At 42.2% G+C, this 72,089-nt stretch overlaps 1 protein-coding gene across 1 annotated transcript; it reads left to right on the top strand.

The window, feature by feature from the left end:
- The first annotated feature begins 25,882 nt into the window (after positions 1-25,882).
- Positions 25,883-56,193, top strand: LOC124711807 (uncharacterized transmembrane protein DDB_G0289901-like). Its single transcript, XM_047242030.1, has 3 exons — positions 25,883-27,667; positions 44,305-44,442; positions 56,050-56,193. The coding sequence occupies exons 1-2, from the start codon at positions 26,019-26,021 to the stop codon at positions 44,405-44,407; spliced, it is 1,752 nt and encodes a 583-aa protein (XP_047097986.1). The 5' UTR covers positions 25,883-26,018; the 3' UTR covers positions 44,408-44,442; positions 56,050-56,193.
- The last annotated feature ends 15,896 nt before the right edge of the window (positions 56,194-72,089 follow it).

Below are 72,089 nucleotides of genomic sequence, written 5' to 3'. Positions count from 1 at the left end.
ACCGCCACTTCCCAGCAAATTAGGGACACTGTTGCTCCTGGGGTATCGGCGAGGACCATTCGCAACCGTCTCAATGAAGCTGGGCTACGGTCCCGCACACAGTTAGGCCGTCTTCCGCTCACGCCCCAACATCGTACAGCCCGCCTCCAGTGGTGTCGCGACAGGCGTGAATGGAGGGACGAATGGAGACGTGTCGTCTTCAGCGATGAGAGTCGCTTCTGCCTTGGTGCCAATGATGGTCGTATGCGTGTTTGGCGCCGTGCAGGTGAGCGCCACAATCAGGACTGCATACGACCGAGGCACACAGGGCCAACACCCGGCATCATGGTGTGGGGAGGGATCTCCTACACTGGCCGTACACCACTGGTGATCGTCGAGGGGACACTGAATAGTGCACGGTACATCCAAACCGTCATCGAACCCATCGTTCTACCATTCCTAGACCGGCAAGGGAACTTGCTGTTCCAACAGGACAATGCACGTCCGCATGTATCCCGTGCCACCCAACGTGCTCTAGAAGGTGTAAGTCAACTACCCTGGCCAGCAAGATCTCCGGATCTGTCCCCCATTGAGCATGTTTGGGACTGGATGAAGCGTCGTCTCACGCGGTCTGAAAGTCCAGCACGAACGCTGGTCCAACTGAGGCGCCAGGTGGAAATGGCATGGCAGGCCGTTCCACAGGACTACATCCAGCATCTCTACGATCGTCTCCATGGGAGAATAGCAGCCTGCATTGCTGCGAAAGGTGGATATACACTGTACTAGTGCCGACATTGTGCATGCTCTGTTGCCTGTGTCTATGTGCCTGTGGTTCTGTCAGTGTGATCATGTGATGTATCTGACCCCAGGAATGTGTCAATAAAGTTTCCCCTTCCTGGGACAATGAATTCACGGTGTTCTTATTTCAATTTCCAGGAGTGTATATATATATATATATGATCTAGTAGAAAGCGTCGGATGCTCTTTAAGGCTATTAACAGATGATAAAGTTGTTTATACCAATGTAGCAACGACAGAAAATAGTAAGAATTTGCAGAATGATCTGCAGAGAATTGATGAATGGTGCAGACATTGGCGGTTGACCCGGAAAGTAGACAAATGCAACATATTGCGCATACATAGCAAAAGAAATCCACTACTGTACAGCTACACTACTGATGACACACAGTTTGGAGACAGCGTCTGTCGCAATATATCTAGGCGTACTTATCCAGAGCGACCGTAAGTGCAATGAATATATAAAACAGATATGGGAAAAGACTCAGATTCATCGGAAGAATCTTAGGGAAATGTAACTCATCCACGAAGGAAGGCTTGTTCGCCCGATTCTTGGGCATTGTTCATCTATCTGGGATCCATATCAGGTAGGACTGATAGAGGAGATAGAGAAGATCCAACGAAGAGCGGCGCGTTTCGTTACGGGATCGTTTAGCTGACGAGAGAGCGTTATGGAGAAAAAAAAATGGATCAAATGGTTCTGAGCACTATGGGACTCAACTGCTGTGGTCATAAGTCCCCTAGAACGTAGAACTACTTAAACCTAACTAACCTAAGGACATCACACACATCCATGCCCGAGGCAGGATTCGAACCTGTGACCGTAGCGGTCATGCGGTTCCAGACTGTAGCGCCTTTAACCGCTTGGCCACTCCGGCCGGCCGTTATGGAGATGCTGAAAGAAACTCCACTAGCAGGCGTTACAAGAGAGACGTTGTGCATCACGGAGAGATTCACGGAGAGATTTACTGCTGAAATTTCTGGACAGCACTTTTCAGGAGGAGTCAGACAACATATTACTTCCCCCTCCCCCCCCCCCCCCCCGCCACATACATCTCGTGTATTGAACACGAGGAGAAAATTCGAGAAATTAGAGCCAATACAGAGACTTACCGACAATCATTCTTCCCACGCACTGTTCGCGAGTGGAACAGGGTTGGAGGTATCAGAAAGTGGCACCGAAAGTACCCTCTACCACACAGCATTAAGTGGCTTGCGGAGTATGATGTAGATACAAAAAGTAGTCTCACTTGCTGTCACCAGGCGAAAATAAGGCACTGTAAGTAGTCAGAACGTGGTATTGGTGCAGATAAAGGAGAGGAACGATCATATACGTTATAAAAATTGTGTCACCGCGAGGCACCACACTGGCTAGGTTGCAGGCTTCAAATCGGCCGCGGTCCGTCAATACACATCGGACCAGCGAGTCGTCACTGTCGACGCTAGCAGACCGAGCGCCGCCACTCGGCTGGTCTTACAAGACAAGCTAGTGCACTGGCCAGTTCTACAGCCGACTTTAATAGGAATGGTTCACTTGTTATAGCTTCAGAGATATCATTTGCAGAGACGCTAGTTAGCACAGCCTTCAGCTAAGTCAGTAGCTACGACCTAGCCAGGCGCCACCTACCGTTTATTCATTGGCAATTGATCTATATGTCCGAAGCAATCAGAATTTTAAAGCAGTATTCGCAGTTCAGTCTATAACTGCACTTGTAAATATTATTGTACAAAGTCAAGAACCACGTTCACGGCTGATGCTGAATTAATGCCAAGTATTTAATTGCATTCCTGTCTGCTAACTTTCTAATCACCTAAGATGTTCCAGATACATCCCGTCAAGTATAGCTGATTGCTCCTCACGTCAGCCTGCGTGATCAACGCGTGCAATAATGACCACCATTTGTGATCAGACTAAGAGTGAAACTGCGTGACTCAGCCGGGTCACCATTTTTCCATAAGGTCCATAGTTCCGCCTCACACCAAACAAAAATGGTTATGACACGTTTGTTAGGATACGGTCACAAGTTACAACATATGTTATCATAAACTCCCGACTCACCGACATGCTGTATCCGTAACAAGGCATGGTCGACAGTTGTTCGCAGCATTCTGGAGTAATCAGAACAATACGTCGACATGTGCTGTTCAGGAACAGTCCGTATACATCCCAGACAGACACGATGTTGCAGATATCCTCACAACCAGATGTCGCATGGGTGTCGGTGGAGTTTTTTGAAGACTGCAAATCTGAAATTGCCTACAGGCGATCTGGCCGTTACCCATTGTTTCTCGAAGTATGTCTATAATCTGGTAACCGACATATGGCGACCCTTCATCTAGCATGACAATAGTGGTGTGTACACAGTTGCGTTCTTGCAAAAGCTGGAATCACGTGATGGATAACGACGTACTTACAACGAACAGATGTCACTGTATGTCTAGCAGGCCTGCGAGATGTGATCTCATGAAAGAAATATGGATCGGTACTGAAGGACCTTGTCAAACCACAACACACAGTCACATAATTTGAGTGCACTGGATGTTCTTGCACAACATGTGGTGGCAATTCTGTGCAGTCAAGGCACGGTACAGAGAAGAATGTGTCACGTCCATCAGAAGAATGATCCACAGTCATATGTCACCCATTTCCATGAATTCCAAAAAACGTAGGGAAAGTCACAGCGTTGTAATCCATCTTGAGGCGTCATTTGGTGAAAGTTCTGAATCTTACCGGGATACCTGTGTAAAATGTGCCACTAAATCTTTCTGTCTCTTGTCCAAAGGAGAGACAATTTCGGTTACACAGCTTGAGCTCTGACAGCAGACATTGAGACATGAGCTGCACGGTCGTCTACAACTATAGAAACTTCACAAACTTACCATGCGAACGGGCCGCCTCCCTCTGCCTGCTGAACCATCTACACTACTGGCCATTAAAACTGCAACACCAAGAAGAAATGCAGATCACAAACGGGTATTCATTGGACAAATATATTATACTGGAATTCATATGTGATTACATTTTCACGCAATTTGGGTACATTGATCCAGAGAAATCAGTACCGAGAACAACCACCTCTGGCCGTAATAACGGCCTTGATAAGCCTGGGCATTGGGTCAAACAGAGCTTGGATGGCGTGTACACGTACAGCTGCCCCTGCAGCTCCAACACGGTACCACAGTTCATCAAGAGTAGTGACACTAGCGTATTGTGACGAGCCAGTTGCTCGGCCAACATTGACCAGACGTTTTCAATTGGTGAAAGATCTGGAGAATGTGCTGGCCAGGGCAGCAGTCGAACATTTTCTCTATCCAGAAAGGCCCTTAATGGACCTGCAACATGCGGTCATGCTTTATCCTGCTGAAATGTAGGGTTTCACAGCGATCGAATGAAGGGTAGAGCCACGGGTCGTAACACATCTGAAATGTAACGTCCAATGTTCAAAGTGCCGTTAGTGCAAACAAGAGGTGACCGAGACGTGTAACCAATGGCACCCCGTAAGATCACGCCGGGTGATACGCCAGTATGGCGATGACGAATACACGCTACCAATATGCGTTCACCACGATGTCGCCAAACCAGGATGAGACCATCATGATGCTGTAAACGGAACCTGGATTCATCCGAAAAAGACGTTTTACCATTCGTGCACACAGGTTCGTCGTTTAGTACACCATTGCAGGCGCTCCTGTCTGTGATGTAGTGTCAAGGGTAACCGCAGCCATGGTCTCCGAGTTGATACTCCATGCTGCTGCAAATGTCGTCGAATTGTTCGTGCAGATGGTGGTTGTCTTGAAAACGTCCCCATCTGTTGACTCAGGGATCGAGACGTGGCTGCACGATCCGTTGCAGCCATGCAAATAAGATGCCTGTATCACGACTGCTAGTGATACGAGGCCGTTGGGATCCAGCACGGCGTTCCATATTACCCTCCTGAACCCACCGATTCCATATTCTGCTAACAGTCATTGGATCTCGACCAACTCGAGCAGCAATGTCGCGATACGATAAACCGCAATCGCAATAGGCTACAATCCGACCTTTATCAAATCGGAAACGTGATGGTACGCATTTCTCCTCTTTACACGAGGCATCGCAGCAACGTTTCACCAGGCAACGCCGGTCAACTGCTGTTTGTGTATGAGAAATTGTTTGGATACTTTCCTCATGTCAGCAAGTTGTAGGTGTCGCCATCGGTGCCAACCTTGTGTGAATCCTATGAAAAGCTAATCATTTGCATATCACATCATCTTCTTCCTGTCGGTTAAATTTCGCGTCTGTAGCACGTCATCTTCGTGGTGTAGCAATTTTAATGGCCAGTACTGTAGTTCACCTTTTTCTTTAAATTTCACCATCATATTCCTTAAATCATTTATTGACATGGAGCCTCTACACAGCTGTTTTGTCGGCAATATTTGCGCATTACAGCGCTGCCATTGCTGCCGTTGTGATAAAACAACTTTACCAGCAGTTCACGGTCTTTCTTCTCAACAGTCACTGTATTTCGTACGGAAAGCTTCAACCTTCTTAACCCTTTACACCATCAGTCACTTCACAAAAATGATGAACAAGCGTCGCCAAGGCGACAAATAGCATACTTCGTGAAAACAGAAAATATTTCTCATTATGACTGCTTACTGCGCTATATTTTTCACCTGATGGCAGAAAGTAGAACATTTATATTTTTTAGCATACAGGATGAAAGCACCCGTTACAGAATGTATGTACGATGTTTCAGCATCCTGAGATGTATACAGCCCACACGGCCGCACTTTGAATACCGTCATTTTAATTATAACCACTCGCTACTTCTTAACATTTAATTTTATATCCAAAGCTAAACTATTTGCTTGCCATTGTCCGTCTACAGCTTGAATCTTCTCGCCTTTGGCCACCGTCTCATATCTTCCTGCACATTGTGGCGTCACCTGGAAGCCTATCTTATGCATGACGCGGTTCATTCAATTGATTTGACTGTTATGAAAAACATAAAAGAAATGTTAGTAATTTAGTATTATGATTCATTTTGTGTAATCTGATATTATTTAGTGATAAATAGCGTAAATATTTTCCAATAATTGCAAAGATAAAGAATACGACAGTTAAATACGATGCATGAAAACATGGAACTTCAAGTTAATTAATATTTTGGACTATGAAACATATTCAGGGATTTAACACCGTAAGGCTTAGGTGAGGCTTGACCTTTGATTTAAAATATATACGGTTAAATCAAAGGATTAAAAGTTAACTCAATTCTTAGGGAGATAAAGTTAAAGAAATTCTCCGCAATGATTTCAATAACACGCAGGTGTTTGTACCATTCTTTCTTTCCGAGAAACATTAGATTAATTTGGTGGGAGAAGAAATCGTTTCATACTCTGTATTATCGCTGGTTTAGTTGCTGATTACAGTACGTTGTCATTCATTGAAAGAGAGCGTAATATTTCCATTAATAATAAATAACTTTTTGCCTGCATGTTGAGATTAAGTCACGCTACGGATATTTAAGACGCATTTACTCGCGCTCAAAATATTCGTGTCGTTCCCAAGACAATATTGAGAATTTAAACTGTTACGTTCCATTAACCATCGTTGTAGGTTGCGACTGACGCCTGCGCGCGTATTTCAAATCACAAGTGGCAATCGGCACTGACATACGAAATAACAGAAATAATTCTACACCACAACAATTACGCAGAAAGGAGTTAATGGTACAACATATATGGTGATTTCTTCCTTCCGTGTACGAACTCTAGGGTTTGATCGATGAGAGAATGCGGAACAAAAGAGATCTAATGAACTTATGTCCGGAAATGTACATGGTTTCCATGCTAGAGCCCATATATTCAATGATACATTGTTTCAGAGACTGCGGTCTAATAATCGCTGTTACATGCAGCCACTTCACAGCATACGTGGTTTCCTGCTACCTTTAATGTCTCATTTCCTAATTCCCTCAACATCGTTTGATGCTAGTACCGCTGTCTTACCTCTGCTGTGTTAAAGTCTTCTCAAAAAAGCGACCACTTCCCGTTCATCTGTAATTTGTCGTCTCTGACTGATTTATAGTGCCATCAGCAAACTTCGAATTTCTTATCCCCGAAAACTAATTTTTCTGTTATATTCCACAGCTGTAATGTAGAGTGTGAATAACACCTCGGATACACTGGAAACCTCCATTTCTCTCCCTTCCCAACGATGCATTCACTTTTATTTCCTCTGACTCTTGTGACTGCAGTCTGGTTTCTGTAAACGTTGTTGACAACTTTCGACACCCTGAGTTTTATCCCCACTACCTTAAGAATTTCAAACAGTTTATTCCAGTCAACACTGTTAAGAATTTCATAAGAACCTCCAGGGTTTTAGAAGATTACTATTCGAAAAGTACGAGACACAGAAAATAGACACATTTCGATGACCGAGGGATTCCTCAGAATTTTTAACCCAAATTACCGAGCACGTTTCTGACATCAGAAACATCGATACTTGTATGTAATTCACTGTAGTCGCAGAACTATTTCGATGCGGCAGTACGGACAGCATGATTTGTCTACATGTTCTGGCACGTCTGCGACCTAGTACAAATATGCCACAGCATGTGTTGTGGTCGGAATCTTGTAGAAACGCTCTATCCATCGGTTTGTGTTACTTTTTTTCTATATATTGGCAGTTTACACGCAGTTGTGTTCCCAAAACCTGGAGGTGTTTATGACTAGACTAGTACAAATGCTCTACATCTATTGATAAATTATTTCATAGCTGTTCATCATTTGGATTTAGGATTTTGGATTTTATCTCACCTTGGTTGTAATACAATGATTTTCACTATCATTATGATTGTTGTTAACATTAATTTATTATTATTATTATTCACGTTTGGGCCCTACTGGACCACGCGAAGTACAATCACGGGGCATTCAGTTATTTTCTTTTAGACTTTCTCTCTGCCCAAATTGTTTTCATTCTCTCGGAATGAGCTCTTTTCCTTTCATCAGACCATGTGGTTCCAGTTTTCTTTGGTTTTTCAGCTTGACCAACTACCCAGTCATGAATTTTTTGCCTAAATAATTTTCTGTCTTGAATTTCATCTTGTTTCTTTCCGAAGAAACATAATTTATTTTAACAATATATCTTTTTGGTGAGTCATTAGGGGAAAAAAGAGAAAACTACCGGAGATTCGTTGACTGCCGTCTTAAAATTTAACTTTTGAGCTAACACCGCTACTCGATGGATGCAGGTGACTCACGGCATTCAATAGGTTCGTAAACCAGAGTATTCACCACGTTCAGTCGCCAATACTTCTGTTACAATTGAGCCTTTTTGATAATTCCATATGATATCCCACACAAAGTTACATCCAGCTGTTTGTATGAGTTAACTAGTTGCGTTTGTGACTCAACGACATTTTTGTCATAGGATACTACGTCTCTGTCTGCAGTAAAGTTCACGTTTCTGAGCATTTAAAGGAAGTTGTCAATTCCTACATCCCTGTGATATCTCAGCAGGAATCGACCGGATATTTGTGCAGCTTCTTCTTCAGATAGTACCGCATTAGAGTTATCTGCATCATCTAAAAAAGCCCAAGGTAACAGTTAATACTTCTAAAGTAGGCTGTTTAGGTTTTCATGTTTGTAACGTCACGTAGCGCTCTGTGTGAAAATCACTGGGTGTGCTGTGTACAGTCTGTGGCTGGTTGGCATTGTTGGAATATTCGCTATTGTAGTGGTGGGCAGTTGGATGTGAACAGCGCGTGGCATTGCGCAGTTGGAGGTGAGCCGCCAGCAGTGGTGGATGTGGGAAGAGAGATGGCAGAGTTTTGAGAGCGGACGATCTGGACGTGTGTCCGTCAGAAAAACGAAATTTGTAAGATTGTATGTCATGAACTGATATATATATATATATATATATATTATGACTTTTGAACACCATTAATGTAGCCGGACGCGGTGGCCGTGCGGATCTAGGCACTTCAGTCCGGAACCGCGTGACTGCTACAGTCGCAGGTTCGAATCCTTCCTCGGGCACGGATGTGTGTGATGTCCTTAGGTTAGTTAGGTTTAAGTAGTTCTGAGTTCTAGGGGACTGATGACCTCAGATGTTGAGTCCCATAGTGCTGAGAGCCATTTTTGATTAATGTAAATACATTGTTTGTTCTCTATCAAAATCTTTCATGTGCCAACTATGCCTATCAGTAATTAGTGCCTTCAGTACTTAGAAATCCTTTATTTATCTGGCAATATTGGCGCTCGCTGTATTGCAGTAGTTCGAGTAACGAAGATTTTTGTGAGGTAAGTCATTCATGAAAGGTGTAGGTTATTGTAAGTCAGGGCCATTCTTTTGTAGGGATTATTGAAAGCCAGACTGCGTTGCGCTAAAAATATTGTATGTCAATTTAGTGTTGATCAGAATAAGTAAAGAGAGAAATGTCCGAGTACTTTCAGTTCTGCTCAGCTATTTGAAAATCAAATAACGTAAGGGGTTTACCAGCACAGTAATTAATTAACTTTTCTAAGGGGAGGTTGCATATTGTCTGCTAAGTCATTGATATACAACGTTGCCACCAGGTATCCCATCACTGGTGAACGATTTGCTACTGTGGACAGCATATATTCCTTTACAATCAGCGATAATGGACGGGTAACCCTGTCGTGGAAGGGATGGTCATTCATTTTATTCTTTTGACAGCAGTCTTCACGGTGCCCCTTGACATCGTGACAAGTTAGAAGCAGTTCCCGTAAATCCTCAGACACTGCCTGTTTCGTGCTTCGGATGTCCACGATCAAATGCGCTGGTACTTGACCATACCGCTTCCTAGCCCACAGCATGTTCAAGGACTACTGATACACACGGCACGTGGCATGTCCTGCTCCTCTATTCGCCGAAACGACATGAGCGATCTCTTTGAAACTCTATAGCTCAGGTGCACTTCACTGCGACGTCGTTTGAGCAACGCGGACAGAGAGTTGACCGTGTATGTGTGAGAGGTAGTCAAATGGAGGACAGAGGGCAAAAAAATAAGCGAGCAGTTTATTTTTTCGAACGTAATCACCATAACTGTTGTCTTCTTTTGTGACAAGATGGCCGATGCTTTCATGTAAAACTGTTTCCGATTGCCTACAGAACTACGATTGTTCCCTGGAGTCCATCTCGCCGTCCGAAGCAAATCGGCAGAGGCGATGTCTTTTTTCATCGCATACGAAGAAATTGGGACAATATGGAGCATATTTAAGGGCTCCCCAACGAAACACCTTCAGCGTAGTCGAAACGACAGACATGCCAGCTCTGGGAATGTCATTTTTATTTGACTTCAAGGACCGGCTGCTCATTGACTTTTTGCAGCGTGAGCACAATTAATTACCAGCTATATGTTGATATTTTCAAAACTTGAAGCGTGCCTTCATGTACAAACGCCTAGGGATGTTGACCGATGGCATCATTCTGTTTTATATATAGTAGTCATTTTATGACATTCCTATAACACCACGAAGATGACGTGCTACAGACGCGAAATTTAACCGACAGGAAGAAGATGATGTGATATGCAAATGATTAGCTTTTCAGAGTCTTCATACAAGGTTGGCGCCGGTGGCGACACCTACAACGTGCTGACATGAGGAAAGTTTACAACCGATTTCTCATACACAAACAGCAGTTGACCAGCGTTGCCTGGTGAAACGTTGTTGTGATGCCTCGTGTAAGGAGGAGAAATGCGTACCATCACGTTTCCGACTTTGATAAAGGTTGGATTATAGCCTATCGCGATTGCGGTTTATGGTATCGCGACATTGCTACTCGCTTTGGCCGAGATCCAATGACTGTTAGCAGAATATGGAATCGGTGGGTTCATGAGGGTAATACGGAACGCCGTGCTGGATGCCAACGGCCTCGTATCACTAGCAGTCGAGATGACAGGCATCTTATCCGCATGGCTGTAACGGATCGTGCAGCCACGTCTCGATCCCTGAGTCAACAGATGGGGACGTTTGCAAGACAACAACCATCTCCACGAACAGTTCGACGACGTTTGCAGCAGCATGGACTATCAGCTCGGAGACCATGGCTGCGGTTACCCTTCACGCTGCATCACAGACAGGAGCGCCTACGATGGTGTACTCAACGACGAACCTGGGTGCACGAATTGCACAACGTCATTTTATCGGAAGAATCCAGGTTCCGTTTACAGCATCATGATGGTCGCATCCGTGTTTGCCGACACCGCGGTGAACGCATATTGGAAGCGTGTATTCGTCATCGCCATACTGTCGTATCACCCGGCTTGATGGATTGGGGTGCCATTGGTTACAGGTCTCGGTCTCGCATTGACGCACTTTGAACAGTGGAAGGTACATTTCAGATGTGTTACGACCCGTGGCCCTACCCTTCATTCGATCGCTGCGAAACCCTACATTTCAGCAGGATAATGCAAGACCGCATGTTGCAGGCCTTTCTGGATAGAGTAAATGTTCGACTGCTGCCCTGGCCGGTACATTATCCAGATCTCTCACAAACTGAAAACGTCTGGTCAATGGTGGCCGAGCAACTGGCTCGTCACAATACGCCAGTCACTACTCTTGACGAACTGTCGTATAGTGTTGGAACTACATGGGGAGCTCTGCCTATACACGCAATCCAAGCTCTGTTTGACTCAATGCCCAGGCGTATCAAGGGCGTTATTACGGCCAGAGGTGGTTGTTCAGGGTACTGATTTCTCAGGATCTATGCACCCAAATTGCGTGAAAATGTAATCACATGTCTTTTCTCGTATAATAGATTTGTCCAATGAATACCCGTTTATCATCTGCATTTCTTCTTGGTGTGGCAATTTTAATGGCCAGTAGTGTAAATTGTTTCACTTTGTATCACCAGATATGTCATAGGAACGTGTTCGCCATGTTGTTTTATAACGGAATTGTGTCGAAGAAGCTATTAATTAAATATTTGATCTTTGTTTTAACATTATCTATGGCGGACACAGCTTTCTGGACAATAGTTGATCGCAATGCGGAATTCGTAGCACTCATGTGCATGATATAACTCATTGCGAGCAAGGTGAAGCACTAACCATTGCACTTGCCTGAAACAAATTAACAGGTGATAAAATCTTTAATTTTTTTTTTCAAACTATTAAAATCTTCTAAGCAGCTTTGTGGTTGCCGCATTAGCTGTCAGCAGTTCTTTTATTGCAGGATCACACGCAGTCGGTTTCGCGATGATTTCATCGCAGTCTCTGGTGTACAAATGTAGCTAATTTAACTGCGGTTCGTTAACATACAAGGACTATCAACGTTCGGATGGCGTTCCAACTGCCAGAACCGCCAAGACCCGACAGTTACAAAATGGGACATACTGCTCAGGCAGTATGCATGAGCTCTTTGAGCCGCGGGTATGGACCACTGACGAAAAACCAAGTGGCCTGTTAGGATGGCCTTCCTACTTGAGGCATCATGTTCCTTTGCTGGCACCTCTTGATTTTTCCTCTATGTTCGATAAACTCACCTCATAGCGTTCATGAACATTGCCTTCACCAATAGAGGACCAGTATTTATCCATTCGGAGACCACTGGAAGGTGTTTTGAATGGCATCATGGGGATTATGTTGTGTTGTTGTTGTTCCAATATTTTTGGCCACGCCTGCATAATAACCCCTCCTCCCCCCTCCCCCCGACTCCTTTATAGCAGTAGCGCTTCGTTACCTAGGAAACTTGTGCTGCTGTGCAAATTAATATTAATGTAGTTTATTTATTCTGGAATATTTTTAGCGTAGTACTTGATAAGAGATAGCTCCTGCGTCCCCATCTTTCTGCCACGTGTCTTCGAAAAGGGAAGCCGGCTCGTAGCTTCATGTCTCTTCTTTTTGGTCTGTGTATCGGCTGAGTAGTGTTTCACAATCTGCAGTTTAGCACGTACTAACTTGGGGACTTCCTAGAAGCCTCTCGCTTGTGACGTTGGCTAGTAGTGTTTACAAATCTTAGGACGCAAACTGTCGACGGCCTGATTACAGAGGCTGCCGCTTCTTGCTCCGCCACTGGTGTTGTGCGCTGCAGTGTAGGCGTTCGAGCGAATCTGTTGTCACAAGAAGGCCGCACGGCTAATGGCTTCGACAGAGTTAAGCCGGAAGCCACGCGAAGCACGGCTTAGAGCTAAGCCCCCCCAAGCAATGCGTCTCTCCTACCCGGCATTTGCTGAGCAAACGGCACGATTCCTCCGAGAGACGCAATCTCAGTTTGCAAATGAGGTTCGGGTACCTTACGATTGTGTGTGCGTCCGTGCGTGTGTGTGTGTGTGTGTGTGTGTGTGTGTGTGTGTGTGTGTGTGTGTGAAGAACGTCCTAGTTCCATCGTTATCTTCTGCGTGTGGTTTCACGGCGACGCTAGGTGTGGACCGCTGAAGATTTCTTCCAGCAAAGGTTTCAAATATACTGGATTATTCTGGCATTATCTTACAGCTTTCAGTAGACATAAAATTAGCAGTAGCTATTTTTTCTAAGGCGGCAGGTCTTAGTTCACAGAAATAAGTTATTCAATCTGATAGTATGATTTGCTAACTAGGAGAATGAGAAGCGGAAGAAATCGAGAAACATAGGAAATAGAATACTCATCCGAGCTCAAAGCCAGCAGTAATCAATTTCTCAAACCTCCAATCTCTGATATGTATCTAATACATTTACTGCCATAATGCTAGATTTCATATGTTACTTTCTTAATGAAACCAGAATTTCCTAAATGACCCAAAGATATATCCTTTTCTGATATCATTTTTTCCGATAACGTCCTGTGTAATTACACAAAGTCACTAACGATGGATATATCTTGTATATAATACACTACTGGCCATTAAAATTGTTACACCACGAAGATGACATACAACCGACGCGAAATTTAACCGACAGGAAGAAGATGCTGTGATATGCAAATGATTAGCTTTTCAGAGCATTCACACAACGTTGGCGCGGGTGCCGACACCTACAACGTGCTGACAGGAGGAAAGTTTCCAACCGATTTCTCATACACAAACAGCAGTTGACCGGCGTTGCCTGGTGAAACGTTGTGATGCCTCGTGTAAGGAGCAGAAATACGTACCATCACGTTACCGACTTTGATGAAGGTCGGATTGTGGCCTATCGCTTTTCCGGTTTATCGTATCGCAACATTGCTGCTCGCGTTGGTCGAGATCCAATGACTGTTAGCAGAATATGGAATCGGTGGGTTCAGGAGGGTAATATGGAACGCCGTGCTGGATCCCAACGGCCTCGTATCACTAGCAGTCGAGATGACAGGCATCTAATCCACATGGCTGTAACGGATCGTGCAGCCACGTCTCGATCCCTGAGTCAACAGATGGGGACGTCTGCAAGACAACAACCATCTCCACGAACAATTCGACGACGTTTGCAGCAGCATGGAATATCAACGCGGAGACCATGTTTGCGGTTACCCTTGACGCTGCATCACAGACAGGAACGCCTGCGATGATGTACTCAACGACGAACCTGGGTGCACGAATGTCAAAACGTCTTTTTTTCGGATGAATCCAGGTTCTGCTTACAGCACCATGATGGTCGCATCCGTGTTTGGCGACATCGCGGTGAACGCACAATTGAAGCGTGTATTCGTCATCGCCATACTGGCGTATCACCCGGCGTGATGGTATGGGGTGCCATTGGCTACACATCTCGGTCACCTCTTGTTCGCATTGACGTCACTTTGAACAGTGGACGTTTCATTTCAGATATGTTACGACTCGTGGCCCTATCCTTCTTCGAGCCCTGCGAAACCATACATTTCAGAAGGATAATGCCCGAGCGCATGTTGCAGGTCCTGCACGGGCCTTTATGGACACAGAAAATGTTCGACTGCTGCCCTGGACAGCACATTCTGCAGATCTCTCACCAATTGAAAACGTCTGGTGAATGTTGGCTGAGCAACTGGCTCGTCACAATACGCCAGTCCCTACAATTGATGAACTGTGGTATCGTGTTGAAGCTGCATGGGCAACTGTATCTGTACACGCCATCCAAGCTTGGTTTGACTCTAGTCCCAGGCGTATCAGGCCGTTATTGCGGCCAGAGGTGGTTGTTCTGGGTACTAATTTCTCAGGATCGATGCACCCAAATTGCGTGAAAATGTAATCACATGTCATTTCTAGTATAATATATTTGTCCAAATAATACCCTTTTATCATCTGCATTTCTTCTTGGTGAAGCAATTTTAATGACCAGTACTGTAGCTACAAGCAGATCTAACTTCTTTCAAAATGTACTTTGATAGTGACAGTGATCGCAAGGCTATTGTAACACGAATGATTACAAATGTACAAAGGCTATCTAACACATGTAGATGGATTTGTATTTTGGTAAACTAAATAATGAGGTGGTAGTCTCGTGTCGCAATAAGGAACGAAATCATTTAGCTCTGGAGGGCTTTAATAATAGTGGACACCAGAACATAAGAAGATACCTGCAGAGGTGTCTAAACGTCGATTATTTTTTAAGTAAGTATGTCGCGGCCTAGCAATACAGAAGATTTTAACTGTAGTGACAACGGCCACGAAAGCCTGCAAACTTACATGGGATCATCACTCCGAAGCGGAAACAAACCGGCAATCTTTGGTGTGGCGTCACACCACCTTCCCTCCGAAGACAAAGCAAAATTGCACCCTCAGCCAGTAAGGACGTGGTGACGGCCTTCTGAGACACTGGATGGGTTATTCTGTTTGATGTCCTCTGTCACGGTGGAACGATGAACTCTGATGTGTATTGTGCTATCCTCAGGAAATTGAGAAAACGATTTCACAGTGTTCGTCGCAACAGAAACGCAACTGAACATTTCCTTCTGCATGACAACGCAAGGCCTCGCACAAGTCAGCGTGCGCAAGAAGAGCTCACAAAACTTCTTTGGCTTATTCTTCTTCATACACTCTCATCCCAGGTATTGTACTTTCCGACACTCATCTGTTTGGCTCAATGAAGGATGGCAGTAGTTGTACGATGGCGAAGATATTGATGCCGCAAAACATTATCACTAGAGTCCTGGAACAAACACCACTAACATTCTTGTTTAGCCTACGTTAAATTTGTCAATGTCGATAGGCGTTGTTCCATTTAAAAAGTGTATATTTGCACAAAAGGTACACTTCCTAAGTATTATTAGAACAATATCAGATCCACAGGTTATAATAACTGTGCATATGATCCTCACAAAACCAGTTATTGCTTAAAACATGAAGATTTTTATCATACGGGCCGAGAAACTAGAACCATCACAACGGAAAACACAATAAGAACCAGCAAGCATTGCAACGACACTGAAAGCGCAAAGGAAGCTTCGCAAGTTTCGTACAACAGTTAGTGAAGATCTATCTTTCAATGACTATCCCCGGGAAAACACAAGTCAGCCCGTTGTGGTAGAAAGGAAAGTTGAAATCTTTTTCGTTTTCAAACGTTTTTCACCTGATTAAATACAGGGTGTCCCAAAAAGAGTGACCCGATTTTAAATAGAACTATTTATTTGGAAGAAAGGCTTAACACCAACAAATTGCATACTTAATTACTCGGAAAAGACAGAAGTTTATAAAAATCCATCAAATGTTCAATATGTCCTCCATTGGCTGCACGGACGACATATAGCCGATAGCCGAATTCATCCTAAGCGGAGTGTAAGATGTATTCTGCACTGAAGCTACAGCAGCTGATATTCTGGTTTTTAGTTCATCAATGTCACGAAGTAAGTGAGGAACATAAACACACAGGAAGAAATCAGATGGTGGTAAGTCAGGGGACCTAGGAGGCCAAGAGTGTAAAGCCCGGTGTCGTAGTGCTGTACGCCCTATCCAACGTTGAACGTTGAGGAAATTGCGTACGCTGTTGTGCTAGTGTGGTGGTGCTCCATCTTGTTGATAGATGAAATTGTCAGAGACTAGTTGTGGGAATAACCAGTTCCGTAGCACTGCAAGATATGATTGTCCTGTTACGGTTGCTTCCTCAAAAAAGTAGGGTCCATAAACCCTGCTTTGCGGAACAGCTCAAGAAACATTCACATTTGGTGAATCACGTTAATGTTCAGTTGTATCATGAGGGCTTTAGAGCACCCATATACACACATTATGACGGTGAAACTTACCGTTAATATGGAAAGTTACCTAATCGCTGAATATCAACCCTGACTAAAAAGTGTCATCTTCCATGTCCTCCAGAATAGCATTGCTAAAGTCCACTCGCTTCACTTTGTCAATGTCTCGAAGAGCTTGTACCAGTTGTTACCGGTACGGTTTGAGGGCTAAACGACGCCGTAACACACGCCACACTGTCATGTGCGGTAACGCAAGTTCTCGCCTAACACGACGCGTGACTTGCGGGGGCTCCGCTCAAATGCTCGTCGGATTTGTTCCACTGTTTGTTCAGGAACGCCGGCCAGAACTTTTGCCTTTACAGAGGCACCCTGTTTCTTCAGACTGTTTATACCAGCGTCGAATGTTCTTTGGTGATGGTGGTCCAGCACGAAATCGAATATTAAACGCCCGCAGAACTGAGATCACTGATTGAGTACGACTAAATCCAATAACACAGTACGGCCTCTGCTGCGCGGACGTCACATTGGGCGAGACTGGCTGCACGCTCCAGGTCAGTGCTCATAGAGACATCTAGCGGATTTTTTCTGAAACTCTAGACCAAGCCGATTACACCTAGCGCTATTTCAGTTACCTAGTAACATTTGTCTCAATATTATTACAAGTTAAAATCTGGTCATTCTTTTTGGGACACCCTGTATTCTTCGGCGCTCCATTCGAGGTACAGTGGACTAAGTAGACAGATGTTAGCATTTTATTCGCGGCTGCCATCGGTCTACTATTGGCCTAGAGTATAGAATGTTCAGACCGAGGTCTGCCCAGAAGCATTATACTGAGTGCATTTACTCCAATTATTTGGAAGATGGAAGCATCGAACACATGTGTGCCCGAATTTGATAGAAGGCACGCAAGAATGTTAAGTTTCATACAAAATAGAACGAAAATCATTGCTGTGTCTTAGTCGAAGAACCTGAATCACGGTTGTTAAAAGTTTTGTGGCTTTAAAGTCACTAAGGGAGGAACACATATTTGAGGCCGAGACTGAGCATACCCTGAGTCACTAGTATGGAAGAGCGATGTGCACATATACAGATAGTGATAGTATCACGTACATAAGACGTAGAAGAGCAGTACATTGGCAGCAGAAAGAGGCTTTTTAACACAAAATTGTAGTTGGAACTAGACACAGGGGCATTTCACTTAGGAAATCGTTAGGAAATTCTATATTCCGAGATCCACAGTGTCAAGTGTATGCCGAGGATACAAAACTTCAGGTACTACATCTCACCATGAACATCGCAGTGGCCGATGGCCTTCTCGTAACGACCTAGAGTAGCGCCGTTTTTGTAGAGTTGATAGTGTTAATAAAGCAACACTGCGTGAAACAACCGCAGAAAATAACGTGGGACGTTCGACAAACTTATCTGATAGCACAGTGCGGCGTAATATGTCGTTAATGGGCTACGCCAGCAGACGACCGACGAGAGTGCCTTCGGTAACAGAACGACGTAGCCTGCAGCGCCTCTTCTGGTCTAGTGAACATATCAGTAGGGCTTTAGAAAATTAGAAAACCGTGGCCTGTTCTGATTTCCCGATTTCAGTTGATAGGTTTCGAGTGTGAGGCAAACCCGTCGAAGCCCAAGTTATCAATAAGCTCCGTAATGGTGTGGGCTGTGTTTCCATGGCATGGACGGGGTCCTCTGGTCTAAATGAACCGATCGTTGACTGAAAATCGGTATGTTCGGCTACTTGGAGACCATTTGCAGCCAGTCATGGACCTCATGTTTCCATACAACGTTAGAATTTTTATGGATGACAAAGCGCCACACCACAGGGCTACAGTTGATCGCGATCGGTTTGAAGAATATTCTGGACATTTCGAGATAATGATTTCACCATCCATATCGCCCAACTTCAAACTCATCGAACATTTGTGGGACAAACATCGAGAGGTTAGTTCGTGCCCAAAACCCTGCATCGGCCATACTTGCGGCATTATGGACAGTTGTAGAGGCAGCATGACTCAACATTTCTGCAGGGTACTTTCAACGACTTATTGAGTCCATGCTGCACTACGGCGGGACACGTTATTAGGAGGTATCACATGACGTCCGTCACAACAGTGTAATTGGGGTATCGGAGCAAAAAATGGCTCTAAGCACTAAGGGATTTAACATCTGAGGTCATCAGTCTCCTACAACTTAGAACTACCTAAACCTAATTAACCTAAGGACACAGCCATGCCCGAGGCAGGATTCGAACCTGCTATCGTAGCAGTCGCGAGGTTCCAGACTGAAGCGCCTAGAACTGCTCGGCCACCGCGGCCAGTGTAACGGAGCATACGCAGTTTCTAGCGTGAGGCATTAATTCTCATTGCTAGGTTACAACGTGCGAACACACAATAGAGTGAAGTCTTCTATCGATAGTAGGTTTACGAGCCGATAAACCACTCAAATATATTGAAAAATAAAAGTTGTACTCATGTTTCACGATGCTTTCGCAATTTATTGTCAAATATTAGTCAATATGCTTCCCAACTCTTACATGCAAGCTACTGATATCACATATCTACTTTTAATTCATGTAAGTCCATTTTCTGCGAAAATTTTTCTAGTTATATCTAGTAATCGATGGAAGATACAGCCGGCCGCTGTGGCCGAGCGGTTCTATTCGCTTCAGTCCGGAACCACGCGGCTGCTACGGTAGCAGGTTCGAATCCTGCCTCGCGCATGGATGTGTGTAATGTCCTTAGATTAGTTAGGTTTAAGTAGTTCTGAGTTTAGGGCACTGATGACCTCAGATGTTAAGTTCCATAGTGCTTGGAGCCATTTTTTGAAGATATGCTCTGCATAAATCACTCGCAATATCGTTTCGTCTATCCAGTGTTAACTTCTTATCTAGTTACTTATTACAGAGAAGATGATAATTTTGTTGAAACAAATGTAAATTGTTTCATGATTATTCTTGTAATATTTATTCTGTCATGTGGTTTTTAATTGTTTGTCCATATTTAATTAGAATTTCACCTGATTGAGGCTGTTTTGTATTAATATTGTAGTGCTGTTCACACAGTGCCCATCGCCCACTCCAACTGCGCTGACATTCAAAGAAAACTAGTGGCGGAACAAAGAGAATAAAAAAAACTATGGCTAAGGTGAGCAGTAAGTTTACCGTCTGATGCACCCATTAAGAAACCAAAATATAATATTACTACATGAAATATTAAAGAATACTACTCTAATAAATTAAGTATTATCAAGCAGATCTGAGATCAGAAACCTACGGAATTTAGTGGTGAGCTGCCAGGGCCGCAAAGGACCGATATATAGCATGTTGTAAAGTGTAGTAAGTGTGTTGCGGGAATTGGGGATCTTCGGAAGAAACACAACGTTAGTATACGAAATGAAGTTGTTTGCATTTAGAAAAATGATATTTCAGGAAGGTTGTGAGACAGTCATACTGGCTTCAACGCATGTCTCGTAGGTAAATAATGAATATAAGGAAGTTTGCGGCATGTGATGCAGTAGACAGTCATTTCTCCTCTCTTTAGGCATATGCACTGCGACAGAGACTGGCTAAACTGTTACCGTTGACCATACACTCACTATACATTGAGTAGCATGCCGAATGTACAAGTAGAAATAGTGGTGCATTGGAGCATGTTGAATTTCTTTTCTTAAAAATTTGTATTTAGCTACAAATCCACTCATATTTTACGGTCATCATGAAACGAATACGAATATTTGAAATCACAACCTTGAGTACTAGGTGTGTGGGAATAAAATCTGGAGCTTCTTCTAACATAGGTAGTGCAAGACCCTCGACCTTTCTTTACTGCCTCAAATCCTTCCAGCTGTTCCAACGTCTTCTGCTCACATTTTTCCAGCTGTGATTAAGAGCAAATACAGGCTGGCGCAAAACAAGTGTTAGGAATTTTTTCTCTACTAACATATAAAATAGGGTGATAGATTTTTGTTATCATGTTTATGTTACAGCAGAGAACTTGAAATTTAACAGGAGAAGTATCCAAAGTGCTTTCTTTCTGCAGCGACGAGTGTACAGAGTTTTGAACTAAAGTCCATAATGAATTACTGAGGATCATCAATTTCGAATACACGGTACTTTCTGGAAACTGCAGTAGGAAGGTCCTGGAGAGTTGGAGATACATCTTCAAAGAGTATGTCCTCTGACCATTCCAAAAGAAGTAATCGTACAGGTTAAATTGGCATTCCACACCATGCCCAACAGCTTGAACGTGTGGATTCACAGTACGCCAGTAGAGGCAGTTTTGTTTGTTGGGTCCCAATGGAGATGAAATTGCGCTTCAACGCTAAACGTGATATTTAACGACTGTTCCATTTGCAAAGGCTCCAGTCATCTAATTTGCGAAAAAATATCGCTATTCCACGCCACTGTGCTCCAAAGGTTAGCGCATTTAAATTTTGTGAGGGAAAAGGTTTAATTCTGTTTCATTAACCTCAAGAGAGACAGTCGTGACATACTAAGTTGCTGTGCTCAATGTCTTTTTGATGTAGTGGTCCCCATACTAAATAGGCTTCGCACTCGTTCCGCATTCTCAAGAGTTTCAGCTGAGGGTGGTCATCTTGAGTGACTGTTCTTTAAGTTACGTATGGATGTAGCCTTTTTAAAATGTTTCATCAACCTGTAAAAATACAGTAAAAGCATTATGAAAAATGCCTATCCGAACATGCTTCAATTTTGTCATCACAATTGGACTTCCTTTAATTACTGTAATCTGAGGGAGTATGGCGCTGTTCGTGGATCAAATACGCTGTTGAATACGCGACGCAACATAACAGTACGTCCGCAATTTGTGCAAAAGTCTTTATAATAAAAAATCACTTTTCCAAAATAAGTGCTTTCAATTTGAAAAATGTAATGAAACATTGTTAGCGAGCTATAAAACCTTCATAGCTACAGTACAAGAATATCACAAGGAATCTCGTGTATGGCATACGACTAAATCACAGTAAACAACTACTTTCTAGCACCTATTTTGGGCTACTCTGTGTTTCTGCTGGTGTTTTGTAGTTGACCAGCTTATTTTTAATCACATTAGTTTCTTTCACTTCTTATCATTGCAAATGCAAATGTCCCTTAAGTGTCATAGCAACTGTCAATAAAATAACTCATCTCACTTTGGGAATAGTGGTAATAGCAGTTAAATCCACTTTTGCAATGCTAGAAGAAAAAACAGCCCTCATTTCTTATCGCTATGACTCAAAAAGATGTGCAACGTATATCACAAACATCTTTGATTATTCATCAACCAACATAAAATGTCTGTCATGTAGCAAAACAAATTGAAATGGAATTCGTTTTGTCATAGAAAATTACTTCTACTCGTCTGAATAATACACTAGTAGCATGAACGAAATAACAAACAAATATCTTGTGTGGTGATATTCATGTATGTTTCTTTACCAGCGTGAGTAACATAAAAAGACGCGCAACCTCAGTAACTAATGCTATAATTCTGGTTCGAAAAATTTAAAATTTTGTGATATTTTAAACTTCGTAAATGTCCAGCGTAAAGCTATAACATAGGTAAGTAACCTGCTCACAGTTAGTGAGCTGCCTCCCTTCACGTTGCTTCTTTAAAAACCCAGCAAACGAGAGCCAGAACAAGAATTTATGTATATAATTGATCTAGTGTTTTTAAAACTAGTTCACGGATACCGTGCGGAAACAAGTTGATGCTTACACCGGCTGTTGACGTTGACTACACCTTTTACTGGTATTGGTGAGTGCCGTAAAAAGAGGGCAATAGAAGCAGTGGGGTGAATAAGAAGTTCGAAAGAAGTTCTACGCCATCGCGTCGAACGGCAGTTGGGAAAATCACTCAAGGATTTGTCTGTCTAGGCTGGTAGTGAACCTACCGGCAAATATAAATTTCCAAGTTGCACCACTGCAATTTGATATTTTCAGTACTGTATTACAAATACCGGATGTTGTGGTGCCTTTGCTTATTTTGAACTTTCATCTGCAAATATGAATCTAAATTGCGTTGTTTTAATTTATGTAGCTGGAAATCAAATTTTCTATTCCGTGTCATTAACTACAAGTTAAGTTTTAAAATAACGGGGTGAACAGAAACAGTAATCGTCAGTGTCTATTCAGAAGAAGTCGGGAATGAAGAACCACCTGGCACTGCACTCAACCTATGAGATTGTGCAGTGATTAAAGTATATGGAAAAAGGTAAGCCGTTATTTACATTGCATGCTTGTAAAATCTGTTATTTTGGAGACATAGGTTATGTTGACTTTTTCTTGAAAAAATCAGGGCCAATTAAACACGTTTCATTTAATAGATCAGGTGTCATTTTTCAGTCATGAAAATGCTGTTTGAAAGCTCTCCGTTATTCTGGGGAAGGGGGGGGGGGGGGGTACCAACAACTTGCAGATGCAACGACAGGCTCATTTATAAATATGCTGTTAGTGACTTATTGTATTAACATGCAAACAAAATTCATCAATTTAATATTACAGTAACATAATTAGAGATATAACAGTACTCGGAAAGTAATTCATAATTATTGCAATATTCTTAGCTTTTTGCTGAATAAAACTGTTTTTGAACCAGACACATTTCGAAACTTCCTGGGAGATTAAAAGTATGTGCCAAAGCGAGATTTGAACTCGGGACCTTTACCTTGCGAGTCTACCGAGTCAACTGAGTTGCCCAAGCACAACCCGCGACGCCTCCTCAGAGCTTTACTTACGCCAGTGCCTCGTCTCTTACCTTCCAAAGATAACACACGTTTATCTGCGATACTTGCAGGTCTACAGCTCCTGGAAGAAAAGATTTGTAGAGATATGGCTTATTAGCTGCCTGGGGGAGAAGACGGCAATTTTCCAGAAGGAAATTTCCACTCTGCGGCGGAGTGTGCACTGGTAGACAAAGGTCCCGCTTTCGAGTCTTCGCCCGGCACCCAACTTTAATCTGTGAGAAACATTCCGCTGTAGAGTGAAAATTTCACTCTACATAAATGATGTTCCTTATTCTCCTGGAACCAAAGCAGGGTTTGATACGCCCCTGTTTACCCAAAGTACCAATAAATAAAATTAATAAAAAGATTAACATGGCTATTCCCATAACTCTCTACGGGGTAAACAGAAACACCGAGTTCTTATTTCTTCCGGTATAAATTTCTAAATTAGGCAAAAAGCCGATAATTTCATACAATTTTCATTTTATTTTTACTATCAACTTTTTCTTAATGCTGAAAACTGTTTCTATTCACCCCATTTTACAGTATTCGCCAGGGCTGCTGCTGCGTCTGAAGAGCGTAGAGTCAATACTACGCTCCAGCAAGACGACACCCGACCATATACTACCTGGAATATTCCAGCTTTCTTCACAGCTCATCGAGAGCCTCATCTTGCACGTTCTTCCGTTGTAGGTAAATAAAGATGTGTCACAATCAACTCTTTTGGCTCCTCGCCAACGCACTAGAACCAAAGAAGAGAAGCATTCAGAAACAACTAAAAGGCTTGCCTGGTGCTAAGGTCTCCTGGAGTATCTACTTCAGAAATTTTGGTAAATACGCTGTGTAGATATGAATATTAATGATTGTAACGTTTTACTGTTTGATGGACATTCTACGATCTACACTGCGTTACTGGAGACACATCCATAGTGCTACATTTTTCAATAATAGACTACTTTCAAATTAGTTACAGAAATTCCTCTGGTATGGTAAGTACAGCCTCTCGTAAAACAATGAAATATCTATATTTAAGAACGGTAAATATATGTCATGTCGGAACTGCTAAAACCATTCTTTCATTACTTTTAAATGTAAAATTTTATGTTTATAAAACGCTAACGTTTTAAAAATATCTAATAACGAAGCAGTGGTTATACGATATTAACATCGGAGAAGATACAGTTAGTGTTTGTATTTTTTTCATGTGTCGCAGTCGTGTTTAACGTGATGCTTGAAATGATTGGTAAACATACCACCTCCATTAATTTCTACTTTGTTCTTGTTTGTAACAACAGTAGAAGAGTATTTCAAATAAGGTGGATTGTTTATAAATATTTACGGTGTCGAACTACACTACAGGGAAAATTTATCTCAGCCAATCTGCTGTTCTCAGGTACATTGTTAAAGTGTACAGCTGTGCATCGGTAAGACGCTTGGAAACTGGAAAAAGTTTCTGATCTGTAGGATTCATGTAGCATAGTTTACACTTCTTCATGGTGAAAATTTCCTTCACTATCTTCTACATTTATCAGAAGATAAGATGACTGGCTCCGCATAAATATGGTCTGTATGATTCATGTAGCATAATTTGCACTCCTTCATGGTGAAAATTTTTTTTTACTTGCTTCGAAATTTATCAGAAAATAAGTTGCAAAATACTGACTCTGCAGAAATATGAGGTTTTTAGACAGCGAAATATAATACTTTCGCAAAGAATTTTTGTAAAATTTCAACTATAGCGAAACTGAACACACAATTTCAGTCATCTGCTATTTACTCACTATCGAGGAGTCCACTACTCAGAAGCGGCTGATGTTCATCTCATCTTCGTCGCAAACATGTCTTCTTGCATCAGCCAACTTTCAGCAGCAATCTCTTTCTATATTTACACACAAACTTTCCGTTGTAGTTGCTCCAGACTATTTACATGCTACTTATGATTCATCATTCATTACGCTTTAGGACATTGTAGCTGAAAGTAGAGTTAACAACTTCTTGCTGGACAGAACCTGTCAAATTAATTGTACGTCAGTAGCAGGTTTGGAAAAGATGAGGGGGACGGTGGTACATACACTTCCTGCGGCACTAACGACATTAGCTCGCAATATCAGAGAATCATGAAGTAATACATTGCATGTACGTTATGTTTCCGGTGTATTAGAAAAAATGGCAGTCACCTCGTCAAACTGTGTAACGAAACACTGCTGAAAAACTGGGAAGGAAATGTGAAGTTCCGGCTGGCTGCGAATTTCTATGACCCGACGTTTGTCAGCTGGCGTTCTCATTTCCCACAGAGCACCACAAATAAGCCCGCTACAGTACGAGTTAAGTGTATCTCGTGGAACGTGCTGGGGTCTTACACTAGCTGTGCTCGAATTGTCGATAAACGTGTAGGCATCTGTGCTCGAGTTGGGCAGGATCTCTCGACGCCTTGCTGTAGAATGTCAAGTTTGTTTATTCCTGTGGCATTTGTAATACTGTCAGGATGGATTCTTGACGTTTCTGACTCTCTCCCTGCTCATGTGCGGATGATAAGAGAGGCGCCAGGTGAACGACTTGAACCAGGTCTCAGTGGGATGCCAAGAGGAGAATTTCATCACGGATCAGCAGATGCCGCACTCGCACTCTCGTCCCACACTAGACACCATCCAGAAGGAGACCTGACCTTAGGCAGAGCTGCTGCAGGTCTTTCTTCTGGAAAATCTGGGCATATGGACGGACACCTTACTGGTGAACATCATTTGAGTGGTCATTTAGGACAAAGTCACCACAGAGGAGGTGAACTGGAAGGAAGCGGCCAGATATCTCTTCCTGGTAGTGGTGGCGTAGACCTGAAAAAGGTATCAGGCGAGATCGAAGGAAATATGGGTCATGGAGTTATTGCTTCCGAAGGCAATGACCTAGATAAAAAAGCCGTAGCATTAGAAGTGCTTCGCCGTATGTCAATGCAGAATACCAAAGGTGGAGGTACAGCCGCTATTCCATCTGGTGGACTTCATACCCACGGCATTGATGGGCACAGTGCCCATGGCGGCAGAGTAGAGGGCAACCCACATGGAGGCTCACATATTTCTGGAGGAGGGCTGCCTGGGGGTATTCATGGCAACTCTCAAGTACCCCAAGCTGATCCGTCATCCATTGGTCTCAGTGGAAGTGGACATAGTATTTCGAGCGCTCACTATGGTGCCCCAGGGGGCAGCGCAGCTGGACTGGAACACATGAGTGGAGGACAAGTCCATCACCCAGCAGCTGTAACAGGAGGCCACAAAGAAAGCCCCACAGGCCCTGCTGCCGGAGGATTAGGTGTTGCTTCTGGGGGGCAACAAGAAATAGTAGGCGAACTTTTGGAAATGTGGGCGAAAATTGGAGGTCCTGAAATGCTTGGTAAGATAGCAGCAATGAGTCAGAACATGCATGGAGTTGGTGCTGGTGCACTTCCAACATTCTCTTCTCATCCTCCACCACCAGGAGCTCCGACAGTTGGAGGTTCTGGCACCTTGGGTGGATATACCCAATCTTTCACGCGCGGTGAAGTTTCTCGAGGAGATGCGCGACATATAACAAGCGCAGGTAGTGGAGCAATAACGTATAGTGGAGCTAGCAGTAACGCTTCTCAGCCAACGGAGATAGTGTACGTTATGATGATGCCAGGATCTGGTGATATGCCTAAAGGCCCTCCCCTGACAGGTTCAGTGTCCGCCTCAGGTGGTAAAAACGCAGTGATGAGACAACTTCCATTCGCCTACGGCAGTGGTGCTTACGCAACATATAATACTGCAGGAACTTACAAAATGGCACAAGGTGCTGTAACACCTGGAGCTGTCAGTTACACGGCGATACCTGTGGGCTATGTCGCTACGAGGGGGTATTCCGTGCAAAGCAGACCGATGTACTATAGTGGAACGGCTAGACCTAGAGGCAGCACATACACTGCATGGCCAATGACATATGGAGTGGCAGGATCTAAACCGTACTCGACGCTTGCCTACACCGCCGTCCCTGTTGGCCAATTGGTGACTGCCAGGGCTCAGCAAGGTGTGAGACCCGCAGCAACTGCCCAAGCAGCCTATTATACGGTACAAGGAGGCAGGTAAGGTTATGTTGTAGCTATTCTGGAAAAATAATGAACTGAAATGTGTAGCAATCAAACTCTCACTGCTTGGTACAACCTCTGAACAAGATATAGAAATTATGGGTGTTTTAGGAGCCCAATTAATATGGCATGTAAGTTATTTGCTATGTTAGCATCTGTGTCTCCTCGCCTACTTTCAGCTCCTACTGTTTCTATTGAGTCCGGAGATTATGCAAGTCTTTATAAACCTTTTCCCTCTTGATTCATAACATATTATGATGTACATTCGCTTACCATTTCTCATTAAATGTGTTCATTTTGCATTTCCTGCTCTGATGGCCTGCGATTCTCTGCTTGTTTGTTTTTGTAAATTTAAGTGTAATTATTTTTGTAAATCTTGGTCTCCACTGTGTATGTTCCCCTCATAATTTGTATTGGAAAAAACACACATAATCGCAAATTTATTCTTACAAATGTTCTGCACTTCACGCTATTTGCCTCAAAAACTTCCTGCGGTCTCTAGTCTTCTTTCTCTCTCGTCCGTTAGAACTTGTTCCATGCAGCGAAATAGCTGTAGCTTTGGTCTGGTAAAATGCACCGATAACAGAAACAGCAACAAAAGTTGCATTATAATTACAGAGTTCTTACAACTGAACGATACCCGCAACACATCATGCACTTATTCTGTAATACTTATTCAGTACTACTTGTCCATCTTACTATATATGAAAAGAACGTGCATACACAACCAACCGTTTTGCATACAAAGTTTGAGTGTTCCACATAGACGCTTTCAGAATGCAATACGTTTTAACATTTATTTAGATGACGGTCGCAACATAAACGAAAAGCATATTCACTGCTACAGTTCCGCTTTGTCTTCTTTTTCACCGTCCTAAATACTTATCTACATAACAATTCATAATGGGATTTCATATTTCGGAACCGATAGTGTGAGCAACTAAACGAAACAATTCCTAAAAATGATTGTTATAGGATTTATTCGATGGATTGCTAAATGAATTTTGAATTAAACTTCTTTTATATCCTAGAAAATACGACAAAAGCGTATTTTTTGTCTGTTTTGAGCCATGAACCAATTTTGTTTAGTTTGGCAGATTTTTGTTTTTTTCTGATAAGAAGAGGATTCCTACGAACAGTGTACAGTGATATTCTTCTGACGAACCTGATATTAAATACTAATGATCTTTCTACCAAGTTACGCAACGAAAATTCAATTTATCACTTACTTTTACTTAAAAACAAATAGGACTGAAATTAATTTCTCGTATGGTTATGACAAGGGACAGTGACGAGCGTTTGAGTTACAGAAACCATTTATTCTCCGGAAATACAAATCAACAAGCTATTTATTGCGCACTGAGGAAACTGGTACAGCTTTACGGAACTGAATTTGTTGTAATGAATCACTGTTATCAATGTGAAGTTCGACGATTCATAATTTTACCTCCCATGGTCTTCCTAAGTCATCGCGGAAGAATATACATTGTGGAATATCACTGTCGATTTATTACCACAGTAAATCACTTAGTTAATGCCCCATGCCTCATTAAGTCCTTGCCAACAGGTAAGAACTGTGTTAGGGCCGTTTGAACGTTTTCCTCATAAATTAAAGCCCTCTATACATTATAGTGTGCCGAGCTAGGTGGAAAATCCTATTATCGTATCCAACGCTCTGACACCTGACGTAGTCAGATAGATAACGTCTGGTTTCACTTCATGAAAGATAAGCAGTTCTGGCGTTGCTATTTTTGCAGGAGACAAGGCGTAAAAAATCAGGACACTTGCTGATCTAGAAAAGCGTTCGACATCGTAAAATGGTGAATGATGTTCAAAATTCTCAGGAAAATGGGTCTAATTAACGCTCTTGCCAAACTGAAACTTTGTGCCGGACTAGGACTCCAACGTACGATCTACCATTCGCGGGCAAGTGTCTTCTTCCCTATGTTCCAAACTTCAGTCGCGTTAACCCGCATAACTTGCCCCCAAAAATCAAAGATGTCAGGTTCGAGTCCGGGTCCGATACAAAGTTTTAATCTGCCAGATACTTTACAAACAGAATACACTCCGCTGGCGAATGGAAAACTCATTCTGGATACAATCCCCTTCGATAAGGCTAAACCAGTTTTCAGCAACATCCTCTTTCGCAAGAGTACTAGTCCCTGAAGCTGTGCAAGAGAACTTCTGTGAAGTCCGGCACAGACTTTTCATATGGCAGTAAGTTTCAAATAAGAGCACGTTCGGGTACATAGTGTAAAATTCATTTAGTGTATTCTGTGTCTCAGATGGATAACAAACAATACACATAAGGATCATGAGATAATTGAATGAAAGATGAAATTAGTCTTGCACAGACTGAAAAGGGCATAAGGTAGAATCTTTCTCCACTACATCTACATCTACATACACCTTCCACAAACCAATCATATGGTGCATGTCGGGGGCAGGGGCGTGTACCTTGTACCACTACTAGTCATTTTCCTTCCTGTTCCACTCGCAAATATGGCGGGGGCTAAACGACTGTCTCTATGCCTCTGTACGAGCCCGCATTTCTCTTCTCTTCTCTATCTTTACGCGAAATGTACGTTGGCGGCAGAAGAATCGTTCTGCAGTCAGCTTCAAATTGCGATTCTGTAATTTTTCTCAATAGCATTCCGCAAAGACAACATCGTCTTCCTTGCGTGAATTCCCAGTTTAGCTCACGAAGCATATCTGTATTACTTGCGTGGTGATGGAACGTTCCGGTAACGAATCTACCTACACGTGTGTGAATTGCGTAGACATCTTCCTTTAATATAATCCGGTTGGAATCTTACACAATTTATCAGTACTCGGAAAGGTTAGCACCAATTTCCGACACCCTGTCTCCATTATAGATGAGTTACAGCCTCCTAAAATTCTCCCAATAAACGAAAGTCTACCATTCACCTAACTTGCCTGCTCGGTTAGCCGCGCGGTCTAACGCCTGGTCCCTGGCATGAATCCGCCCGGCGGACTTGTGTCAAGGTCCGGTGAGCCGGCCACTTTGTGGATGTCTTTTAGGCGGTTTTCCATCTGCCTCGGTGAATGCGTGCTGGTTCCCCTGATTCTGCCTCAGCTGCACTATGTCGGCGATTGCTGCTCAAAGAAGTTCTCCACGTACTCTACACCACCATTATTCTACCACGCAAACATAGGGGTTACACTCGTCTGGTGTGTGACGTTATCTGGGAGGGTGGGGGGGGGGGGGTCGACTGGGAGCCGAACCGCACAATAACGCTGAAAGAGTGGTTCGGTGTGGGGCGGCGGAGGGGTGAAGTGGACTACGGTAGTCGTCGTGTGGTTGTGGACCACTGTGGCTGAGGCGGGAACGGAGCCTCTCCGTCGTTTCTAGGTCCCCAGTTAACATACAATACAATACACCTACCTTACTACCATTCTTAGGTGCTAGTTCCATCCATCTCATGTCTCTTTGCAAGGTTGCACCTAAATGTTTTGATACGTGGTGCTTACTGGAATTAAAGAAAACGTGGAAGGGAGGACCCACCAATATAAGTTTCTTTTCACACAACCTGTTTATTTAACAAAATATAAACTGTGTTTTACAGATAATCGAAGCATTTAAACATAAAATTTTCTTTAACGAAATGAACAGATTTGCAAAATTATAAGTTGAATAAGCTTTTAATCTTTGCAAAAGAAATCTGAAGTGCTGTATTGCGGAGCAGTAAAAAATATGACAATGATTATAAGACGGCAGGACCTGCAGCTCTCCAGTTATCGGTTGAAACAGCGGTGTTTGCTACTGCGCTTGACACAGTTTGTCTTATTAAATGCCCTTCTGCTGAAAAACATGAAAACTATGTAAGCACCATTGATGACAAGAGTGATTTAGTTACTCAAAAATGATGGCTTTACTTTTAAATTGAAAGCTGTATGTCGAAAGGTTCTGGGTTAAGATGCGCATCTGTGCTTAGAGGTTAGACAGGTTAGCAAACAATATGGCAATGATAAGGCTTAGTTCAAAGCAACCAACCTTTTAATTTCAATCTGCAAGCAAGGTGCGAGTGGATCCCAACTCGTCCCTTCTGATAATTTCTTTTGATTGACGCCTTGGTGATAGTTGGCTGATAATACACTCCCGGAAATGGAAAAAAGAACACATTGACACTGGTGTGTCAGACCCACCATACTTGCTCCGGACACTGCGAGAGGGCTGTACAAGCAATGATCACACGCACGGCACAGCGGACACACCAGGAACCGCGGTGTTGGCCGTCGAATGGCGCTAGCTGCGCAGCATTTGTGCACCGCCGCCGTCAGTGTCGGCCAGTTTGCCGTGGCATACGGAGCTCCATCGCAGTCTTTAACACTGGTAGCATGCCGCGACAGCGTGGACGTGAACCGCATGTGCAGTTGACGGACTTTGAGCGAGGGCGTATAGTGGGCATGCGGGAGGCCGGGTGGACGTACCGCCGAATTGCTCAACACGTGGGGCGTGAGGTCTCCACAGTACATCGATGTTGTCGCCAGTGGTCGGCGGAAGGTGCACGTGCCCGTCGACCTGGGACCGGACCGCAGCGACGCACGGATGCACGCCAAGACCGTAGGATCCTACGCAGTGCCGTAGGGGACCGCACCGCCACTTCCCAGCAAATTAGGGACACTGTTGCTCCTGGGGTATCGACGAGGACCATTCGCAACCTTCTCCATGAAGCTTGGCTACGGTCCCGCACACCGTTACGCCTTCTTCCGCTCACGCCCAAACATCGTGCAGCCCGCCTCCAGTGGTGTCGCGACAGGCGTGAATGGAGGGACGAATGGAGACGTGTCTTCAGCGATGAGAGTCGCTTCTGCCTTGTTGCCAATGATGGTCGTATGCGTGTTTGGCGCCGTGCAGATGAGCGCCTTAATCAGGACTGCATACGACCGAGGCACACAGGGCCAACACCCGGCATCATGGTGTGGGGAGCGATCTCCTACACTGGCCGTACACCACTGGTGATCGTCGAGGGGACACTGAATAGTGCACGGTACAGCCAAACCGTCATCGAACCCATCGTTCTACCATTCCTAGACCGGCAAGGGAACTTGCTGATCCAACAGTACAATGCATGTCCGCATGTATCCCGTGCCACCCAACGTGCTCTAGAAGGTGTAAGTCAACTACCCTGGCCAGCAAGATCTTCGGATCTGTCCCCCATTGAGCATGTTTGGGACTGGATGAAGCGTCGTCCCACGCGGTCTGCACGTCCAGCACGAACGCTGGTCCAACTGAGGCGCCAGGTGGAAATGGCATGGCAAGCCGTTCCACAGGACTACATCCAGCATCTCTACGATCGTCTCCATGGGAGAATAGCAGCCTGCATTGCTGCGAAAGGTGGATATACACTGTACTAGTGCCGACATTGTGCATGCTCTGTTGCCTGTGTCTATGTGCCTGTGGTTCTGTCAGTGTGATCACGTGATGTATCTGACCCCAGGAATGTGTCAATAAAGTTTCCCCTTCCTGGGACAATGAATTCACGGTGTTCTTATTTCAATTTCCAGGAGTGTATTTTGAAACTTAAACTGATTGTCAGTTAGTAAGAGCGCTCTGAAGGAATGTCTTAAAGCATACCTTGTGAACACTTATTACAAGAGAACTCGGCGGAACCACAAGATCCAGCTAAAATACACCAGGAATGATCGGGTCATTCAAACACAGAAACTAACAGCTTAGTAGAACAGGTTGTTCAGAATATAACTAATGACTGAGAAGTGCAGTTACAATCAAAGATCTGAACCGGTTAACAGCTAAATCCAACCACAAGGTTCCTCTTTCGTTCAACGGAAACCTGTGCGTTAGTACAATTGCTCCAGCTGTATTTACCACCAGGAGCTGATTCATTAGAACATTAATGATCGGGTATAAACCATAGAGGAAAGGCAATATAATAGTGGGACAAATTTTCAAACGACAACTAGTGTACTAGCACAATTCTACTGCCTATATTTACGACCAAAGAGGCGACCAAGTAAAACTCTGAGGGTCGGAAACAAACCAGAAAATAATGAGAGCAGGTAGACAATGACAAAAATCACCACAAGGATTACCGAATGTTACTCCCCTTTATCAGCAAGCAGTTCCATGGATATATTGTGCGTCGCAGCGGTTACTGAGTGGTGGCGATGAAAGCCAGACAGAGTAGCGCAGCCAGGCCACGAGTGGTCTTTCGACACGAATGTTGCCAACCAACCGACGGGATGTCGGCCCGCTGCTTGTAGTCGACGCTGACCCCGGTGAAGTACTCCGGTATCTTCGCTCTGCGCAGGCCCTCCTTGCGCAGCTCGTGGCTTCGGCCGCTCGGACCTCGTGACCACCTCTTGTCGCGACGCTACCGCCAACCCCCAAATTTCGTGCCTCCATCTCGGGCGAGCGAACCCCGTATAGATACCGGCAAGCAAAAACCTTCTAAGGACACAACCAACAGATACTAACTCTTCCTCATAGATATGGGCAATGGTGGAGCAAGAGGGACAGCCAGTACCACACCTGAGCCAGTGGCGCCAAATAGAACAGTCTACTGATTTGCCTTATTTTACACACTGCTGTTTTCGGACATTATGACATTGTATTTCCTACTCAACTCCATTAACTGACATTGTTATAAATTTAGAGCAAGCTGCTATTCACCAAACCACTAGAAATTCTGAGTCAATTTGTATCCCCTTACAATCACTCAACGACGACACTTTCTGTATACTACAACATCGTCAGCAAAGAGCCGTAGATTGTTGCTCAGCCTCTCCGGTAGATCACTTGTGTATAGAGACAGTAAGAGCGGTTCTATCGTACTTCCCTGGTGCACTCATGCTGACCCCCGTGTGTGCTCTTATTCTCTGTACACATAAGAGATCTGCCGGAGAGGGTGAGCAGCACAACGTAATGAGTCCTCTTTCTTAAGCAGTCTTCTAACAACAAGCATGTCTAGGAACCTCCTCCGTATGTTCATACGTTCGTTAATATTTTCCAGTGTGGCACTGTGTCAAAAACTTACCGGAAATTCATTAATATGAAATGTACCTGCACCCTTTCATCCATGGTTCGCAGGATATAGTGCAAGGAATGGAGATGCTTTTCTAAATACAGGCTGATTTGTGGACAGCAGCTTTCCCGTATCAAGGCAGTTTATCATATCCAAACTGATAATATGTTCAAGAATCCTGTACCAAACCGACGTGAACTATGTTGGCTCGTAATATTGCGCATCCGTTATTTTACTCTTGTACACAGCGTTTTTTTGAAGTCAGTTTGGACTTTGCGCTGGGCAAGACATCTGCGATAAATGCAAGCTAAAGAGGGCTCATTGCCATGGAGGGCTCTATGTAAAACGGAACTGGGATCTCATTCGGACCTGGCGACTTATTTGTTTCCATTTCTTTCAGTTGCTTCTCTACGGTACGGCAGGCATGCCTATTACTATGTTCTCCTTAAGAGAATCTGTGCAACAGTTAAACGGCGGCATGTTTGCGCTATCTTCCATGCGTGAATAATTTCTTAAACAACAAATTTAAAGCTTAAGCTTTGCTTTAGCTACCCTCTATTGCTACACCAGGCTGGTGAATGAGTGATTGGATACAAGCATACACAGGCTTGGCAGTTTTACTTAGGACCAGAATTTTCTCTGGTTCTCTGCAAGATATTTCGCTAGGGTGTGACGGTGGTACTTATACCTGCACTGTTGAGCCTGTGTATCGCAGAACGAATGAAAATAAAGTGTTTGTGTCAACTGTATAAATTAATTTGTGGGAGAAATTTGTAAAAAATGTCTGGGGCAAAACATTGATTGACGGAAGGAAAAGCGGACGAAAAGGAAATGGGTATTTCAGATGACGTGTTACAAAAGAACAGCTGAAGTACGAAATGTGCTTGTCCTTCAAGTAACCGGTGTGGAAGGAAATATGTGGCAAACGCTGTTTAGATGGGGTAGGATGGTAGGACATTTGTAATGACATAAGGGAATAAGTTATTCTGTACTTCAGGGGTCCGTAGAGCGGGAGAACTGTGGAGGATGATATCATTTGAAGTGTAAATGCAAAGAAGTCTGTAGCGAGCAGCGTGTGATCAACTGCTGCCTGATTATGGGTAGAGTACAGCCTTTCGTCGAAGAGGCACTAAGAGGTTGGCAAGCCCGGTGCCCTGGGAATGACCAATGGTATCAGTCTAAGTGGACTAGGGCTGTCCTAGCGTCACTGGAACGATGGAACGTTCCCGCCCCTGGTCGGGATGAAACTTGAGACCACCTAGGGTGCCGCGCGGGATTAGCCGAGCGGCCTAAGGCGCTGCAGCCATGGACTGTGCGGCTGGTCTCGACGGAGGTTCGGGTCCTCCCTCGGGCATGGGTGTGTATGATTGTCCTTAGGATAATTTAGCTTGAGTAGTGTGTAAGCTTTGGGACTGATGACCTTAGCAGTTAAGTCCCATAAGATTTCACACACACACATACCACCTGGGCCGAAGTGTAGCGTTCTAGACAACCATTGCCACAATGTGATATTGACTATTACCCACAGCTGTGCTCGCATATTGGTAGCTTTGTTATGATAAGGTAAGGTGAGTAAGTAACCAATTGTACGTGCAATAACGTCAGCTGGCCTGACGTGTCTGCCTCTTCGGGTAAGCATAGCTCGTGATACACCTCCTGCCCCACCGCATTGCTGATGAGCAGGGTTGCAGAGGGGTGTGGGGCAGGGGCACACATCTATGCATCTTGCTGTTGAAGTAGCTATACAACACGTGCCTTATGCATCAATTTTATTAATTTTTTAAAGTCAGTTTGCGTTCACTGATATTAAGTTGGTGTACTTTTTTAACTTGCTAAAACATCCTCTGTTGCTCCTCAGGGTTGAAGCTATCTCCACACCAAGTTCTTTAGACATCGGTTCAGTAGTTTAGTCAAGGAAATGTAACAGACAGAGCTATTTTTGCCTTTATACCATTAGCTTACATAGTTCAGTTTGTGGCTGTGACATGTTCTAAGTGTGCTTGATGGAACAGCAACTTCTGACTCAGTTTATTTGTTGTACTCACTGCAGTACATTCACTACGCCTGTTGTTTCTGCATTTACATGGTGTTTCTTTTGACTTGAGATAACCAGACATCTTTGGAACTATTACATCCACGTCGTTGTTGTTGCAATTTAGTTTGTAACAAGACATTGAAACGGCTAACCATATTGTACTGCATAATCAAATTTTCCCCACTAAAGTAAATTTTGAACATAAATATCATGTGTCAGAACACGGAGGTTGATATTTTTATTGTAAACGAAATAGAAAATCTGTTGTGTCGGTTCTAAATTGAAAAAAAAAAAACCACACTTGATATTTGTCGACTACAGCGCCATCTGCCACGAATTTGAGACACTGGTTGAGTAAACAGTGAGTATTTTTTTGGCATAGAGTCCAGTATGCAATAAAACTGCGGCGTTCCCATTTTGAAATACAAAGACAGCCCTACTCAAGCAGGAGGGGTGGTTTCGAAATGGCCAGTTGTAGCACAGAAAGATGTCCCCTTTACTAATATTTACTTTTCGCCCACATCTTTTTAGAAGTATCGTATTCGACATATTAGTCGTCTGAAAATGAAAACACTGTATATGTAATATGCGAATCTGTACTTGTTTATGATGGCTATTACTTTAATAATTGCGCAATAACAATGATTCTTAGAGACAAATGAAATACAGCTCAATAACACTACGACCCTGAGTGAAGCCCCGCGCTGTCGAAGCTCTGCAATCAAAACAACTGTGTTTGTTGGAGCATGGAATAGGGCTTTGGCTAAATAACAACGGTAGATGAAACAACGTCAAATTCTAAAGTCTATTCTATGATGGCTGGTTCCATGTGTTTCTGGAAATAACTGTGGGGCCCTTCATGTAAATCACAACTAGTCTCGTTGTTTGTGGTCGATTACGAAAGTTACACACCATTCACAACGGGTAATATTTTTTAATTCTTGTACTCTTTTCTGTTCATTCCTTTATATTTTAATAGTATATATTGAGACAAGGATTGTGTCAGCACACACGGCGGGGGGGGGGGGGGGGAGGAAGGGGGGAGGGGGGCAGACAAGAGAAGGGTGAAGTAGTATCGGAATGTTAAGAGTTACTGGAATGAAGTGAACAGACTTTTACCCAAGATTTTATTCCATCAGCTTATACCTTTAAAAGTTTTTAAGCACATAGTGAATTAATAACCACGCTGGAAGATAATACAACCCATAACCATCATCCATACCATCACCAAACATAAAAGCAGCTGACTTAGGACAGGCGCTCTGTCTGACGTTGTATGATAAAAGGCCAGAATTGCACCACCCAGCTGACGTTCCAGCCGGTTTAGTACCAGCCACCTGGAGATGCCGTAAATGTCCGTGTGTATATAAGCACGTATTTAAAGCGTTACGGGTACCCATAAATGTCAATGGGCCATTCCTATTAATGGCCGATGCTTCATGTATAATGAGGTCTCGTTGGAAAGGCTGTTATTTTCGTCGGAAATTTGCTTCAGCACGGGCAGGTATACTTCTGTATGAAATCGTCGCCACAGCATCGCAGCATAAAAGTTCACGTAAACCGGGCCAAGGAATACATTAACGAAAGCAGTGTGTCTGGTTATGTGAAGATTTGTTGACGGCGAAAAAATGTACCAGTACACAAATTTTGGCGTTTGCTAACACGATTACTGTAGAAGCACTTGAATTTATGAAATACAGACATTCCGAATGAACTCGCTGCATTTCATATCATAGCACATTTGACACTAAGTAAAATATTCTTGTAACATGCTGTTGTTGTGGTCTTCAGTCCAGAGATTGGTTTGATGCAGCTCTCCATGCTACTCTATCCTGTGCAAGCTTCTTCATCTCCCAGTACATATTGCAACCTACATACTTCTGAATCTCTTTAGTGTATTTATCTCTTGGTCTCCCTCTATGGTTTTTACCCTCCACGCTGCCCTCCAATACTAAATTGGTGATCCCTTGATGCCTCAGAATATGCCCTACCAACCGATCCCTTCTTCTAGTCAAGTTGTGCCACAAATTCGTTTTCTCTCCAATTCTATTCAATACCTCCCCGTTAGTTACGTGATCTACCCATCTAATCTTCAGCAGCCTTCTATAGCACGACATTTCGAAAGCTTCTATTCTCTTCTTGTCTAAACTATTTATCGTCCACGTTTTACTTCCACACATGGCTACACTCCATACAAATACTTTCAGAAACGACTTCCTGACACTTAAATCTATACTGGAAGTTAACAAATATCTCTTCTTCAGAAATGCTTTCCTTGCAATTGCCAGTCTACATTTTATATCCTCTCTATTTCGACCATCATCAGTTATTTTGCTCCCCAAACAGCAAAACTCATTTACAACTTTAATCGTCTCATTTCCTAATCTAATTCCTGCAGCATCACCCGATTTAATTCGACTACATTCCATTATTCTCGTTTTACTTTTGTTGATGTTCATAACATCTCCCGACAGCCCTTCAAGCAGTCGCTTCCTGATTTAACTATTAAAAATGAGCAATAGGTGAAAGAGCGTAATGGCATAGAACGTACCTTTTCAACAAATGTTTATTTGGAAGCCATTTATAGTTAACTGTCCTCAGTTTCTTTATTTGTTTTAATATTATCAAGGGAAAGCGCTCAGACTCGAACAACCGAATCGGCTCATATTTGGCAGGCCGCTGCTCACCAGTCAACGACCCATTCCTTTCCGTATAAAAGCAGCCGACACAATTATGGAGCCAGAACTATATTAAACGGTGGCTTGCTGGCATGGGCCCATGGCTTATAGGGGATTGCGCCACACTCGAACCCTACCATCAACTCTTACTAACTCAGTCTGGTCTCATCTGACCAGGTCACGATTTTCCAATCGTCTAGGGTCCAACTGATATGATCACGAGCCCAGGATAGGCGCTGCAGGAGTTGTCTTTCTGCTACCAAAGGCACTCGCGTCAGTCGTCTGTTGTGGATTGGCAAGAGAGCCAACCCGGTTTTGAGAGGAAGCTGAAAGGCACGCGTTTTAGCTCCCGCAGGCTGACGTGAGGTCTGGAACAAGACAAGGAAATTAGACTAGCAAAAAAGGACGTAGCTGTGGAATACTTAACTTTAATCCATAAATGGTGAACATCGCTCTTGACGGTACATGTTTTACAGCATCAATAGTAACTGATAATGGCGCCTTGCTAGGTCGTAGCAAATGACGTAGCTGAAGGCTATGCTAAACTATCGTCTCGGCAAATGAGAGCGTATTTTGTCAGTGAATTATCGCTAGCAAAGTCGGCTGTACAACTGGGGGCGAATGCTACGAAGTCTCTCTAGACCTGCCGTGTGGCGGCGCTCGGTCTGCAATCACCGATAGTGGTGACACGCGGGTCCGACGTATACTAACGGACCGCGGCCGATTTAAAGGCTACCACCTAGCAAGTGTGGTGTCTGGCGCTGACACCAAATCGTCTACTGCGACAGCCCATTAACGCCAAATTTCGACGCATTGTTCAAACGGACAAGTTCTTCGTACGTGCCACATTGATTTATGCGGTTGTTTCACGCTGTGTTCTTTGTCTGTTAGGACTGAAAACTCTGTGGAAAAGCCGCTTCTCTCAGTCGTTAAGTGAAGGCCGTCGGCCACTGCGTTGTCCGTGGTGAGAGAAATGGCTCAAATGGCTCTGAGCACTATGGGACTTAACTTCTGAAATCATCAGTCCCCTAGAACTTTGAACTACTTAAGCCTAACTGACCTAAGCACATCACACACATCCATGCCCGAGGCAGAATTCGAACCTGCGACCGTATCGGTCAGGCGGTTTCAGACTGAAGCTCCTAGAACCGCACGGCCACACCGGCCGGCTGTGGTGAGAGATAATACCTGCAATTTGGTATTCTAGGCATACTCTTGACGCTGTGGGCCTCAGAATATCGAATTCCCTAAAGATTTCCTTAATGAAATGTCCCATGCGTCTAGTTCCAACTACCGTTCTGCATTCAGAGTCAATTAACTCTCGTAGCGCGGCCATAAATCAATCGGAAACCTTTTCCCATGAGTCACTGAGTACAAATGACAGCTCCGCCAATGCACCACCATTTTATACCTTGTGTACAACATACTACCGCCGTCTGTATATATGCATATCTCTGTCCCATGACCTCAGTGTATTGAAATAAACGTTCACGGCTCCTATATACACTCCTGGAAATGGAAAAAAGAACACATTGACACCGGTGTGTCAGACCCACCATACTTGCTCCGGACACTGCGAGAGGGCTGTACAAGCAATGATCACACGCACGGCACAGCGGACACACCAGGAACCGCGGTGTTGGCCGTCGAATGGCGCTAGCTGCGCAGCATTTGTGCACCGCCGCCGTCAGTGTCAGCCAGTTTGCCGTGGCATACGGAGCTCCATCGCAGTCTTTAACACTGGTAGCATGCCGCGACAGCGTGGACGTGAACCGCATGTGCAGTTGACGGACTTTGAGCGAGGGCGTATAGTGGGCATGCGGGAGGCCGGGTGGACGTACCGCCGAATTGCTCAACACGTGGGGCGTGAGGTCTCCACAGTACATCGATGTTGTCGCCAGTGGTCGGCGGAAGGAGCACGTGCCCTTCGACCTGGGACCGGACCGCAGCGACGCACGGATGCACGCCAAGACCGTAGGATCCTACGCAGTGCCGTAGGGGACCGCACCGCCACTTCCCAGCAAATTAGGGACACTGTTGCTCCTGGGGTATCGGCGAGGACCATTCGCAACCGTCTCCATGAAGCTGGGCTACGGTCCCGCACACCGTTAGGCCGTCTTCCGCTCACGCCCCAACATCGTGCAGCCCGCCTCCAGTGGTGTCGCGACAGGCGTGAATGGAGGGACGAATGGAGACGTGTCGTCTTCAGCGATGAGAGTCGCTTCTGCCTTGGTGCCAATGATGGTCGTATGCGTGTTTGGCGCCGTGCAGGTGAGCGCCACAATCAGGACTGCATACGACCGAGGCACACAGGGCCAACACCCGGCATCATGGTGTGGGGAGCGATCTCCTACACTGGCCGTACACCACTGGTGATCGTCGAGGGGACACTGAATAGTGCACGGTACATCCAAACCGTCATCGAACCCATCGTTCTACCATTCCTAGACCGGCAAGGGAACTTGCTGTTCCAACAGGACAATGCACATCCGCATGTATCCCGTGCCACCCAACGTGCTCTAGAAGGTGTAAGTCAACTACCCTGGCCGGCAAGATCTCCGGATCTGTCCCCCATTGAGCATGTTTGGGACTGGATGAAGCGTCGTCTCACGCGGTCTGCACGTCCAGCACGAACGCTGGTCCAACTGAGGCGCCAGGTGGAAATGGCATGGCAAGCCGTTCCACAGGACTACATCCAGCATCTCTACGATCGTCTCCATGGGAGAATAGCAGCCTGCATTGCTGCGAAAGGTGGATATACACTGTACTAGTGCCGACATTGTGCATGCTCTGTTGCCTGTGTCTATGTGCCTGTGGTTCTGTCAGTGTGATCATGTGACGTATCTGACCCCAGGAATGTGTCAATAAAGTTTCCCCTTCCTGGGACAATGAATTCACGGTGTTCTTATTTCAATTTCCAGGAGTGTACAATGATGAAATCTGCTCAGCTTTCAGTTACCGATCCCATAAATAACCAGATAAATGTGTGACTTTTTCCAGAAATGTAAACTTGTGGATGCAGCAGTACATAGATTTAAATGAGCTGACAATTCACAAAATTGGAAGTAGCTCAGAGATCAGCCAGTTTTTTTGACAGGAAAATTTAAAACGAGAAACGTGTGGTGCACACACTAAGTAATTGTTGCATGAATAGTTCACCCCCCTATTATTATCTGCTGCAACCGTATTCCTGTTTTGCAGTGCTATCTGTATTGGGTTAGGAATAAATATGGACCTAGGAAAAATTAATTTATTTTTGTAGTCCGTTTTAATAAAGTGTTAGCCGGCCGGAGTGGGCGTCCGGTTCTAGGCGCTACAGTCTGGAATCGAGCGACCGCTACGGTCGCGGGTTCGAATCCTGCCTCGGGCGTGGCTGTGTGTGATGTCCTTAGGTTAGTTAGGTTTAATTAATTCTAAGTTCTAGGCGACTAATGACCTCAGAAGTTAAGTCGCATAGTGCTCAGAGCCATTTGAACCAACAATTTAAAAAAATGTTATGCCAAAAAGCCATTTTAACGTCAACAATTACTTTCTGCTTTTTGTCCTGTGTGCGAAAATTTCTCATGAAGTTTTAACCTTTTGTTTATATTACAACGCAGACATGTTAAATTTCAGTTTTATTTCAGTATCTTTTCACGTGACCTTTTCCGAAAAAGTATAGTGTTATACCTACATACTAATAAAATATTTAGGTATATTTGTGACTCTCTTCATGTGCGGTATGGCGCTCTGTACATAACACAATTTTCTTTGTTTGATGAAGCAGGATTGACTATTTTGACTGTACCATCACATGAAATGACATGATACGTATAATGCAACACGTTTATATTCAAGTCTGAAAATGGTCATTACCGACCGAAATTAATAACCTCATTGCAAATAAACATTGTCATCTAAAACTGGAATTATAATAAAGAAGATGCTTTCCTGGATCGCTGGAAACTCTATCATGACTATGTCACAGTTTGTAAATAACACATCAGTCTGTTTAACTGATATGCTCATAAAAATCAAAATATGGGCAGGAAAACTTAATTTCCTTTCATTTTTATGAGACTGTTATTTCACTATGAACACTATACCTGCAGCTTTCCCCTTGTATGCGTATGCCACATACTGCAAGTATCTCTTTCTTCTTTTGCTATTACCCCATTCTCTCTGCACATCTCCTTCTACCCTCTCTCTCTATATCCTCCTTCCTCCTCCTATTATTCGCCTCCTCCTGCCGTTTCTCTCTGTCCACCCCTTCCTCCTCTTCCCTCAATGCACTCCACTGTCTCCCTCCATCTCCTCATTCCCTCACTCTCTGTGCCTATCTCCTCCTGCCCCTCACCCTACTCCTTCTCCTAGCCCTTTTCTTGTCCACCACCTCCTCCTCTTCCCTCTGTCCATCCCTTTGTCTGTGTCCGTCTTCTCATTCCTCCCCTCTCTCAGTACATCTCCTCTTTTCCCTTCTTTCCATCTATCTTCTCCTTCCTCCTGTATCTATCTCATCCTTCCCCCACTCTGTGCTCAGCTGTGCCTTTCCCCGCATACAAACCCTATAAGCAAACCGGTACTACCTGCAAAATCCGCCAGTCATGTTGTACAGCCTTGATGTCAGGCGTCACCAAACATTTTCAGCCGCATCCCCACTGAACATACCGACAAGAAAGAGAGAGAATGTTGCATTGTCATCCCGTTCATAGCTTTGCTTAAAATTTCGAGTCTCGAGCTCACAGGCGAGGTAGTTTAATATCTACTGCGAAATTTTTACTGAGCAGAGAGACAAGAAAGCAATTTGCGTGTTAATAAACCTTCTACCTGTTTGGCGCTTAGTGCTGGTTTTCGCCTGCAACCTCGTACCTGTATTAGAATGCATCACATATAATTCCTCCTTGGTGTGCTACGGGAATCTCCTGTATGTTGCAGGACTGTGGCGACTACGCAGCAGCGACCAGCAGGTGGTGTGACATATACAGCCCTCCCAGCCGTCGTGATGCCCGCCCAGACGTACAAAGTGGCCTCTGGATAACCCCCTCCACATATTAGCAGCAGGTGCAGTTAAGAGTAAGTAACTAATTTTTGTCAACAGTCTTTTGACTGGTCTAGTTCGGCCAGCCACGAATTCCTCTCTTGTGCCAACCATTTCAGTAGCTATTGCACCATACCTTCTCAACTATTTGTTGAATGTACTCTTATTTCTGTCTTCCCCAACAGTTCTTGCTGTCTATGGCTCCCTCTAACACCATAGAAGTTATTCCTTCATGCCTTAACACATGTCCTATCATTCTGACACTTTTCGTATAGCTGTTTTTTCTATACATTTCTTTCTTCGCGATTCCTGAGGAGAACATCATTCCTTAGCTTACCCCATCAGTTCATCAAATTTTCTACATACTTGTGTAGCGTGACAGCTCGAACGGCCCTGTTCTTTCCTTTTCCGTTTTTCCCACAGCCCGTGCCGTAGAATGCTGTGCTATAGACGTACATTATCACCAGTTTCTTCCTTCTTATCAAGGCCTATATTAACACTAGTAGACTTCTTTTGCCAGATCGCCCTTTTTGGCCTAGTTAGTTCTTGCTTCGTCCAACGTATGTTATTTTCCTTCAAAAACTTTATACTAAGCTAATCGCTACTCTCATTTCTTGTACTGTTCATTACTTTCGCCTTTCCTCTTTTAACTCTTACCACCTGCTCTGCACTCAGGTTGGTCATTCTATCCAACAAGTCCTGTATTTTTCTGTGACTTTCAAAAGATAGCAACGTCAGTAGTGAATCTTATAACTGATATTCTTTCACCATACAGAGTAAATTTTCGGTCATAATACGGGTATGTGAAACCTGTGTCATGACTATTTTGTTATTACACGTAGTTTGTTAGCATGGTGGCCTAGAGAAGATGACTGAGTTTTGAGACGGTCTCATAGGTCAAAGACTACGTGAGGAGAAAGTTACAACGGAGCAGACATTTATCTCAAGATTTTCTTGCTGCACAGCACTGTTGCAGCTACGCGTCCTTTGGTGACAGGAGGTGCGCTTCGCATCTGGGCAAAGAGTCCTGTGATGTTAGCTAGAGCTGCTTCGAGAACCAAGCCAGCCTGAATGTTCATTATTTTGATTTCGCTCTTCCACTTAAACGTGAGCTGCCGTCCATCAGATACATTTCGCATGTTGGCCATGAAGGTAGCTTTGCCATACTGTAGATGGAAGATTTGCGAAAACAATACAGGGTGATTCAAAAAGAATACCACAACTTTAGGAATTTAAAACTCTGCAACGACAAAAGGCAGAGCTAAGCACTATCTGTCGGCGAATTAAGGGAGCTATAAAGTTTCATTTAGTTGTACATTTGTTCGCTTGAGGCGCCGTTGACTAGGCGTCTGCGTCAGTTGATGCTAAGATGGCGACCGCTCAACAGAAAGCTTTTTGTGTTATTGAGTACAGCAGAAGTGAATCGACGACAGTTGTTCAGCGTGTATTTCGAACGAAGTATGGTGTTAAACCTCCTGATAGGTGGTGTATTAAACGTTGGTATAAACAGTTTACAGAGAATGGGTGTTTGTGCAAAGGGAAAAGTTCTGGACGGCCGAGAACGAGTGATCAAAATGTAGCACGCATCCAGCAAGCATTTGTTCGCAGCCCAGGAGAATCGACTCGCAGAGCTAGCAGAGAGCTGCAAATTCTACAATCAACTGTATGGAGAGTCCTACGAAAAAGGTTAGTTATGAAACCTTATCGTCTGAGACACCACATTGGCACTTATCTGTCCGTAACTACCTGAACGTCAACTACCCGAGGCGATGGATCGGCCGCCAGGCAGCCCGTGACTGAGCACTTCATCACTGGCCTCCAAGAAGCCCTGATCTTACCCCCTGCGATTATTTCTTATGGGGGTATGTTAAGGATATGCTGTTTCGGCCACCTCTCCCAGCCACCATTGATGATTTGAAACGAGAAATAACAGCAGCTATCCAAACTGTTACGCCTGATATGCTACAGAGAGTGTGGGACGAGCTGGAGTATCGGGTTGATATTGCTCGAGTGTCTGGAGGGGGCCATATTGAACATCTCTGAACTTACTACGGTATGTTGATGATTTTCACTTATGGACCGTCTGACAGCAACTGAATAAAACACAATTTTAGTGCCATACGCGTTTCGCCTTTATTTTCTGCAAGGCATCATCAGTGGCCTGTAATATGTACATACACTCCTGGAAATTGAAATAAGAACACCGTGAATTCATTGTCCCAGGAAGGGGAAACTTTATTGACACATTCCTGGGGTCAGATACATCACATGATCACACTGACAGAACCACAGGCACATAGACACAGGCAACAGAGCATGCACAATGTCGGCACTACTACAGTGTATATCCACCTTCGCAGCAATGCAGGCTGCTATTCTCCCATGGAGACGATCGTAGAGATGCTGGGTGTAGTCCTGTGGAACGGCTTGCCATGCCATTTCCACCTGGCGCCTCAGTTGGACCAGCGTTCGTACTGGACGTGCAGACCGCGTGAGACGACGCTTCATCCAGTCCCAAACATGCTCAATGGGGGACAGATCCGGAGATCTTGCCGGCCAGGGTAGTTGACTTACACCTTCTAGAGCACGTTGGGTGGCACGGGATACATGCGGACGTGCATTGTCCTGTTGGAACAGCAAGTTCCCTTGCCGGTCTAGGAATGGTAGAACGATGGGTTCGATGACGGTTTGGATGTACCGTGCACTATTCAGTGTCCCCTCGACGATCACCAGTGGTGTACGGCCAGTGTAGGAGATCGCTCCCCACACCATGATGCCGGGTGTTGGCCCTGTGTGCCTCGGTCGTATGCCGTCCTGATTGTGGCGCTCACCTGCACGGCGCCAAACACGCATACGACCATCATTGGCACCAAGGCAGAAGCGACTCTCATCGCTGAAGACGACACGTCTCCATTCGTCCCTCCATTCACGCCTGTCGCGACACCACTGGAGGCGGGCTGCACGATGTTGGGGCGTGAGCGGAAGACGGCCTAACGGTGTGCGGGACCGTAGCCCAGCTTCATGGAGACGGTTGCGAATGGTCCTCGCCGATACCCCAGGAGCAACAGTGTCCCTAATTTGCTGGGAAGTGGCGGTGCGGTCCCCTACGGCACTGCGTAGGATCCTACGGTCTTGGCGTGCATCCGTGCGTCGCTGCGGTCCGGTCCCAGGTCGACGGGCACGTGCACCTTCCGCCGACCACTGGCGACAACATCGATGTACTGTGCAGACCTCACGCCCCACGTGTTGAGCAATTCGGCGGTATGTCCACCCGGCCTCCCGCATGCCCACTATACGCCCTCGCTCAAATTCCGTCAACTGCACGTACGGTTCACGTCCACGCTGTTGCGGCACGCTACCAGTGTTAAAGACTGCGATGGAGCTCCGTATGCCACGGCAAACTGGCTGACACTGACGGCGGCGGTGCACAAATGCTGCGCAGCTAGCGCCATTCGACGGCCAACACCGCGGTTCCTGGTGTGTCCGCTGTGCCGTGCGTGTGATCATTGCTTGTACAGCCCTCTCGCAGTGTCCGGAGCAAGTATGGTGGGTCTGACCCACCGGTGTCAATGTGTTCTTTTTTCCATTTCCAGGAGTGTATGTTAGCTATTTTATTTACATTTTTGTCATTGTGCCTATAGGTTATAAACAGTTCTGGTGGTTGGTATTTCCTATTAAGTAGTAATGTTTTGAACTGTACTTACAGGTTGCGTAGACAGTTTCTTACATATTACGCTCCTGTAGCATTTTTGGTCTTGTTCTTCTTCCTCTGAGTGCCAATTTGCTGTTTTTTTCCGCATTCCACAGCACTATGCACTGAACGCTTCTTTTAACGCAATGTTTTGGTTTCTGTTGCCGACTGTCAAATGTTTTTGCCAAAGATCGAATATTACTGCCAAACTTATGAGTGTAACTATCGAAGTATCTGTGGTCTGTTCGTGTATGCATTTGTGTGTGCGCTTGTGTATGTGTGTGTGTGTGTGTGTGTGTGTGTGTGTGTGTGTGTGTGTGTGTGTGTTTTTGGTGTCGCTAATTTAATTTAATTTTATTGTATTTAATTATTTATTTTTGTTTATGTCCTGTGTATGTGTGTGTGTGTGTTTTGGTGTGATTTTTTTTTGTGCTGTGTATGTGTGTCTGTCTGTATTTTGGTGTTATGCATTTTTTTCTTTTTTTTGGGAGGGGGGCTGTGTATGTGTGTGTGTGTTTCTGTGTGTGTGTGTGTTTTATTTTTTTTTTATTTTTATGTTATCATTTCCTTTATTAAGTTTAGTAAGGAGCCTGTGCTGATGTGTGTCTGTTCATTTATCACATGTTTGTTTTCTGCTATGGCTTTCTGGATGTGGAAGATTTGTTGCATTTGTATAAGATGTTTGTCATGGTTGCTTATTCTCATTATTTTCATTTCTTGTTCCATGTTTGTAGGATGATGGTTGTAGTGTTTTAAATGCTCTGCAAATGTGGAATGGTTTGTTTCATACTTCCAACATCTGATATGTTCTTTGTATCTTGTTTCAAAATTCCTGCATGTCATGCCTATGTATACTGCATCACAACTTTGACATTCAAGTTTATATATTCCTGATTGTTGGAATTTGTCCCTCTTGGTAGCTGGCTGGCTTAGGTGTGATTGAAGGGTTTGCCCAGGCTTATATGCTATTTTGAAGCCCTGTCTCTTTAGGATGTTTGCAACTCTGTGTGTTAGTTTATGTGTGTAGGTCATGGTGTACCATCTGGTTCTTTTCTGTGTGGTGTTGTCATTGTGTGTGTTTGTTGAGTGTGTTTGTAAGTTTTCAGCTTGTGAGTTCTTTTGTATTGTGGAAATGTTGTGTTTGTTTTTTATTTGAGTTTTTATTTTTTGATTGAGCCTGTGTACCACATGTGTGTCATACCCGTTGTTCCTAGCTATTTGTATGATCGTGTTCATTTCTTGTTCATAGTTTCTCTTACTGAGTGGGATTCTGTTTAATCTATGTAACATGTGTCATAGTGCTGCAAATTTCTGGCTTTGGGGGTGGTTGGATGTGGAATGTATTATTGTGTCCGTGGCTGTTGGTTTTCTAAAGATGTTAAATGTATGTTTTCCATTTTCTTTTTTAATTGTAATGTCAAGAAAATTTATTTGATTTTCTTTTTCAAGTGTGAATTTTATGTTCTTATGAGCTTTGTTTATTTCTGAATGGGGTTCATCTATTTTTTCACTTGGCTCGTCTATCAAACAAATAATGTCATCCACGTATCTGTACCAATATATGATTTTGAAACTTTCATTTGTGGTTATCTTATCAAATATCTGATTTTCGAGGTGGCTGATGAAAATGTTTGCTAGTGTTCCTGATATTGGGGATCCCATGGGCAGTCCATCAGTTTGTAGATAATATTCTTCCTCAAACTGAAAGTAGTTTTGTTCAGTTGTCAGTCTGAGCATATCTGTTATTTCTTTTATTGCGTCTGTGGTGAGGTTGCTGTGGGATGAGAGATTTTGTTCTATGATTTCTATTGTTTCTGTGATAGGGATGGAGGTATACATATTTTCCATATCGAATGAAATCAGTGATGCTGTGTGTGGTACCTGTATGTTCTGTATATTTTCTATTAGGTTTCCTGTGTTTATCACTGTTCTGTTGTTTTCTACTTTATAGTGTTTTGTAACTAACTTTTGGAGGTGTTTGGCTATGCTGTCAGACGGTCTATAAGTGAAAATCATCAACATACCGTAGTATTACGCGCAACTGAGGAGGACAGGACCACGAAAGTTGAAGATGTCAATACATCTATGTCAAGCATTCCCTGTCAACGTGTACAACAGGTTCAAGAAAATACATCTGAGACTCCATAAGACGATACAGCATATAAAATTCAACAGAACATGCAAAAAGAACGATTTAATTCCAACCTACATTAATGTAAAGGTTAAAAACAGTTCTACAGTGGCACAAAAGTCGAAATCATTTGCAGAACGATATTGGTTACTACATGAAATTAAGATGCTCTATTCGAAAAAACAACACCTAAACATGGTGCTCTATGAGACTCATCTAGAATTGGCAAAAAACGTAGGAAACGCCGCAGTTTTCATGGCACTAGTAGAAAAAACTGAGCACAACACATACATAGCAATGAAACATTTACAAAACAAACATAAACACAAGATAATGAAACTAACAGTAAAAAAGACGCAAAAATACATTTACATTTTAAATGTGAAACCACATGAACACCAACACTCATTCCATCCACGCTTAGTTAACCTAACAGAGACAGAACTACACGAAAACGAAAAAATGCTCTTGGAAAAAGGTTTGAAACACTGCACCAATAGCAAGGTGAACAATCAATACATAGAAAATCTCATAGTAGAAACCGAACACATCCTTACACGTGAAGAACAACAAAGTAATTGTGAAATAAACATAGGACTGACAAGAGAACTAGTAAAAGAAGAAATAAAAGGCATAATAAAACAAACACAGCAGACACACAATAAGAACAACCAAACAGAAGCAGCTACTATGAAAAGGTTAAAACAAAAGTTAACAAACAACAACGTATTAATAACAAGAGCAGACAAGGGAAATGTAACAGTACTCATGGATAAAGAGCAATACATCACAAAAACCAAGGAATACATAAACACCAACGCAATACAAAAACTGAAGTCAGATCCAACTACACGATTCCAGGCAAATGTGAAACGAACACTGAAAAACATTGAACACACACTCACGGACAAACAGAAATACTACTTAACACAGAAAAACCCACAAGCACCAACACTCCGCAGTCAACCGAAAGTACATAAAGACGGAATGCCAATGAGACCTGTTATCAACTTCAAGAAAGCCCCAACATACCGCATAGCCAAACACCTCCAAAAGTTAGTTACAAAACACTATAAAGTAGAAAACAACAGAACAGTGATAAACACAGGAAACCTAATAGAAAATATACAGAACATACAGGTACCACACACAGCATCACTGATTTCATTCGATATGGAAAATATGTATACCTCCATCCCTATCACAGAAACAATAGAAATCATAGAACAAAATCTCTCATCCCACAGCAACCTCACCACAGACGCAATAAAAGAAATAACAGATATGCTCAGACTGACAACTGAACAAAACTACTTTCAGTTTGAGGAAGAATATTATCTACAAACTGATGGACTGCCCATGGGATCCCCAATATCAGGAACACTAGCAAACATTTTCATCAGCCACCTCGAAAATCAGATATTTGATAAGATAACCACAAATGAAAGTTTCAAAATCATATATTGGTACAGATACGTGGATGACATTATTTGTTTGATAGACGAGCCAAGTGAAAAAATAGATGAACCCCATTCAGAAATAAACAAAGCTCATAAGAACATAAAATTCACACTTGAAAAAGAAAATCAAATAAATTTTCTTGACATTACAATTAAAAAAGAAAATGGAAAACATACATTTAACATCTTTAGAAAACCAACAGCCACGGACACAATAATACATTCCACATCCAACCACCCCCAAAGCCAGAAATTTGCAGCACTATGACACATGTTACATAGATTAAACAGAATCCCACTCAGTAAGAGAAACTATGAACAAGAAATGAACACGATCATACAAATAGCTAGGAACAACGGGTATGACACACATGTGGTACACAGGCTCAATCAAAAAATAAAAACTCAAATAAAAAACAAACACAACATTTCCACAATACAAAAGAACTCACAAGCTGAAAACTTACAAACACACTCAACAAACACACACAATGACAACACCACACAGAAAAGAACCAGATGGTACACCATGACCTACACACATAAACTAACACACAGAGTTGCAAACATCCTAAAGAGACAGGGCTTCAAAATAGCATATAAGCCTGGGCAAACCCTTCAATCACACCTAAGCCAGCCAGCTACCAAGAGGGACAAATTCCAACAATCAGGAATATATAAACTTGAATGTCAAAGTTGTGATGCAGTATACATAGGCATGACATGCAGGAATTTTGAAACAAGATACAAAGAACATATCAGATGTTGGAAGTATGAAACAAACCATTCCACATTTGCAGAGCATTTAAAACACTACAACCATCATCCTACAAACATGGAACAAGAAATGAAAATAATGAGAATAAGCAACCATGACAAACATCTTATACAAATGCAAGAAAACTTCCACATCCAGAAAGCCATAGCAGAAAACAAACATGTGATAAATGAACAGACACACATCAGCACAGGCTCCTTACTAAACTTAATAAAGGAAATGATAACATAAAAATAAAAAAAATAAAACACACACACACACACACACACACACATACACAGCCCCCCTCCAAAAAAAAAAAAATGCATAACACCAAAATACAGACAGACACACATACACAGCACAAAAAAAAAACAAATCACACCAAAACACACACACACACACACACATACACAGGACATAAACAAAAATAAATAATTAAATACAATAAAATTAAATTAAATTAACGACACCAAAAAGAAAACACACACACACACACACACACACACACACACACACACACACACACACATACACAAGCGCACACACAAATGCATACACGAACAGACCACAGATACTTCGATAGTTACACTCATAAGTTTGGCAGTAATATTCGATCTTTGGCAAAAACATTTGACAGTCGGCAACAGAAACTAAAACATTGCATTAAAAGAAGCGTTCAGTGCATAGTGCTGTGGAATGCGGAAAAAACAGCAAATTGGCGCTCATAGGAAGAAGAACAAGACCAAAAATGCAACAGGAGCGTAATATGTAAGAAACTGTCTACGCAACCTGTAAGTACAGTTCAAAACATTACTACTTAATAGGAAATACCAACCACCAGAACTGTTTATAACCTATAGGCACAATGACAAAAATGTAAATAAAATAGCTAACATACGTACATATTACAGGCCACTGATGATGCCTTGCAGAAAATAAAGGCGAAACGCGTATGGCACTAAAATTGTCTTTTATTCATTTGCTGTCAGACGGTCCATAAGTGAAAATCATCAACATACCGTAGTATTACGCGCAACTGAGGAGGACAGGACCACGAAAGTTGAAGATCTCTGAACTTGTTTTTGAGTGAAAAAAACCTTTTTAAATACTCTTTGTAATGATGTATAACAGAAGGTTATATTATGTTTCTTTCATTAAATACACATTTTTAAAGTTGTGATATTCTTTTTGAATCACCCTGTATGTTAACATTCTTCATACATGACAGTACATCACTATTATTAGGACCGCGCTCACTACAGGTTATTTTCACTCCGGCTCTCCAGTGGTTTTCGTATGATGTTTCATTGCTAGAACTTGGCTCTGTTGTTAATTTTGCTTACTGGTCGACGCGTGAACTGCATTGGAATGTGGTGTAATTTAAATATTAGCAACAGAGTCGCAATATCTCTGTACTACACTTTAGTAACAGATCGGGTTGTACTTCCCTACTCCTATGAACTCGACGGAGACATACTGCCCACTACTGTTGTCGTTGAGAAGAAAATAATTAAGATCTCTGGAGCCTGTTGTTGTTGTTAGAGAAACACTAGAAAGTGTCTCGTCTAGCCAAAAAGAGGTCATATGTTTGTGCATATTTAGTTTAAGCAACTTTTGCACACGGCAGGCATTGGCATCTCTGGACTGCAGCCAGTTGCTTGACAAAGATAATTGTTGCTTCCATGAAACAGTGGAATATTTTGACAGCGCTCTTAGTGTATCATTTAGCTTCCTTGTGAGGAACATATCACGTCAATTCTGTATGGGTTGGCTCCTAGCGAGTGCACTGTCTCTTAATAAGTGTTATTCGCGAAGCACTACAATGCCCCATCTTGAGAAATAGGGGCAAGAGAAACTTACGGACCACCTTTTAACAAACAAAGGACACTCACAGAAGAAAACAGCTGAGTGGAATTTGCCGGAAATGAGTACTATTTTGGCGGCTGTGGATTGAAATTGGTCAGCTAGGTACAGCCAACCTATACTACGCCTGACACCCTTTTCCCACTCTCATCCAGCCATGCTTCACGAAATAAGTTAGCCCTATCATGTAGTGTAGCAGTTTGGCATTGTTTCACCATTATACGATCTATTTAACCTAACGAGGAACTGCTTCTCTTGCAAAAGTTTGTTCTGGAAGTAGCTCTTCTCCACCCCTTCATAGGTATCAAATTCTCCCACCTACTTTTCTTCAGAACCAGCCATTAATCAGTCGGGATCAAACAGCCGTCCAAAGATAAGCCACTGGGACTACTCTGTGTAATGCATTAACTAATCCCAGAGATCTACTTCTTTACGTGCTTCAGCATCAAATAGACAAAAATAAAATAAAACTTCTATGTACAAAAAGTAAACAAATAAAAACCCGATCAAACTCAGCAGCATTCTACAGAACTTCACAAACCTGAATTAAAAAACTGTCCGATTCTCCGCGTATAAGTAAAACCAGTGGCTGTTTCCACCATTATTTCCTGAAACTTCGTATGACAGAATTTCAGTGAATATAGAAGGATAATAACTTACATGCCCGTGAATCCTCCTGACCTGTGTGCAAACAGGTAGGTTGCTAGTAAAACTGCTACTCTCGCATATCATCACAGGCTGTACGTAGGGAATTCTGGGAGTTAAGCTTTTATTCCCACTGCATTTTAAGAATGGTGCATTGTCAGGAAAGACTACATATTCCCGGTTTCTTGCTGAAACACCTGGTCTTTGGTACGGACAACAGGTGCATCACAGGGTGTGACTGAAATGACGCGGCATCTGGAAATGTATCTCAAAGTCTAACTACACGGGACAATAAGATTCTTGTGAACAACACGTCTAAATGCCCAGATTTGTCCTGAAATGCTTACGGTATGTGGACCTAATGCAGTATCGCGTGCAGCCGTAGTAAAATGGTGACAATATCTCGGCCAAGGCAGCACATTCGTCCGCTATGCTGATCACGATGTCCAAATCCTGCACAATGCGAATCTCATCTTATCAGAAAACTGAAAGAACCTTTAGGGTAAACAAATTTCCGAACGACGACTGTCTTCACACAGTGGTTCTTGAATTACTCCGTGAGCAAGGACAGAATATCATTTCTCGAGGAACTGAACAATATGCAGAACGCCCCCAACATTGCTCTCTATGTTGGAATGTAGTTTCACGTATCTGTGTCACTCAGGTGTGTATTGCAACACTCGATAAAAGCTATTAGGTCTGACATAATAATGCATAACTTACTTTTTGAAATACCCTCATGTTTCCTTAACCTACAAATATACGACGACGTTGTGTTCTTCCGCCCAGCGTGGTTTTCTTGGTGCGAGTAACAGTTGACTTCCTTACTTCGCGCTTGGGTACGGCGTTAAGTTCAATGTCTAGCTTAGGAGGTGCATTGAATTTTTCTTTCTTTTCCCGGAAACCACAAACATCTTCGGATGAGTGTCCTCGAATAAGAATAAAATCGAGTATTATCGTAGTTACAATTATTTAAATGGTATTACCTAATTTGTAGAGTTAGCTCACTCGATTATTCATATTTTCTACCTGCCACAACATATTTCATTATTATCAGTTTGAATGAGAACTTTGTTGTCTTCTGTTTTACAGGACGTTGCAGCGACGCCACAAGAAGAAGCGAAGTTTTATTACATTATTCACTTGCTAGACGAAGTACCTGAAAATCAGTAACAAATTATCAAACAACTGTGTGATGTTTTTTTCTGCAGAGACGAAATAAAGCTCTTCGAACTACGACTGTTCCTCATTTCACGCCTGTAACTACACACACAACGCGTGTGAGCTACTGTCAACTTATGCTAGAGGTTCACAACAATATATTTACTATTGGATTTTTATTGGAATTGTTACGCTCTGGCCTTTCTCCAACTTACGAAGTATCGATTGATCTGGATGCGAAGTCTCTGGAGACGAACATTCGTTGGGTATTGTCGTCTTGACATTGCGCGTTGTTCTTGCAGAGCGCCCAAGCCGTTTTCAACAAACACATTCGGAGGCTACCAGCGAGTACGGAATTATGTTATAGGTGGGGTAGAGAGTCTCTGGAGAGCAGCAAAGTGATAATACTGAATACTGTGATGGAAAGTAAGAAGTGGAATGAAATAAAAACATACATTTTAAGTCAAGAATACAGGTGAAAGAAAAGCAATAACAAGTTGTCAAAGAAGTTGTCTTTCTCAAGTGTTTACCACTAAAAATCGCGCGTTCATGACAAGGGCCGGTAATCGTTCTAAACAATGTTTAAAATTCAGTATCTTTCATCTCCAGTTATACAGGGTGACAGGAACCAGAGTAACAGTGGCAGTGTGATTGCGGACTGATGTTTGTCTAATAAACAGTTACTTACTATTAATTATGATATACAGCACATTTCATTATATTACCCTTTCAGATACTACGGACGATGTAGCAATGTTATCAAACGATCGGAACAGGGAAGTGTAATTGTTGATATGCACATAGTCACAGTTCTTAATATTCCCTGTTTCATCTCAAACCAAAACAATTTCTGGTTGACTCACGATAAAAATTCGAAATGTACCGCGACAGTACGTATGCAGTGTTACAACGCACTCAACTAGTTAATGGCACCCTATTGTTCAAATATAGTTCACTGCGAAATTAGGTACTTTTCACACATTGTTACAAGTGAAATAGGTCACAAAAACTATTATCTAGCATGTTAGGACCTAACCGGTGGATATGTAGTATGAGACAATACAGTGGCAATATTAAATACATAAAAACTACTAAATACCACACTAGGCTGATGGGTGAATTGTTATGAAACTGCCTGCAGATTAAAACCATGTACAGGAAAGTTTCAACAACCTGAAACTTACTGTGATATTTGGAAAATTATGGAGTGATTCTGGCAGAAGAGAAACTACGTGGGCAGATCTTTGTAGAGTTTGGGCAGCTCAGTCGATAACAATGGTGAACATGCATGCCGAGGTTTAAAGTTCCAACTACGATCTTGCACGAATTTTATTTGGCATAAAAATTTCACTAAAATCGCTTATAGTTGCCTTATATGTGTTTCAGATTACAAAAATGAAGGGTATTTACACTTACTAAATATAATAACCAATGTGGCTGAACATCTCTGATATTAATCATAGCAATATGAAAGAGGGTTGGGGTAGTTATTTACACACAGCTTTTGGAGGTACTGTAATCTAGTATAATAATTTATATTTTGAAGTTCGGAAAAAGTATTTATTGTTTCTAAAGCGATCTTCTAACAAATTCCATAAATATTTTAAAAGTTTAATTACACTTAACTCAAAAATATAGCTCTTACTGGTATATGTGCCTTTTGACATGAATGCCATGTTCAATATTTTCACATCCAGTAATCTATTTGGACATCAGTATGTTGAGTTGTGAGTAAAAGTCACCAAAATTATGGATATTTGTATTTTAAAATTTTCTTTTTGTAGTCATGAAGTTGTCTTTCTGAACCCCACGCCATCACTTTGGTATTACACATTAATGAAAGTGAGGTTTTTGCTAAGAGACATTTTCAGGTTCTGGACTCTACTTACACACCAGTTTCTCTTAATGAAGTATGTCATTATGAGAAGTTATCGTGTGGTTTTTCATATTTTTTTTACAGCTGGTTCAAAGTATTCTGGCCCCCCGCCCCCCTGGTAATACACATTATTGAAAATGTCTTGGTAGATTAAACCCTAACTGATTTCTTATGTATTATAATATAAGTTTCCTAATCAGCATATTAATTTAGTTAACTACCAACAAAGCAATCAGGCAGCCATTTTTCTTACAGGTACAACGATGTGTTTGTAGATGTATACATTTCTTGGAAACTTTCTGCCACTGCCAATAATTTTGCGGATCTGGGTAACTGAAAATAAATCGATCTGAATAAATTGTATGTTAGGCCATTTTGTATAAGAGTTACATTTTACAAATACTTACTTCAAGCATTGGAAAGTGATACAACTGGTTACCATAGGTTATAGAGATGACTCTGTAACAACAAACATGATTGCAGAAATATTTGTGACAACTGAAATCATAGCAAGTAAGTCTCATGAACGAAATTATATATTTGTGAACGGTTTTTTAAAGAAAAAGTTACATAACTTATTATAGCTTTGTTTCTAACTGTATCATGTTATAATTTCACAAAATATTGTGTTAAAGATGTAATGGCTGTTTTCCATATACCACCGTGCTCACAAATAGGTGGGTAACAATTTCCTTTCTACCTTAGAGAATATTATGTTTAATTGATGTTATGACATGATATTGCTCCTCATACGTTTCCACTGAACAAATGTGTGAAAAGGTGTGTAAAAGTGTGATTACCACACTTAATGCAGTTTGGTTTTTTCCATTCATACTGTGTTTCAATCCTGATAGGCTCAAAGTTATTTTAATTTAAAGAACACTAGAAAATTTAATTTCAATTAATTGACAAACTTTGTGACAAATGCATAAAACCAAACTCATAAAACTAAGCCAATCTGTGATAAAGTTATGACGGTGTGTCATAGACAAATTCTAGGTCAGTCCATCTTCGTGATAGATAAATTTAAATCTGCTTTCACTTAGTCTTCATGTTACAATGTTATTCTGAACTGGAGGGGGTCAGGGACTTCGTAACGATTAATACTGCATAGATCCTGAATAAGTCATTCCACATTGGAATGATAGTCTAAGGGGTCTATATTCCATATGTGTAGAAATTAAACGTCACAATACATAGTTCTATAAGATTTTAAAAGGTGAGTCAAAAGGGAAGGGAAGTGTTTTGATGGGTGAGAGGATTACTGATTTTGAACAAAAAGCTTGATGTGGACATATGCCCTATTCCGAATGGTTTCAGAGACAGAATACTTTTAATGTACATTTCTATTTATTTTATGTTTATTCATTGTCATTGTTTATGATGTACCACAGTAATGTACAGGAAGTTGAGACAAACATTTTGATAAAGGACGCTTGTGGTCTATCAAGTCGGAAAAATGCCTCAAACAGGCCTACAAGAAGTACCAAAGCTACAGCTTATGCACTCTGCGCGAGATTTTCAATATTCCCATGATCTCTCTGTGCAAGCTGTTAGTCCCAGACAAAAAATAGATAGGACATTTTTTACAGCAAATTTAATTTAGTTTAATTGTGTACTGAGACAGGTTTCCGCTGGAGTGTGCAGTTTTCGAGTTATTAAATAAAAACGTACAAATGTGATATTAAATGTTTTCTATGTCAGAAACCATCCGCGATAGGGCATAAATCTATATGAAGTTTTTTTTTTCAGAATAACTAATACTATCGTGTCTCAAAGCATGTAATTTTCCTTTTGACTCACCCTGTATCTAAGAAAGTGTTACAAGTGTCACAAAGTCACACAATTTTATGACATCATATCAGTTTCATGTACACTGGGTAACATACAAGAGAAGATACAAACGATAATGAAGTTCAGTCTGAAATTGAAATTTGATTCTCAGCAATGTTTGCTTTTTGGAAACGAAAACTTCCTACAATAAAACATTTGATGTGACAATGGGTCATGCTGCAACTGTAAACGATAGTGTGTATTTCCAACACATTATTTATGTACAATGCAGTTAACAATAGTGTTGAATGGTAAGTTAACCCATTTGACCACAGTAAATTATAAGTACCAAGTGAAAATGAAATATGATAGTTTGTTAATGGAAGTAAACAGCAAGATTTTTTTTGTATTTTTGCATAGATTCCATAAACGAATTCCTATTGTGATGCTATTCTGCAAGATAACACATCTTTGCAGTCTAAGCTAATAGCATGTCCAACTGTGACCAGTGTGCATTCCATGTTTTAACATCAGTATTACATGAGTTGGTGTGGGATGTCATTTTAAGTGGTACAGCTGAATGCATGTCGATGGTGTGAGCAGTGCAGTAGTACTCTCCTTAACTGATTAGTTTGTGTGAGCATTTTATTCATTGTATCTTTGATTTCCAAAGATACTGCATCTTGTGTATCTAAATTACTCATTTATACTACCTAGAGGAAGCTGTTGTAGTAGTTGTAGTAACTATATGACTTGTATCAAGAAATTTCTCACTTTATGACTGTCATTAATTTAAATTAAAAAGAGCGGAAATCATACTAAATTTTAATCTTACAAAGAACCATATATTGCAGTCGCTATGAATAAATTACGTAAGAAGCACACAAACAGCCAGACGGTATATCAGGAAGGAGACCAACATATTTCACTGATACTTGAATACAAATGAACTGGGAAAAGGAAAATGAACTGTAGAAAAATAGCTGAAAGTTATACTTCATGTGATAGTAAACATACTTCCTTTTCACTTTTGCAAATATTTGATTAAAGAAAAGGATAAAATGAAAAGGAAATAATAAAATTATAGAAATCGTTATGATCACCCACAAAAACAAGTATCGGAATAGTCCGTAGTTCTTACATTGATATATACTCTACTACAGCGAAACAAATTTACACAACAGTCTTTGACAGTCTCTTAACAGGTCACCAATGGAAACAGAACAAAGTCTACACTACATTTGTAATCACGTATAGTACTGAAATTATAAAGTAATTATTGTTTTCTCATTAATCAGAGATCTCTCAATGTTGGCAGATACTTTGCGTTTCTTATCTCTGCCTTATAAAAAAAATCAGAAACTGACAAAATAGAAAGTTACACCAACATGAATGACTTGCATAACACACAGACAAGTTACAACACCTTCCTTCATTATAATAAAAGATGAATCTGGTGGAGAGCTGCTAAAGTAAAATAACTGTGTACACACAGACAAGTTGGTTGTCCATCTTTATCACTTCATGAGAAATGCAACAAATTCTTAAAGTTGAAACAAAATTACAGAGAAGAAATTCCAGATTATGTTGATTCAGAAAATTGGCAGTAGATGGTGTTGACTGATAACCTACAACAAGGAATCATCAGACACTAATCAAGTAATTATAGGTACACAGCTTAACATCATAAGGATATTGGTAGTGGTTATTAATTGTGGTAAATTTATGAGAACTTCATGTGACAACCAGACTGAAATAATTTAAAAATTGAATTCTAGTGTTACATTTATTAGACACCACACTGATCATCATTTACTTAGCGTTTAAAACATGAAGTTTGTCTTTAATTTAGTGTTTTGGTTTTTTTTTCTAACTGATTAATGTTTTAAATCAAATGTGTATCATTTTTCCTTTCCTTACGATTTAATTTTCAGTTCATGTTTAGCTAACTGCTGTTTAGTCATTTCAAAGTTCTGTCCTAACAACTGATTAGCAATGTCTTAAGTAGGGTAGTTCTATAATTTTGTGGTCAAATCTGAATAACATTTCATTTCAGATGAAAGCAATATTACTATATTTATTCAGAACACCAGAAAATAATGTTTTTCTATGAGTACAAGTAATAAATGTGCAGTACAGTTTTGGAAAACAGATCTTCCTATAACTGAACAACAAAATTTCTTACACTATTACTGTATTTTCCTATTTACATCAGTATCTGCCGGTTGACATCAAATAAATCACTTACAATGACAGTGCTAAGAAGAAAATCTAGAAATGATATATTAGACAATGTTGATAATAACGAACTCCAAACATAGATTTAACTTTTATATAAGCATAGCCTACAATAATGAGGAGTTACTTGTATTGTGTACCTTCTATGTCTATAATTCCACTGACAGAATAAATTATTTTTGTGGCAGTTGCGAAATTTATAAAACAGAATTCATTACTTTTATCATGACACTATTTAGTAAGTATAACAGAAAAACTCCACTGTCAGTCTCACACATGGAAGGGTTTGTAGTCAAATTTGGAGGAATTATTGTGAATAATTTATCTATAGCTGACAAATCTAGGTAATATTTGTGTACTTTACACTTGAAAAATATGTAATTAAAGCTTGATATACAGGCAGTGTGTTGGAAAGTTCTAAAACAGTAAATGAAAATTTAACATCTATAATGGAGGAAAGAATTTGAAGGGAAAAATAAAAAAATATTTAATGTAATTTGATTTTAGAATAAAGAAATTAATAACAAAATGATTAGATATTGTTCACTGTCCATCATTAGGTAGTGTTACTTACATGAATGCATTGTGAAACTTAATCATTAATGCCTAAATGAAAGGTTTAGTATTTGATGAAGGTTCAAAATTCAAACGATTGGAAGACATTCTGGTTGAAAAATGTTAGGTTCTTTCAGCCAAAATACATCATATGTTACAGTCAACATAATATTTGCTAATTTCACACACATTCCTTACCAAATTTTTGTGTGAACTGTTGGTCACTACCTCTAACGTATCTCAGTAACTGTTCATACAACATCCAAGATGTGGTTTGGAATTAATAGCTTTTATCTTAGAGCACTGTCAAACAGAATATGTTGATGATGTTGCTACTTGTCAACTTTGTCTATTAAGATTGAATGCCACAGGTCGCTGCATGTAAGTAACATCTGCTTCCAAGATTTATGATAGGTTTTTCATGATATAATCTTTAAGTAAGAGCACATTTTAATTTTCTGTTAAAATATATATTGGAAAATAAATTTAATAGGTATTAATTTTGATAACTGTTTGTTAATACATCGGAGTTTGTAAAGAACTCTCTCACTTTTTCGAACAACTCACCATATAGACATATGTATGTACATGTTGAGGAAGGATGCAGTTTTTAGAGAGCAATCTCTTTAATGTGATTACACCTAGTGACTAGTAGACCATTGTGTAGGGTTTGCAAGTTTCTGACAGATTAGACTTTATAACACTATCGATCACTAATACTGCTGTTACTCATAAAGAAAAGGATAGGACTTCACTCTAACATGAAATTTATTTAGAGTCGACCCTGATCGTACATAATGGAAGAGATACCTGACTGTGTCTTGTTAACCAAAAGGTTATGTTTAGATAGGGACCAGTCGTTGAATTGGCGAGAGTTGAACCAATATTATGGTAGTTTTAAAGCAAACTTTGAATACACAAAGAAAAAAGGTGTTGCCATCCGAATTAGGCAAAATGGTATCAAGTGCTTATACTATTCATCAAGACCCTGGCTTGGCTTGGAACTAATTCTGTTTTGCAGACAGGACACTTAACAAGCTGGAGCAACACATATGGAAACTCTAATTGTTCTGGCCAAACTCTTACTGGCTGTGTTCATAGAAAGAAAGTCGATGTTCATTATTTGAAGTCAGTTAGCAAGCGATAAGCACAACTAATACATATGTGGGGAGTTTCACTAATTGGTATTTATTGATGGACACTGACATATAATTGATCTTTAAATGGTTCTATTAACTAATCTGATCAGTATACATTTGCTTAGAGATCATTTACTTCTTTTCATGAAATAGAGTAAAAGTAAAACACGGCGTCTTTATGTGTTATGGTTTGAGCAGCTTCAGCCAGATAATCGTTAGAGAGCACAAATGTTATCAAAATGAATGCTACGTATCATAAATACTTTTGCTGTAATAGTAACTGTAATGCTGGTTCAACATTTAGCAATGACACGCAGAAACTATTCTGACATTTGTCTGAGATCAGAACTGAACACTTCTGGGAAGACAAAATACTAAAACATAAATGTATGAATAATAACACTTTTAAAAACCCATGAAGCAGGTATTCGTTAAGTTGACCATTAAACTACAATGATCAATAACCCCTCATAATGATCACTGCATTATTTAGTTGCTTCTAATACTAAATCCAGATTTCTAAATGGTTCAAATGGTTCTGAGCACTATGCGACGTAACTTCTGAGGTCATCAGTCGCCTAGAACTTAGAATTAATTAAACCTACCTAACCTAAGGACATCACACACCTCCATGCCCGAGGCAGGATTCGAACCTGCGACCGTAGCGGTCGCTCGGATCCTGACTGTAGGGCCTAGAACCGCATGGCCACTCCGGCCGGTCCAGATTTCAGAAACAATGATTTTTAAGTAAAGTAACTAGCTCTATTAGGATCTAAATTTTAGTAAAACGTCAACTCTTCCATTGTGGGAATTAATGTGGAATACTTCAGATAAGAAACTAGCTGAGTACTTAAGAAATTTACTACTAGACAAAAGTTAAAGAGTACTATCAAAGGAATAAATACTCTTAGGTTCAATAAAATTAGGATTCTCAGATACATCGCATCACTAGGAAAAGGGTCCAGTCTAGGGGCATCGGTTAAAGATTAATTTAACGTTCTTGACAGCAAGATGAACTTAAATCGATTACCATTTGCATATGAAGCAAGTAACTGATCCATGCAAACAGTTACAACACTAAACTGTTACTTGAGTTGCAGGTGGTGGTGGTGGTGGTGGTAGTGGTGGTGGTGGCGATCTTCTGTGGGAAAAGTAAAGGCGGCGAACGAACTCAGGGCTCTTGATATTTAAAGACTCTGTACGTTATCTTCTTGACGCCGGATCTTTGTGATTCATAGCCACCCAATAAATTCTATGTTTAAGACTTTGGTGACAGAGATGCCGCAAGCAGACAAAGAAGTTACGGTATATGAATTACACATATTCGAATTTGAATATAAGTCCTATGAACTGACAACAATAGGACTAGCTCTTGGTACTTCAGGGGCCCTCTATCACTAAACTTAAAACAGTGACGTGAAACAAACATTGAATTTAGCGTATTTCGGCTTCCAAGGTCTTCAGCTGTAGAATAGTTGACAAATGAAGACACAGCACATGTAGCAAGCAGCCTCTGAACTATCCAGCTGGAACATGGAGAATTAGTCCCAAATTTTTATAGGAAGCATATGCTTGGGGATTTAACCACAGCAGTCTCCTGGTGCCATTCGAGAGGAAGGGGCATTGTGCCAGTACCATCCTTCAACTTTGCCTTGTTTCATCAGCACAATACACAAATATAACTCTGTCTCTGTCTCTGTCTCTCTCTCTCTCTCTCTCTCTCTCTCGCACACACACACACACACACACACACACATACACACACACACACGCACAGTATAGTCGCCTATAGACAACAGATGAACTTTAGAAATAACTCTTATTATTTGCTGGGGAGATATGCCATTCTGTGTGAGGGATGAAAAACTCTGACAACCGAAGGATTACGGTTCAAAAAAAAGTTTAAGTGTGTGGAATGGTTTATTCAGAAACATCAGGTACGCAGGTTCAAAGGAACTTCCAAACAGTATAGGACGCAACTACCCTCGCGGACGTCGATACGCTTGTGGTGCAAGAATTTTATGCAGACTGGAAGGGTTGATGTGAAATATTATTGGACGACTTAGATCCAGTGAAGTCGATATCGAACGGATACTCTTGGCTTTTCAACGTTCATCACGGAAGTCTGTTCGAAGAAAGTCACAGAAACTGCCAATCTCTAGGGCGACCGAGCACCATGTCCTTCGGAAACATTTACAGATATATCCAAGCCGACTCCAGCCAGACGAGAAGCCACAACATATAAATTCGTTGCGGGCGTTTTTCACTGTTTAGCAGATGCTGGAAATTTCCTAATCAACTTAGCATATTCTGACGAAGTAACATTCCACGTGTATGATAAAGTAAACGAAAACAATGTTCCCATCTGGGGCACAACTAACTCGCATACATGGAGCACCGTCACATTAGGTTCCGACTGGGAAAGATGATCTAGCCAAGGAGTTTGCTGGATTGGCAGGTATGGTCCACGTCTCTGGCCTCCTAGGACGCCTGATATTACACCGATACACTTCTATCTACGGGGTATGTGAAGGACAGAGTCTACCAAACGCCTGTCAACTACGTCAGTGATTCACGTGACCAAATCGTTGTTGTCATTGACACTGTAGATGTGGTTATGATGCGCCGCGTCTGGACAGAGCTGGAATACAGATGGAATCTTGTGCGTGCCACCAGAGGAGCACATTTTAAAACTGACTGAAAAGAACCTTTGTGAAATAGTGCGTCACATAAGCCGGATATGGCGTGATTATCTTAATTAGTTCGGAGCTAATAACGCATAAAGCTATACCATACCTCTGGCGACACCCTGTACATTATTAGTGTATTTTTTTTTCATTTTATTTCCACACATTTATTTTAAACTTCTCTAGTTCTCTTAACTTACGGCTTTGCACGCATTTACCCCTTCTACAGATATAGCAATGACTAATGTCATTCTTGCTGCTGATAAGAATAATCCCCAGCATTCACATTCGTATATCGGCCATGTTTGGCCATGTCTCATAAAACTCGACAGATAACGCCGATGCGGCTGTGGTAAGATAGTAGACTCGCACGCGGTAATAAAATAGTTATTATCGCCGACACTCTACCCAATTTAGATTTTCCGTAATTTCCTTCGATCACATAATCTTGAAGAATGAATAGATCCATTCAAGAAGCAATTTCCGGTGTTCTTCCACATCCTTCAACAATCCTAACTTTAGCTCCGCCTTTAATGAGCTCATCAGGGTTACGACGTCAATGTTAAATCTTACCTTTACGTTCCAACGATTTCCTATCGGAATGGCAGATATAGGAACCAGGTTCAGTTAATAACTGAACAGTTAGTACTCATGAAACAAAAGTATTAAATTTTCTGAACGAGTACAATAATACTCATTTCAACGATTCCATAGTAAGTATACTTCGCGAAATAATATGTTACGCAATAACGAAAATGAAGTGGTAACTTGGTTGTCAGACATTGTTTGTAAGGCTACTAGCTGACAGACTTGGCATTGCACAGGTTTTCATTTTGCAATTTCTGTATTTGAAACGGAAACGAAAAGTGAACATTGTTTGTAGTAAAATATCGAAAAAATTTCATTTCCATGTATTTATGAAAACACCTTTGAAATTATGAAACAGTCACACAAAGAAATATACATAGCGTAGAAATGTATAAGAACAGTATCTTAACAAACAAACGTGATGCTGTACAGTTTCTGTAGGCAGGGCGCAGCTGCTTGACCTGTGTACAATGCGATTTTGTAAACGTCTCTATGGAATCGCCTTTTCATAGCTCTACAGACGGCTATCGTCTCCACCTACAGCTACACTATTGGCCATTAAAATTGCTACAGCAAAAAGAAATGCAGATGATAAACGGGTATTCATTGGACAAATATATTGTACTAGAACTGACGTGTGATTACGTTTTCACGCAATTTGGGTGCATAGATCTGGAGAAATCAGGACCCAGAACAACCACCTCTGGCCGCAATAACGGCCTTGATACGCCTGGGCATTGAGTCAAACAGAGCTTGGATGGCGCGTACAGGTACAGCTGCCCAGGCAGCTTCAACACGACACCACAGTTCATGAAGAGTAGTGACTGGCGTATTGTGACGAGCTAGTTGTTCGGCCACCATTGACTAGACGTTTTCAATTGGAGAGAGATCTGGAGAATGTGCTGGCCAGGGTAGCAGTCGAACATTTTCTGTATCCAGAAAGGCCCGTGCAGGATCTGCAACATGCGGTCGTTCATTATCCTGCTGAAATGGAGGGTTTCGCAGGGATCGAGTGAAAGGTAGAGCCACGGGTCGTAAGACATCTGAAATGTAACGTCCACTGTTCAAAGTGGCGTCAATGCGAACAAGAGGTGACCGATACGTGTAACCAATGACACCCCATACCATCATGCCGGGTGATAAGACAGTATGGCGATGACGAATACTTGCTTCCAGTGTGCGTTCTCCACGATGTCGCCAAACACGGATGCGACCATCATGATGCTGTAAACAGAACCTGGATTCATCTGTAAAAATGTTTAGCCATTCGTGCACCCAGGTTCGTCGTTGAGTACACCATCGCAGGCGCTCCTGTCTGTGATGCAGCGTCACGGGTAACGGCAGTGATGATCTCCGAGCTGATAGTCCATGCTGCTGCAAACGTCGTCGAACTGTTCGTGTAGATAGTTGTTGTCTTGCAAACGTCCCCACCTGTTGACTCAGGGATCGGGACGTGACTGCACGATCCGTTACAGCCATGCGGATAAGATGCCTTTCATCTCGACTGCTAGTGATACGAGGCCGTTGGGATCCAGCACGGTGTTCTGTACTACCCTTCTGAACTCACCGATTCCATATTCTGCTAACAGTCTTTGAATCTCGACCAACGCGAGTAGCAATGTCACGATACGATAAACCGCAATCGCGATATGCTACAATTCGACCTTTATCAAAGTCGGAAAGGTGATGGTGCGCATTTCTCCTCCTTACACGAGGCATAACAACAACGTTTCACCAGGCAACGCCAATCAACTGTGTGCGAAATCCGTTGGAAACTTTCCTCATGTCAGCACGTTGTAGGTGTCGCCACCGGCACCAACCTTGCGTGAATGCTCTGAAAAGTTAATTATTTGCATATCTCAGCATCTTCTTCGCGTTGGTTAAATTTCGCGTCTGTAGCACGTGATCTTCGTGGTGAAGCAATCTTAATGGCCCATAGCTTATTTGCGCTTCGCAGATGAAGGTTGTCTTAAGCGCTGCCAGTTGTCAAGAGATTCCTTAAGTCGACTTGACTGTAGAACTGTCTCAGGAGTAAAGAACACATGCACTAAGTGCTTAAATACATGCAAGTTCTCGATAGCAGACGACAAAAGTAAGACCTTTGCCGGAAAACATTTCAATTAAATATTCATTTCCTGTGTGCCCTGTAGGGAGCCTAGCTTTCACGAAGAGTGGCGGACAAGCCGACTAGTTCGTTGTAGGGTCTGTGTATTTCGTTGGCCCCGTCTCAGTGATCATGACGTCATATCACCTGGTATATGTGTTATATAATGATGTAATGTTGTAGGTACTTTCAGCAGGCTTTCGAATAGCAGAGGCTATACGCCAAAGCATGCCTTTTTGGTTTGCTCTTGGAACATAATGTATGAAGCGTACTATTTCATGCCTTCTAAGTCTGACTGGGTGAAACGCCTCGGATATGATCGAACTCGCCATTTGATTGCAGCCTGACTGGCCGCGTTGTAATTGGAGCGTGAGATTAGTACAGGCGTGTGAGTCAGCCTGCCGACCGTGGCCGGGTATCTATCGAGTTCAATCTGCTGCGTGTGAAGACAGTTGTAACACGTAATCTGGTGAGTTGTAGCTCTCTGATTAAGGTACAAGGACTGCATATAGTATTGTGTATTGAAAGTAGTGTTGTGTAATAATGATAGCATTCATCAAACCCTTAGTGGATTTAGCGTAATCACGTACGTTAATTAAGCACAATGAGGGATACAGACCCATTATTCTACAACTCATCACGTAATTCATCCTACAAAACGCTGAGTGCGGCCACAGCAATGGAAAACGAACGTATCCGGTAAAGAGTATCTACAGCATGTGTCAAAATAAACAGTGTTGTAAAGGTCAAGGAAGTAGGAACTGCTTCTCAGTGTGGTTGTTTTGAGAAACTGGATCAAGATAAATTGGATGGAGTATTTCAAATATTTTGGGACATAGGGGATTACAACCTACAGAATAGCTATTTAAATGACCTAATGATGATTGCGGACGTAATAACATCACATGTAAACCGTCTCGTAGATTGCGCAGAGCAGACTATAAAGTGATTCATGGAAATAAGAGTTATAGGGTTTGCGCAGTTGCTTTTCGTAACATACACGGTTTGAGTAAAATGCGACTGCGTGCTGCTCGTGACATGTTACAGGAACTGGAGCGATATGTCCGACACTTGCAACTATTATGACAAAACAAAGCGACATCTGGAGACAATGAGACAACACGTCAGTTCCGAAGAAATAACAGAAGTAAAGCTGGAAAGAGTTTGCACAAACGCAGAGCTATGATGTCACAAACACAGTTAAAGCAGGTGGCTGATAACAAGGATCCAGCAGTTGCTGCTGTTGTAATAGACATTCAACAGGCGTTTCGCACACCCAAAATAAATCCTGGAATCCAGTTTGACAAGAGAAAATTACGGACTTGTAATTTTTGGCATCCACAATGTACGGGACAGAACAGCTTCAGTATATCTTTGGAGTAAAAGTATTGCAAAATGAGTCTCTGCTGAAATTGCAAGTTGCCTCATGGACTATACTGAAAGTAAAACACCAGCAGAACTGAAGACATTACATGTTTTCAGCGATAACTGTAGTTGGGAGAATAAAATTCTGAACATGTTTCAGACCTGTCGTAAATACATACATGGAGACCGTTTCTCAACAATGGAACACGTCTCCGTGGTTCAATTTTGGGAATAAAGAATTATATCTCACGAGAAGAGAAATGTTTACTGAGATTTAGCGTGGTCAGCAAATAAGAATCTGCAGAAAGAAGAATCCTTTTGATGTCATTATTGTAACGAGAGACCAGTTCAAAGGTATAAGAATTTCACGACAGCACATGAAGATGGAGCAAGTTCCAGGCGCCAAGTTTTCTTGGGGAAGAGATTTTGTTTTCTCCAGCAACTACAGAATGTAAAGGATGAGCCAGACAATAAGGGATTTTACTTTATTATATGAGCCTCCAACCGGTAACTTCATCTCTCCATTACAGCCAAGCCACGGCCGGCAGTGTTAGCTGCCTGTAAATTCTTTCGTCCCACGGACTAGTAACAGGAAGTCAGCACCGAGAAAGGGCACCTTGTTCACGTGCCTCTCTCGTGTGCTGACGAGGTAACGCCGTCCCAGGCGTCGCTTAGCAGGCAACGCTCTGGAAAGTTCCATGCCGCCCGCACGGTTTGCTCGGTCCTGACCAATCAGGGTGGAGGAAGCCGCGTGGTGCGTCGAATATACCCGGCCGCCCGTCGCCGGGTCCCCCGACTCTTGTATTCTTGCTCACCCGCGAGTCGGATGCGCGTCCTGTAGCACTGAACACCTCCCGCTTCTCCCGGTGCTACGGCACTGTGGACTTAGTTTTGGCAGACGACCACTTTCGGTAGCTTCGCGAACAATGTTCGCCAAATTGTAAGCTCTGGCTCACCCTCACCTCCCTAGGCCTATGTAGCCCCTTTTCATCATGCTTTAGCCAATAAATGGCCTTTCTCTAAAAATTACCCTATTATTCCACAGCGCCCACCGCCTGCCCACTCCCGCCATCCTGTACAAGAATGTGGTTTGGCATTACATCTACATGCAGCGGAGAACTTTATCAAGTGTACCTGCAAAAAAGATGTGGGAAGAGCTACGATCACCATTTGAACCTTTCGGCAGTCAGTCTACCGAATATATACATTAAACCTGTAGATTTTCCCCCACTTCTTCCGTACATTCCCGCGAATCATCAAGTATACGTCACAAGTATATTTACTGACCAAGAAAACACATATCACACATCAGAGGGAGAGGAAGAGGCGTCAGTGGATGACGACATTCGCGTTACTGACATATTCAAGGTTCCTCACAGCGCAAACCAAAGTGGACCTCCACCTAGTCGTTTTCGGTGCACTACACTTTCTTGTTACCTATTTATTTATATTGATCAGTTCATTCACTATGTTTCATTGTGTGTTCCACGTTACTGATTAATACTAGGCCTATTCTTGCAAAGAAATGGTTCAGATGGTTCTGAACACTATGGAACTTAACATCGGAAGCCATCAAGCCCATAGAACTTAGAACTACTTAAACGTGACTACCCTAAGGACATCACACACATCCATGCCCGAGGCAG

The sequence above is a fragment of the Schistocerca piceifrons genome, chromosome 8 (assembly GCF_021461385.2).
Source record: "Schistocerca piceifrons isolate TAMUIC-IGC-003096 chromosome 8, iqSchPice1.1, whole genome shotgun sequence".
NCBI lineage: Eukaryota > Metazoa > Arthropoda > Insecta > Orthoptera > Acrididae > Schistocerca > Schistocerca piceifrons.
Note: the sequence above shows the minus strand (reverse complement) of the source record. Positions and strands in the feature narration are given on the sequence as shown.

What these genes read in the sequence shown, in the direction of transcription:
- LOC124711807 (XM_047242030.1), top strand. Translation starts at nt 26,019, where the DNA reads ATGTCAAGTTTGTTTATTCCTGTGGCATTTGTAATACTGTCAGGATGG. An exon ending in TATACGGTACAAGGAGGCAG is followed by an intron (nt 27,668 to 44,304) that starts GTAAGGTTATGT and finishes TGTATGTTGCAG; the next exon opens with GACTGTGGCGACTACGCAGC.